General features: G+C 45.6%; 1 long non-coding RNA gene across 1 annotated transcript; it reads right to left on the bottom strand.

Annotated features, from left to right (window-relative positions):
- Window positions 1-23877: 23877 nt before the first annotated feature.
- LOC118670522 lies at window positions 23878-61855 on the bottom strand. Its single transcript, XR_004972363.1, has 3 exons — window positions 61793-61855; window positions 32620-32665; window positions 23878-23962 (listed from the first exon to the last, which is right to left on the bottom strand). It is a non-coding gene; the product is annotated as an uncharacterized LOC118670522 (long non-coding RNA).
- Between the last annotated feature and the right edge of the window lie 10234 nt (window positions 61856-72089).

The following is a 72089-nucleotide window of genomic DNA, read 5'->3' as shown; positions in this document are numbered from 1 at the left end:
GAGAGTGGGTCAAAACCGGCAGTCTGACATCTCCTGAGAGGTCCAGGAGTGTGAGAGGGCACTCTGCAAAGTTGCTGTCACTCGGCAGCTCCTGTGTTGAGCATCTGCTCCCTGGTGGTCAGTGTGTATCATAGCTACTGGCCGGTTGGCCGGTCGCTTAGCCTTTTATATATATAGATTGGTTTTAGGTGTCCAGCATGGTAGGTAGACAATCATACACATCACAAAGTGTCCCCGATATTTCCAGTACCCACCTGGCACCATATATAGTGATTGCAATGTTATTGACTACACTCCCTGTGGAAGGAAGCCAGTTTCCCACTGAGTTGGGGGGTCTCATCACTCTTTGAGAAATATGAGGTAATTAGCAGTGGAGGGTGATGTACAAAGATAGCATGCTCTGAGAGGCACATGGGGACTGAAGCAACTGAGGGAAAATGAGAGTCCCGTCTCCCCCACTGGCTTTCTCGGGGGGCATAGGCACATTCAGTCAAGTAGCTCCTCACTGCTGACATTGTCTCTATTGTTCATTGTTACCCACACCCCCTCTCGGGTGTCACCGAAACATGCATGTGGTCAGCCTCTGTTGCTCATATTCATGGTGCAGAGTTGTATGTCCAGGGGGAGGGACCAGCAATGAGATTAGAGAAATAGGCAGGGGTCACATGAGAAAGAGGCTATGTTAGACTCAGGAGTGGAAGAAAGCTACAGGGGAGAGGGTCAGGTGGGGTCTGGCAGGATAAGAGGTGTGCTTTGAAAAGACTACTAGAGCCCTAGCTGGTTTGGTTCAGTGGATAAAGTGCCAGCCTGCAGACTGAAGGGTCCCAGGTTCAATCCCAGTCAAGGGCACATGCCTGGGTTGTGGGCTTGATCCCTAGTAGGAGGGCATGCCGGAGGCAGCTAATCAATGATTCTCTCATCACTTATGTTTCTATCTCTCCCTCTCCGTTCCTCTTTGAAATAAATAAACATATATTTTAAAAAATATATACCAGGGCAGGGGTGGGCAACCTTTTTGTGAGTGGTGCCAAAACCAGCAAAATCTCTGACTCAAAATTCTTCTGCGTGCCAACCCTAATTTTTTGAGAACATGTTACGCCTACTTGATATCTCTTAAGGTGTACATATGTGAAGAACCTTGAAGAAATAATAAAATTCATTCGAGGGACTAAAACACAGTATATGATGATGAAAAATACATTTATTTTTTAATGTATACATGTACACTGATAGTCCGACAGAAACCTTTGTGACTCTCTTTGATATTATCAGTGGGACTTTTGCTGCTGCATCACTGATGACAGAGATTTTACATCAGGTTTATATTTCGTGACCTTCAGAGATATGCACGAGCTACTACTTTCATCCGTCAGGCTACTCCTATTACGAGACTTAACAAAACTCATCAATGAGAACAAAGATTCACAAGCATACGTGGATGAAACCAAAACACTGGTCAGATATAGGAAGGCAGGGAGAGTTAAGGCAGAAGCATAGAAATTGCTCTTCCCCTCTCTCGTCAATCCATGTCTATGGTCTTTAAGATAACTTGTTGTGTAAAATTATTTATTTATCTAAGATGCACCTACACTGAATTTATCTGAAAAATAAAAAAGTCGATATTAAGAAAAAATTGTAAATGGAAGATTATAAGAGAGGGTTTCGCATGCCAGCAAAAGTTACTGGCATGCCATGTTTGGCACGCATGCCAGGGGTTGCTCACCCCTGTACTAGGGCTTCTTAGTGAAGAGGATGTGGAGGCTGTTGGGATGTGAATGGGGGTGAGAATGCAGAGAAGGAAGCAGGTTGTCGCCATCCTTGTGCTTAAATCTGCCTTCTTTTTCAGGTTCTCCTTAAGAGGCCAAGCGTGACATGAATTGGACCTGAATGCAAAGTTTTCCATCTCAAGGGGAAAGTGCATGGCAGCTTCAGAACCCAGTGCACCACGGAGAGGCTATTTAGGGATCCAGGCTCTTCAACCACAGAAAGCTAGAGGGTGAGAAGTGGCTGGTTCCCACCAAACTCCCCTGGGCAACTGAAGGGACCCATATGGCGTTTCTTCCATCCACTGACAGTAGTCGTGGAAATTGTATATGGGGCCAGGAAGTGGTGCCTTTCATTTCAACCCACCTAGGAAACATTCAAAATAGCTGCCCGTTGCAAAAATAGACCTCAAAATTCTAAATGGTCTACTTAGCACATATCCATTCATTCAGCTACCTTTATTGAGCACCTACTATGTAAGGAGCTGTGCTGTAGGTTAGGTTGACAAACATTAAAAATTAGTCCCCTGGGAAATAAAGACCTGGTCAATGGTTCAGACAGGTGAACGGGAATTAGGAACAAGATGCTCTGATGGGTGGGCACAGGGGAAGGAGCTTTCATCCAGCCAAGGCTACCGACTTCGGTGACCCTGGGAAGCCACCCAGGAAGGTGACTAGACGGGAACAGGCTTCTTATTACAGCCAAATGTCATTCGCCTGAAAAATGAAAACATTCTGGCGGATTTCATTTCCAACTTGCCTCAGCGACAACCAAGTATGTTTTTTAGTGTGTTTAAGTTCATTGTTGAAAAATATTTCTAAAATGAACAAGACCTGGTTAGCAGCTAGAATAAGATGAATGAAATGGAATGATTCTGCAATAGTTATCATGTGACTAAAAGAATTTTATTTCAGGAATCTGAGACCAAGGAATTTCTGCTTTATCTCTTTTTTTTTTTAATATATTTTTATTGATTTTTTACAGAGAGGAAGGGAGAGAGATAGAGAGTTAGAAACATCGATGAGAGAGAAACATCGATCAGCTGCCTCCTGCACATCTCCTACTGGGGATGTGCCCGCAACCCAGGTACATGCCCTTGACCGGAATCGAACCTGGGACCTTTCAGTCCGCAGGCCGACGCTCTATCCACTGAGCCAAACCGGTTTCGGCTCTGCTTTATCTCTTGAATGCTGAAATAAAACAGTGCTGATGGAGAAACTCGTAGATTGATGATTGATGATATATAGATAGATAGATGGATAGATAGATAGATAGATAGATAGATAGATAGATAGATAAGTAGATAGATATACAACAAATTCCCCCTTTACATCTCTGAATTGACTTTTAGTGCATGGTTAACTTGCTTTCTTCCAAAATCTTAGCTTAACCAAAGGAAAATAAAGTTCAGTTGATTTGAAAATTCTGGTGAGAGTTGCTCTAGTAGCATACAATATTGTGCAAAAACACACTTCTTATCCACATGCCCATCAGCTGGTGAATTCATTTACAAAATGTAGTATATCCATATGATGGGATACCACCCGCCAATTAAAAGCAACAAACCATGACACATACTATAACATGGATGAATCTCCAAAATATTAAGCCAAGTTTAAGAAGCCCAATGAATGTGAAACGCTTTCTACATCATTGACATGAAATGTCTAGAACTACTACGTATTTCATCTATAATAAATGTCTGTAAAAGGAATATCTGTACAGACAGAAAGATCAAGGTTGCTTATGGCTGGGAGTGGAGGCAGGAATTAACTGCCAATAGGCACAAGGGAATGACTTGAGATGCTGGAAATGCTCTAAGACTGGGTTGTGGCAAGAGTCAGCCAACTCTATAAATTAATTAAATAACTAAATTAAACAGTTATAATGAGTGAATTTTATGATGTGGAAATTATGGTCCAATAGAGCCATTAAAATAAACACACATGCACACACATCCACATACATACACACACATACACACACACACACACACACACTCACATATTTTTAAGCCAGGTAAGTAGGAAGTTTTTAAAGATAATGCCATGCGGCTACTTTATGCTGAGCATCTCCTCAAGACTCAAGTACTTTTATCTCTCTGTGTTCCAGAAAACCACCTTCAGACAGGTAATGCCATTAGCCCAGGCACACACACCAGAGCCAACCTGAGTTATGAACAGAAGGCAATTAGGCCTACTCTAAATCCTATACACAATTTGCTTTGTCATGTCCCCCAAAATAGGAACAATGAGTTGCCCCGGATTCACCTGGTGTCGTCAAGGTAACGAATTAGATTCAGTCTCCACCAGCCCCCCATCTCCTCTCCTGCTCACCTCCCTGGCCTCCCGGGCACTGCTTTGGGAGAGTGCTGTGAGGCAAAAGTAACCCCACCATTCCTGTGCTCAAAAATGGGGCTCTGATGCTGAAACCGTGGCTTGGGCCCTTCACCAGCTGGCTCCAGCACGCAGCCTCCTTGTTCACTGCTCCCCCACCCAACCCTGCACCACTTTGCCCCGAACTTCTCACTACTCGTAGAAGGTGATGGCCATTTCCACCTCTCTCGGCCCTTTGTCCCTGTAGCTCCTCTCACCTGAGTACTTGACCTCTCCTTGACCAACACCTGCTCTTCTTTTAGTATCATGAACAAATACCATATTCTCAGTAGAGCCTCACACCACTTCTCCAAGCAGAGTTCGCTATTCCAGGCAGCCTATGCATACTTTGATCATTTTTTTCAGTCTCTTAAATGGCATTTAAATATATTTACCCAATATGTCTAGTGTATTTGTCATATTTTCTTTATAACTATAGCATGTATCACTCAAGGGACAACTTGGATTCAAATCTCCATCCCATCATTCAGTAGCTCTGTGACCGCGGACAGAGTATGAAAACTCTTTGTACATCAATTATCTGAGGAGACACTTGTACCTACAATATATAAAGAACTCTTACAAATTAATAATAAATAGATAATCAACCCAAAGGAGATCTACAAATGTCCAAAAGGCACAGGAAAAGATGTTCAACATCATTACTCATTAGGAAAGGCAAATGAAAACAAAACAATACTACTTCACACCCCGTAGGCTGGTTAAAATCTAAAAGTCAAGTAATAATAAGTGTTGGTGAGGATTGGAAAAATTAGAATCCTTATACATTGCTGGTGAAACATAAGATGGTACAGCCATGTTGGAAAACAGTTTAACAGTTTCTTTAAAAGTTAAACATACACTTACCACATGAGCCAGCAATTTCACAAATTCCTAGGTATCCTATCTTCCCAGGAGGAGTGAAAGCATGTGCCTAAAAAACAAACAAAACACACAAAAAAACACCTTGTAAATAAGTGCTCATAGCTGTACTGTTCATAATAGCCAAGGTCACTGCACACTTTTTATATGGATTTGCTAAATGTCACTTTCCCTTGCCCTTTACTTTTGTCTCTGAAATTTCATATTTTCGTATTCTAAAGAGTAGACTTAAATTCCACCAACTTTGATCATTTCCAGCCTAATAATTCTGCCCATCCCTCCCCTCCCCAAGCCCAGCCCCTGCTGTAGTCCTTAAGCAAAACTCATCAGCCCTTGCTAGGAAACAGTTGCAGCAAACTGCCTCATATCTAATTTAAAATAGTTACTTGAAGTGTTTAGAGAATTAGGCCAGCTGATGTTTCTGAAAAATTATTTTCACTGAATAGGTTTGCATGGAATTGGTATCTTGGTGAACTGTCTTTTGGCAAATGGATTTTCAGCAAATTTTCTGAGAGCCAGCGGACAACCCTGATTCTTCTGTACCCTCTGCTCCTCTCAGCTCTCTTCTTTGTCACATAAGTTGGTCCGTTCACAGTCACATGTTTTCATAATTTGAGCCTCTCGAGAGCTCCCAGGTTTTGAGACCTAAAGTTCATCGATTCAGATTTGTGGGTCACAACACAAAGATGAAGGGTGCAGACCAGATAGTGTGAGGTGTCTTGTAGACCAGCTGCTCCCCTCCCTTTTTATCCCGATGGCATAACATTCTGTCCTCAAAAGCATCCCAAGTTGAATATACAAAGAAAATAAGCTCCTGCTGATATGGGATCCATGAAGCACATCTATTTCGCTCACAGCTTCTCGGTTCCTCCAAAGGTGACCCAGTGTTCTGCAAATCACAGTTTAAAAATCACTCCATTCATCTCATCGCATTTTCTCACAGACCAGAAAACTGACGCCCAGAGAGGCCCAGTAACTTCAGTCAAAATCAAGGGGAAGAATAAAATGAATGATAGGCTATTAATTCCCCCCACATGTGAATAATTGGAGTCCAATCCCACTATTTGGTTTTGAAATCCCCTTCTCTTGTGTCCAAATGGCTCTTCCAAACTGGCAATGGGAAGAACATGGATTTCTACTCCACAAGGTCAAATCTGAGTTCTGTTTCTCCTCATCTCTATAAATTGGGGCTGTCTCTTGGACTAGCAGATCTTCGGAGTTCCTATTGCAATGAATGGATAAAATATCTACGTTCCCAGGTGGCTATGATGACTAAATGAGCTAATATATATAAGTGCTCAACCTTGTGCATCATAGTAGATGCACCCAAACGTTATTCCCTTTCTCTTCTCCTCGCCTTTTACCTTCCTCTCTGCTAGACACGGGACCCAGGATTTGAGTGTTGTGTCTCTTTCCAACGCAGTCCTCCCCAGACGACTCACCAGCACTCAAAATAATCTGACCACAGTCCAAATAAAGTTCACATTGATCAGTCAATTAAAACCCACACAGTCATCAAAGACTATAGGGAGCAGCAAATAAAGCTGAAAATAGTTAAAACCCATAGACATTTGCATCAGAAATATCACTTCCCTCTGACCTCTCTCTAACAGCTATCAACTTGCTTTCGGCTCTTTACACAGTCTTTTCCCCAAAATTGTACTGGAAGTTTCCTATGGGCTTAGAGGAGGTGTATGAACCAGTAACTTTTCTGGAAGTTCCCAGAATTCGCTGCTCTCCATCACGCAGGGTCTCGGGGGAAATAATGCCAAAGGCAGCTACCAACTCTCTTCTCCAATTCCCATGCAGAGGTGTTCCTGGAGAGCTGAATACTGTACCCGAAGGAGACAGACTTCCACAGAAAACATGCAATATAAAGCTCTCGGGGTTTACCTGGAATTCACATGAAGGATTCAGCTGTGGGAAGAGAGAGGAGGGGTAGGAAAAGAAATGTGTGGATTAAAAATATTGGGAAGAGCCCTGGATCTATGAACCAGGAGGTCACAGTTCGATTCCCATTGTCCTGAATGGGGGCTCAATCCCCAGTGCAGGAGGCAGCCAATCAATGATTCTCTCTCATCGTGGATGTTTCTCTCTCTCCCTCTTCCTTCTTCTCTGAAATCAATAAAAATATATTTTAAAAAATAATAATAATATAGTAAAAACTGTGTATGGTGTCCCATGGGTGCCAGACCTATCGGAGAGGTCACTTTGGAAGTTTTACAATGTCTATCACTACGTTGCACACCTGAAACTAATATAATATTGTATGTCAATGGCAATTGAAAAATAAAACAAAAAAATTGTTTAAGTTCACCACTGCTTTTATTTATCTTTCCATTTGTCTTTATTGTTGAAAGTATTACAGATGTTCCCTTTCTTTTCCAATGACCCCCACTACCCAGCAACCACCCCCTTCAGGCCTTCACCACACTATTGTCCGTGCCTATGAGCTATGTCTATATGCATATAAGTTCAATTTTAGACTATAAACTAGATTCCGTATGATGGCCAAAAGCCCAACATGATTTCATTCCTGCTCACCTGTCCTGCCTCTTCTTTTCTGCCCGTCCCTCCTTTAACAGTGTATCATCCAGGCGCACATAACTGTGATTTTTCTCCCTGTCTTCCTGCCCCCCACCCCCAGCCAGGTTGCCTCTGTCTCACTCTTGCGTCTCCCCTCTCTCTCCTCCATCCATCACACCACTTCATTTACTGCTCAGGAAAGTTGCTGATAAAATATTTCTCACCGAGTCATGCATAATTGGCTTAATGTCTTCGTCTCCCAAGAGCATTTGCATTTTAATAGAGGACAATATTTTATTAGCATTAATGTTCATTATTAAGTAAAATAGCTTTCCGTTTTATAGCACTTTGGAGTTTACAAGGCACATTTACATATAGTATCAAATCCATACTCACAGAGGTGAGGAGGGGAGCATGTTTTTATTACAAGAAAAAAGCTACCTTGAATTACACTTTCTCCCCGGAGTCGGACTCTTCTTTTCTGTGGGAGAGTACTTAAATTGAGACATTATGGTATACGCACACAAGGAATGATGCTAACCCTTAAGCTACTTATACAGTTAGGAGAGTTTGTGAGGTAATCCTACACTTCAATAGAAAATCTTCATTTTGTTATCATTAACAAATAACGCGCATTGTAACACATGTAAGAAGTTAACTTTTACCTCCAAAGAGAATTCCTGGTAAGAATATTTTCTTACTGGAAGAGCATTCAGTCATTAAACAAGGGTGGCTTTCCAGTTGTGACCACTCTACAAAAATGAAGCTGGATGACAGGACCTTTGCCCAGCTTCCGGCTTTGTTCCCTCCTCTTCCCTCTCTGACCCCAGGAAAGCCACTAGGAAAACGTGGTGATCTTTCTCATTGGGTCTCAGTTTCCTTAATTTAGTCATTAGAGGAACGTGATGCGAGAGGAATTTCGCAAATCTCCATCAAACAGCGATGGCTAACCTACAGTGAAGGGAGAGCCTAGAAATGGAATGATGGGCCAGCGCCCTAACTTTAGATAATACGCCATTAGGGACCAAGCAGGGTCCCAGCAGAGGAGGCGGGAAGTGGAATGTGCGGAAGTAACATGAATGCACCTCCCTCTATCTCCAATACTGATTGAAGTCACCTTCCTGCCATGTGGTGGCCTTCCCATGCCCACCACAAACTTAGCCCAGCAGCCCCAGAAGGAAAAGTCACAGGGAATGCAGTGATGCGATCAGAACCTCGACTTTTTGCCCCACAAAATGTCCAGGATTTGTGCAATAATTACTAAAAAGAATAAGAACAGGGCTGAGGAAAAAAAGAAACGAAGTAGAAACAAATACACAGATGACCCACTTATTGGATTGAATAGACATGGACTTTGTGAAAACTGTGTTCATCGCTGATACGGAGAACAAACTGATGGTCACCAGATGGGAGAGGGTGGGGGGCGGGGGATGGCAAAAAAAGGTCCAAGGAATTGGGAAGTCCGAATTGCCAGTGACAAAATAGTCACAAGGATATAAAGTACAGCATAGGGGATGTAGTAATCATATTGTAATAACTATGGTGCCAGATGGCACTCAGTTTATGGGGGTGATCACTTCAAAAGGTAAGCCCATGTCTGATCACTGTTATGTACCTGAAACTAACATAATATTGCATGTTAACTATACTTGAAATAACTAAATAAGTAAAAATGCATTAAACATTTTTTTTAAAAGCCATCGTTTTTTAAAAACTGTGATAATATACTCAAGAACATAGATGACAGAACACCATTAGATAACTGGAATCTTTAAGAAAGAATTGAATGGACTTTCTAGCAGGAAAAAAATACAATAACTAAAAATGGAAATGCAATAAATCAATGTATTGTATATAGCTTATAAATTAGACGAGCTATCAGTAGAAATTATCCATATTGAACTGTCATAGCAATGTAGGCATGGTGCCAGGTGGGTACTGGAATTAAACTTATTAAAGTTATCGGGATTAAACTCCACACCTCGCTGTCAATTTCAGAAGAAAACACAGTGGAGCCATGAAATGGTCTCTTCTACTCATTAACTGGTGATCCCTCAACACAAACTGCTCAGTTCCATGCACCCCAGGCAACAAGGAAGCAGCAGCACTTGCTACCGTCTGCCCCTAGAGTCGCCATGAGCACCAAACCCTTCCTTCCATTTGAAATTCCGCCCCAACCTCCACCCCGACGGGCAGCCTCAAGGCACAAGAACAGTGGTGCTGGGGCATCACAGCTGTGTCTAATGTCCCACGCTGACGTGGGTCGGGGTACGATTCCAAAAGTCTGTCTGCCTTCGGATCCTACTCCCCAAACTATCTCCTTGCAACACAGCCTCGTCTGGGAACAAGAACATTCTTTTTTCTCGGGGCGGGTGGGGAGAGCAGAGGAAGAGATGTGGGAAGGAGAGAGAGCGCTTGGGAATGGGAAACCCACAAACTGCGGTTCGTTTTCAGGAAGCTGCCCGGCGGGATCTTGCAGAGGGTTCGCATTGTTTCAAGATGCCTTCTCTCTGAGGCCCCCCACTCCGGATGCCCCAGTGCCTTCCTTTCAGGCCCGGCCTTGCATCACCGCCAGCCGGGGGAAGGGGCCGTGGCATGGCAGCGGTCACGGTTCTCGTGGATAAGCTTCACCGTAATCTTCATAAACCTCAATGCTCAAGGTGCAGGGGGAGATTGGAGGAAACGTGTTTTCCGTTGGTTTCTCTCTGGCTTCTGCAGCTAATCATTCCTGGAACAGGAAGCTGGAGAAATTTCGGTGGGAGACCCTCTTCTGACCAGTGGGGTTTCCTCACCCTCCCAGGGTACAACTAGTGGGGAAAGCTTCCGTTTACATAACCCCCTTCCTGGAGGGTGGTTCTCACCAAGAGGTGAATGGACTGGGCAGCCCACCCCCTGGGAAGCGGGGCAGGCATCTCTCGGGCGTTGCTCTTGGCTGTATCCCAGCACCCCAGGCACCGGGGGTGGGGCAGGCAGAACCACTCCATTCATTCATTCATTCATTCATTCATGCATTCATTCATTCAGCCAGCGCTGACTGGGTGCCCAGCATTCGAGGTTCTGGGGACCTGTCATTCAATTAAATGACGAGCTCAACTCTGATGGACTCCTGTTCTCGTGGAGGGACACAGCGTGGGCCACAGTAAATAAGGGAACTACAGTGTGCTAGGAGCGATGCGCTAGGAGGGTTGCCACTTTAAACAGGGCACATACAGGGTTATAAGCCTGAAAAAGATGGCACCTGGGAGAAGATAAGGGTGTCAGTTATGTGACTATCTGGACAGTTATGTGACAACAAGCAAAGGCTTAAGGGCAGCGTGTGGCCGATCACAGAGGTAGAAGTGGAGTCAGCAAGGAGACAAGTGGGAGAAAGAGGGTGAAGCGATCTGGGGCCAGAGAGGCAGGGCTCTGCCGGTGGCTCACGGGTTTAAGTCCAACTGGCACATATACAGCTTTTTTAAAAAAAGAATTAATATAGTTACAGAATATATCACACATTTTAAAAAATGTGTTTCTTGCTCCTCTTTAAACACATGGCTATCGAGCGATACCAAGTCGGTGTCTCAACCCAGCCTGCACTTAGCAGGGCTCTTGGCGCGAAGCAGGTAGATGGTCCCAGCTCACCAGCTCCCACCTCTTACTGTTACTTCTTTCACCCCTTGCAGCTGGACAGGGGCCAAGTCCTCTCTGCTCTAACGCCTTTGCTACGAAATCTAGAAAACTGAGGCCTCGAAGGCGGGAGGCGGTGGAGTCTTCAGTCACAAAATCAGAATCGGTGCATTCCATCCCCCTCGTCTGTACAAGAGCTGGAAATAACACCTCGCAGGAATGAGCAGCACACAGCCCACCCTCCTTCCTGACTCGGCCTGGCTGCTCAGCCTCCCGCTGCTCCGGACTCAGATGCTTGGTTACGTGTCAGGATTATCTTTAATTTGGCTTGGATGCCACTGCGCTCGGACCCCCACGCTGAGCTGTGTGGGTGGCTGAGGGCCTGACCAAGCAAACAGGCTTAGGGGCCCCAGGCCGCACCAGGGCTCAGGTGGAAACCGTAAAACCACCAACTTCCACTGGAAGCTGGTGGGAACGGATGGTGCCGCCTGATTAATGGCATCTAACACTGGGCTGGAGCGAAGACAGGCCCTTTCTCCCTGGGATCACGCCTGGCCCGCCCCGGACCAGTGATACACTAGGTTAGAAAGGCCTGTCTCTGGGACTCTCTGTATTCATGCCACCATCTCCCCTTTTGGAAACAGGCCCATTTCCTGCCCGTTCTCACTCTCTTCAGCAAAGACCTAGAACTCCAGGTGTCAGGAGTCCCTGCCTTTTCCAGTGAACGTCCCAGCATTAGGCCTGGCAGTAATAAGGGAAGAAAAGAGCCCCGTGGATTGAAAAGGAGGTAGAAGATAGATTTAAGTAAACAGGACGCTTGCTTACTCATTCATTCATTCATTCATTCACTCACTCGTTTATAGAACAGACCAGTATTGATTACCTACTGGTCTGAGTAGTTAGATCTAAATGAGACTAACACACCTCCCTGCTCTCAGGGAGCTCAGGAATCCACCCCCTAACCTTACAGTGTAACACGTGACCATGCCGGGGGCCTCTCGGGAGCCTCAGTTTCCTCATGGGTAACAGAAGGACCCCATTAACTTCTACCCTGGCGAGCTGTGAGGAACCAATGACACAGGCAGCTGTTAACATTTTTTATAAACTACAAAGCACCTCATCACATGATTACCACCTCATGTTACTTCTGCTCAAGGATTTGAACCACTGTGGAACAGTATTCCAAGTAAATAAATACAGAAGGAAATCTCTTCCTTGCAGTAGAAAGCTAACAAATGTAGAAAGAATGATATAAATAGAAAACCACCATTTGGTAACCATTATAATAAATACAAATGTCAGACAAGAATCATCAATGCTTGATAAAACTAGTTGCTTTACGTGTGAAGAGTAACAGAATGTTTACATAATAAAATATCTTCTGACAAGATACTTATTACAAAGGAAAAACAGCCTGGCCGATGTGACTCAGTGGTTGAGTGTCGACCTTTGAACCAGTAGGTCATGGTTCCATTCCCAGTCAGGGCACATGCCCGGGTGGTGGGCTCAATCCTCAGTGTGGGGAGTGCAGGAGGCAGCTGATCAATGATTCTCTCTCATCAGTAATGTTTCTATCTCTCTCTCCCTCTCCCTTCCTCTCTGAAATCAATACAAATATATTTTTTTAAAAAAGGAGGAAATGTAATTTTACAGTAGAGAAAGCTGTCAGCCATCCCCTTAATCAAAGTCAACATCAGGAGAAACTGACATCCGATGCCTCCGATACAACGCATGGAAATGGACATAGCATCTCTGCTGAAAATGCATAACCGGAATCTCACCATGAGCAGGCATGAGAGAGATCAGACTGAGGAACACTCTGCACACTATTCGCCCTGCACTTTTCTAAACTTTCATCGTCACAAACGACAGAAAGACTGAGAGCTGCTGTGGATTAAAAGAGGCTAAAGAGCCACAAATAAATTCAATGCATGCTCCAGTGTGTCCTTTGGCTATATAACCTATCATCAGATCGCTGGTGAATCTAAGGTCTCCAAATTAGGTAATAGTTTTATTATAATGTTAATTTCCTAATTCAGATGATTACACTATGGTTATGTGAAAGACTGTCTGCTTTTAGAAAATACACACAGAGGTACTGAGGGGTAAAGGGCACCATGTCTGTAACTATCAACTAATTCAGGAAAATAATATGAGATAGAGGAATTAAGCAAAATTCACAAACTATTAACACTGGGAATGCTTTGTAATATCCTCCAGAGAGGTCTAGTATGCTTTCTGGAACCCCCAGATGCCAAATGTGTTTTCCCCATTTTTCATCCCTGTCTTCAGGGCTTTTGATATTCATGGCAAGATGGGAGACGATGCTAAATGGGCCCATTCGCTCAGTGATGGCTTCGCATAACTCCCCATCCCCACCACAGTGCAGTGCTGTTAAGACCAGCTATCTTAGCTGAGCCAGCTGGGCCTTAAAAATTTATCTCCTAGAACCCATAGTGCAACGCCGTCTCTTTCATTCCTGGCAGAGGGTACCTCCACTGAGGTGCATCGTGCCAGGCCATACATCACATGGAAATCAGGTGGCAATTTGGTCCCTGGTGCTCTGTGCACCGTGTGATGCCCGTTTGTTGTACTGGACCCTATACGTGTCCCTTGGACTGTGTGCTCAGCTCCCAGATGTGCTGTAAAACCACCGGTAAAATTAACCCAGCCCTAGACACTTGGCATTTGGGAAAATCGTGAAATGTTCAGTCCCACAGAACGGGCACAAGGTAACCTACCACCCACAACGTGACCCAAAGATTAAACAGGACAATGGAGACAAGACTGTCCCCTTCTTAGGCCTGGTTCAGACAACCTTGAGAAAGTGCAAGAGTGCCCCCTGCTGCCCCGAGCTGGAATTACGTTCCTTGGTCCTTCACACATTTCAGCCTCAGGAGGACTTCAGATCAAGCCTTCTGAGTGAAAACATGATTCCAGAGTGCGCAGTTTTAAACACTGTGCTTCATGTTGGATTTTGTCAAATGCTTTTTCTGCATAAATTGATATGACTATGTGGTTTTTTTCTCTCAATTTGTTTATGTGATGTATCACATTTGTTGATTTGCGGATATTGTACCATCTTTGCATCCCTGGGATAAATCCCACCTGGTCATGGCGTATGATCTTTCTGATGTACTGCTGGATCCGATTTGCTAAAATTTTGTTGAGGATTTTGGCATCTATGTTCATGAGGGATATTGGCCTGTAATTCTCTTTCATTGTGTTGTCTTTACCTGGTTTTGGTATTAGGGTGATGCTGGCTTCATAAAATGAGCTTGGAAGTGTTCCTTCCTCTTGAATTTTTTGGGATAGTCTGAGGAGAATAGGTTTTAGTTCTTCCTTGAATGTTTGGTAAAATTCCCCTGTGAAGCTGTCTGGACCTGGGCTTTTGTTTGCTGGAAGCTTTTTGATGACTGCTTCAATTTCTTTCATAGTTATTGGCCTATTGAGATTTTTAGATTCTTCCTGATTGAGTTTTGGAACGTTGTATTTTTCTAGGAATATGTCCATTTCCTCCAGGTTGTCTAGTTTGTTAGAGTAGAGTTGCTCATAGTATTTTTTAACAATCATTTGTATTTCTGTGGGGTCTGTCGTTATTTCGCCTCTATCATTTCTGATTTTGTTCATTTGGGTCCTCTCTCTTTGCTTCTTGGTGAGCATGGCTAGAGGTTTGTCAATCTTGTTTATCCTTTCAAAGAACCAGCTCTTGGTTTCATTGATCTTATGTATTGTTTTTTTTGGTCTCTCTGTCATTTATTTCTGCTCTAATCTTTATTATCTCCTTCCTTCTGCTCACTCTGGGCTTTTCTTGTTGCTCTCTTCCTAATTCTTTGAGTTGTAGAGTTAGATGATTTACTACCATTTTTTCTTGTTTTTTGAGGTAGGCCTGTAGAGCTATAAACTTCCTTCTCAGGACTGCTTTCATTGTGTCCCATAGGTTTTGGGTTGTTGTGTTTTCATTGTCATTAGTTTCCAGGATGTTTTTAATTTCTTCTTTGATCTCATTGGTAACCCAATCAATATTTAATAATATGCTATTCGGCTTCCAAGTGTTTGAGTGTTTTGGATTGTTTTTATTGTAGTTTATTTCTAATATTATGCCACTGAGTATCTTCTCCAAGAGAAGGCTGCCCAGTTAAATGTGAATTTCAAATAAACAGCCAATACATGTTTAGCATAGGTAGGTCTCATGCATAATTTAGGACATGCACATACTTAGAAAAGAAGTGTTTGTTACTCATCTGGAATTCACATCTAACTGGAGGTCCTGTGTTTGTTGTTTTATTTCTTACTTTGGCAGCTCTACTCCTAAACTGCAACATGGACCTAGCTCATCAGCCCTCAGTCACCGGTAGGCCAGGTGGCACTTGTTATGAAAGCAGGAGGAACAGGGAAGGAAAAACAAGGAGGCGCTAACTACGTGGGGAGCTCTGGAGTCCCTGGCGCCACAGGAGAGTTGCTCCAGGCACCTGAAGAAGAGTATCTGGGAGGTGAGATGAGAAGCAGAACATCAGGGAAAGAAGTAGAGCCAGAATCCCTTCGAGACATTGCCCCCGCCCTTCGTGAGCCTCCAAAAAGCTGCAATAAAAATAGGACAACCTCATGCAGCCCTTGCCATGATCACAAGAGATCATGTATGTTGTGCTGAGGCCTGGCAATCAGCAAACTCCCCGACCTAGCCTTAGTTATTCTTCTAATTTTCAAAGGAAAGAGAAGCAGCACTTACTGAACATGTCACAGATGCCCAGCAATGAAGAACTGTACATGCGTTATCTCATGCGAACTTCATGACAATTATCCATGGTAGTTCCTGTTACGAAGTGCAATCTAGCAGGGTTCAGAGAGGTTGACACCTGCCCAAGGCCACACAGATACTAAGTGGTAGAGACAAGATTTGAACCCAGGTCTGCTTATGCTTAAAGCCTCTCTCTCTCCACTGTGCCATGCTGCTTGGGAATGTCCTTTGGGGACCTTTGCCTTTTGATGGCCTTTTCAGTGTTGATATCCACTCGGAGATTTGAGGACATTTCTGAATGGGTTCCAGCCATTTCTTTCCAGAACAGCCTTCTGATCCCCGCCTGAAGGAGGGGACATGGTGGGGGTTGGGGGCGGGGGGAGAGAAAGGGCTGTCCCTGCTGCCTCTCAGAGATTACATGCAGGAGGGTCTAATCTGAAATGGCCTATCTGAACAGGGCCCTGTCCCTCTTCCAGAATCCTTAAGTGACCAGCGCCTTGAGCAAGGCTGTGACCCACCTAGGGCCCCATCTGTCTTGGCCCAGAGCCAGGGGCGGGCTGTGGAAAGACAGGAGGGTGGACAAGTCTGAATGGAGCCCCCTCCAATGGCCACACACCCCCCAGCCCCCAATTCAGTTAAAGATTGCAGGAAGTGGTTTGTCCGTTTAGAAGTCATCTTGACTCTGGGGCACTTCTGAGAAATGAACTTGCAATTCTCTAAAGATAGATTGCGCAAAACAGGAGGGGGCAGCCCCCAAGGACCCTCCAACAGCAACTCTCCTGAAGGCTTCCAGAGAGCAACTCAAGTGCCCGCCACCCCCACCCCGCCCCCTCCAGCAGCTGTTGGCCCTGGATGGACCAAATCAACGCCCCACTCTGTGGTGTGTACTCTTGGGCAAGGCTCAGGTTTCGTATCCCCAGTGAACAAATTCTGTGCTGAAGAGCTCAAGAGGAGGGGGTCGGGGGGGACAGGGCCAGGGGAGTCGAAGACGGTGGGGGCGGGGCTTTCAGCTGTTCCTGTCATTTCTTTTCCATGGGCTCTTAACTGTAATTTCAAACTGCATCTGGATTTTCTGAAACTATGTGATTTGACGTGAGGTTCACAGAGAGTTTAGGCCTCTCTCTGGACTCCAGCTCTTTCATGCCCAGAAAAACAGGTGACAGGATCGAGGAGGGAGAGGTGAGGTGAGGAAAGGGGACTACAGCCCCTTGATGGAGGTGCCAATAAATAGTCAACAAGCTATTGGTTTGGGCAGTGGTGCGGCATGAAGACGTGGAGGTGATTCCACTCAAAAGCTAGGAAATGGAATCCCAGCAATCAGGTAGAGCTGGCCTTTGCTGAAACAAACCTGCACTGTGTTTTTACTTTGGACAATGAATTTTTAAGCAACTGGTTTTGGAGAAAGGATGTAAGTCAACCAAGACGGCTTCAAATAGGCTTGAGGCTTAAATATGCCATCAGTCCATATCTCCGGTCACCACTCTGATCAGAATTACTCCTTCACATAAGCGGCCCTCAGCGATTATTTTTTTTTTTAAATATATTTTATTGATTTTTTTACAGAGAGGAAGGGAGAGAGATAGAGAGCCAGAAACATCGATGAGAGAGAAACATCGATCAGCTGCCTCCTGCACATCTCCTACTGGGGATGTGCCCGCAACCCAGGTACATGCCCTTGACCGGAATCGAACCTGGGACCCTTCAGTCCGCGGGCCGACGCTCTATCCACTGAGCCAAACCGGTTTCGGCGTCAGCGATTATTTCAGGTTCTTTGTGGATCTTCTCTCCTGAGCGTGGGGAACACAGGGATAACCAAGACACAATGAACTTAGGGTCTAGTGAGAGAGAGAGAAAAGTGTAGACACAGAGAAGAGCCTTCCATTCCATGTAATAGGACTAGTGCTGCAAAGCACAGGTTGGCAGAGGAAGAAGGAAGACCCTCTCTGGGGCAGGGAAGCTGGGGGTGGAGAACATCAAGAAAGCCTTCCTGGAGGAGGTGGCAGCTGAGCAGGGTTTTGAAAGGTAAATTCCACAGTCAGAGTTCCCTCTTTCTTATGACTACATTTAAGGCCCACCCAGACTATCCAAGATAATCTCCCACTTTTCAGATGCACTTAGTCACATCTGCAAAGTCCCTTTTGCCATAACAGGTAACATTTACAGGTTCTGGGGACTGGAACTGGACATCTTTGGGAGCCACCATTGAGCCTAGCACAGACTATGAGGTGTGGCCCCTCCTCGACATGGCCACCCCTCCACCTGCCCTCCTGTGGTTCCTGTTTCTCTCTTTCTTCCTGGCCTCCCATCCCCTGTTCTGTCCTGGGAGTCTAGAAAGAAAACCAAGTGCCTTTCATATTAAAATATAAACAGTCTGCATCTAACATTTCCCTCCAATTGCTTCTCTATTTCTACTGTGTTTTTCTTCTAGAAAGCTCCAGAAAGAGCCTTCTTCACCTGCCGTCCCCACTTCTCGCCTGCCCATTGGCTAGGCAGGCTCCTGCAATCTCCTTTTCCTCCATCACTCAGCCGTTCCTGACGGTCTCCAGTAACCACAATACTGCTATGACAATGAGCACTTGTCAGTCCTATTCTAACTGAATTCGGCTGCATTTGACTACTCACAGCACTTTTGAGTCTTTACTCTTCTTGATCGATCTAAATAAAGATTTGTCAACTTTGTTAATGTTTTTAAAGAAGTAGCTTTCCTGTCTCACTGATACTGTTTTTTTCTAGTCTCTAATTAATTTCCACTCTAACCTTTCTTATTTTCTTTCTTCTGCTTGCTTTCATTTTAGTTTTTCCTCTTTTTCCAGTCTCTGAATGTGGAAGGTTCGATTACTGATTTTAAAACCTAATCCTTGTTTGATATTGGCATTTACAGCTACAAATTTACCTCTAAACACTGCGTTAGTTGCATCCCATAACTTTGATATGTTGAGTTCATGTTTTATTTCACACACAGTGTTTTCTAACTTCCCTTTTGATTTTCTCTTTAACCCTTTGGTTATTAAGGAGAAAGTTGATTAATTTCCACATATTTGTGAGTTTTTCAAATTTCTTTCTTTTATTGACTGCTAACTTCACTCCACTGTGGTGGAAGAACATATTTTGTATTATTTCTATCTCTTAAAATTCATTGAGCTTTTTATGGCCTAGAATATAATCTATGCTGCACTTGAGAAAAATGTATCCACTGCTGATATTGGGCGGAATATTCTACAGATGTCTGTTAGATCTATTGATTTATAGTATTGTTCATTCCTTGTATTTTCTTGTTGATTGTCTGCCTACTTTTCTATAAACTATAAAGTGAGATACTGAATTCTCCAACTATTACTTTTGAATTATTTCTTCATTTCCATTGGATTATGCTTCACATATTTTGATGCTTTCTTATTAGATGTATATGTTTATAATTGTTACAGCTTCCTGATGGATCAACGCTTTATAAAATATCCCTCTGCATCTTCAGTAACATTTTTTTGTTTTAAAGTCTATTTTGTAGGATGGACACTTGTGCTGTCACTGTGTGATATATCTTCTTCCATCCTTTTACTTTCAATCTATTTATATCTTTGAATCTAATGTGTGTCGCTTGTAGACAGCATATTAGGTGGATTTTTTTTATCCAGTCTGACAACCTCTGCCTTTTGATTGGATTGTTTCATTTATTCACATCTATGATATTGTTGATATAGTTGGATTATGTCTGACATTAAACTTTGTTTTCTGTCTCATGTCTTTTATTTCTCCATTCTTCCTTTCCTACTTTCTTTTACATGTGTAGCATTTTCACTTCCTTAATAATTTTTCACTGTGTTTTTGAGGGTGAATGTGGTTGCTCTAGGCCTTGCTATATACATCTTAATTTATCAAAAAAAAGTTCCAGTTTACTTATTTGTGATATGATCAAAGAATCCCTGACATTTGGACCTAACACTTTTATTTGTTTGTTTTTGTAGCAGAATGTGAAATCAGTATGTAAGCCGAAAGCACTGTCAAGAGTGCTACGGAGCTGTCCCTTAGGAGTTCTGAGACTTAAGTAAACCCAACTCAACCCCTCCACCCCTCAAATATTGAATACATTTGAATCCAACTTCTTCCTTATGATTTCCCCAGCTTCTATTTTAGTACCATCAACCTCCCTTCCCACTTTCACACCTGTCATATCATTATGGTCTCAGCCAATTTCCAAGAAAAAAAAAGAACCCAAACATCTGGTGATTTTAGAAACTACACTGAAGCCTTGGGGTATCGTGGACGAGGAAGGTCATTTCTCACTTCGCAGGACTCTGCCATCTTGTCAGGTCTTGACGTCCTCCAAAGCCTATTCCCAGTACCTCACCCTCTTTGCCATGCACAGCCCCCTGACAAGTAGACCCAGTTGCCCCCATCCTGCTGCTTGCCTTATTGGGATCCAACATTTCCCTCCCCGAATCATACCCATCATACCACATTTTCACAACTGACAAAGGAGAGAGAAATGGGAGACCATGGGTTTTTCCTAAGAGTAAAGATATAAAAGCACAAATCTGCCAGATGTTAGAGTTTGTTGGAAAAGTAAAGGAAACACACACACACACACACACACACACACACACACACACTCACATCCATTTCTATGCTATTGTATTCATGTGAGAAATGGTGTACCATGCCCCAAAGTGCCAGGACACTGTATGCGGTCACTGAGGCACATGCATTCAACACAGCATCAGGTCTGCTGTCACTCATTAGCATTTAATCGCATTCATGGAAGTCTTTCATTCTATCTGTATGGGTCTGTGTGTAATAATCTTGTGTTATAATAAACCTCAGAGAACTTCTCAGCCAGTGTCTCATAAAGCAGCCCCAGTGAAGAACGCCAACAGATCTGCAAAGCGTGCCGTTCCTTTTTGCACTTTATTTTGTGCTTAACAGAATTTGCCTACTTTGCTGCAACGAAAACATGGAATATTCTTAATAGTGCCGCTGAGGTCACTACCTATTGGGCAATATCCCAAGTTCACCTGGCACAAAGAGGAGGTACTTGTTCATTGCCACGGTGGCAAAGAAAAAAAATAAATCAAGTTTCTCAGAATGTGATGAGCAGTTTGATAAACAGCACCCCATGGGAACTCAGGATGCACCCAATTGTCCTCGCACCCTCACCCAGTTCTGCAAAGAACAGTCTCCTTTGTTTGGCTTGACCACAAAATATAAAAATCAACATTTCCTAATATCAGTGTTCAGGGCTGATAATAGTGATTATGCAACTAATAACATGCAGATTTCACCTCACATGCCTCAACTTATCTCGTAGTTTGGTTAAAATAAGAGATGTTTCAAAAACATTTTGAAAAGTACGCATTAATAAGCTCTGATCACCCCATTAAGAACCAAAAAGTCTCTTAAGCACCCAGTTTAGGAACAAATAAATGCTTTGTGTTTCTCTGCTGCATTCCAAGAATTTCTAGATTAAATCTACTTTGCTGGAGTATCATCAGCGGTTCCAAAAAAAAAGTTATTTGGCTTGAAAAGAACCAATAAAGGAAAGTATTCAGATATCAAAACCCCTGACATGGGTACATGATCCTACAGTTTACAGAGCCCCATAAGGCCCGTTCTCTCCTGTGAGTCTCTCCCAGTTCTCTATGAGGGTCACATGGCCAGGAATTAATACATCTTCATTCAGTCAGCAACAGTAACTCAGAGCCTATTGTGTGCCAGGTTCTTTATTAAAAGCTGTACATACTGGTGACCTGACACCTACAATCCCTCTCCCACAGAGCTCCTAGTCTAGCCATTGCACACACATTACACAAACACAGCCATTACACAAATCAATATATGAATGGAGGCCAGCCCATTATGAAACTTACCCCGCAGCAAAAACAAGCAACAGATAGCAAGCATTGACGCCAAGGCTCAAATCCCTAGTCTCTGTCGTCAAGATTTCTGATCTTACCTACAGGGCCACTGAACCTATCAGTGTCTCAGTTTCCTCATCTGTAAAATGGGATGGTGGTGGTACCTCCCTTATCTGGTCATGGTGAGGATTTAAAAGAGATAACACACACACACACTCAGCACGGAGGAAGCCCTCAAGAAATATTTGTACACGTCTTCTGCCCTCACCTTCCTCCTTTCCTTTCAACACTCATTTTTGGTGAGAAGATGTCCCTGCCTATGCTCTCCCTCACGTATGAGAGTATCTTCTCTCTGAACTACAATAGATCTTGCTACCTACTTCACTTCTACAAGCATTTTAAAACAAGACATTTTATTGTTTCCTTATTTTTAGGGCTATAAAAGCAATATACACTCACTGCAGGAAAATATTTGATAATATTGTTAAGCTTACAAAAAAAAAAGGAAGACAAAACTAAAGCAGTTGCCTTAAACTCAGCAATAACCACTATGGGTATGTGTATTTTATGCATAGACTTCCAGATCTTTCTCCAAGCATATTTTCATTAACATTTTTATAACCCTTTTATAATATGCTTTTCTACTCGATCATAAACATCTTTCTATTGAAATAAATACACTTTTGCATTATTTATATCACTCCATGGCATAGATGGAGGCTATCCCAAAGCCTGGGTGCATTTTCTTAATCAGCCTTGTACACTTGCATATTTGTGTGGTTTACAACCATGTTGTCATGCATATCCATCCTCATCACTGTTTTTGTTTTTTTGCATACACTGAGTATTTCCTTACTACCCCCTCATCCTTTTTTTAATATTTTTTTTATTGATTTCAGAGAGCAAGGGAGAGGGAGAGAGATAGAAACATCAATGATGGGAGAGATTCATTGATTGGCTGCCTCCTGCATGCCCCACACTGGGGATCAAGCCCGAACTTGGGCAGGCGCCCTGACCGGGAATCAAACCGTGACCTTCTGATTCATAGGTCGATGCTCAACCACTGAGCTACACCAGTTGGGCTCATCCCTTTTAACACAAAGCCTTGTCCTGATCATAAGTCCCACTAAATTGGGGTATAACTCTGTCCTGTGCTGCTTAAATTCCTCCTCGATGCCTAGAATGAGTCCTTGAACACTGAAAACGTATGTCCAGCTTACACCATAGTGTCTGTCTATCCCACAGACTTTCTCTGAGGGTCTGGAGATATGCTATTCCATATGGTAGGCACTCGCCCTGCATGTGACTATTCAAAATTTTTAATTAAATAAAAATTTGAATTCAGTTGCCCTTGTCACATTTCAGTCCCCCAGCAGCCACATGTAGCTGGTGCTGCCACCCTGGACAGTGCACATATAAACACTCCCATCATCACCGAGAGTTCTATGGGGTAGCCCTGCTCTGGAGGGATCGTGGCTGTGAATTTGCTTTAGGAGAAAAAAAGATGGCAGTGGTGACTCTTGCTCCCCCATCCCCATCCACTTCTCTTCAAGGCAGGACCCAAGTGACTTTAAAAGAGATCCTTTGTCTTCTCTGTTTGTACCTCTTTTGTGGGACTTCCCTGCCCCCAGAAAAAAGCCCACGGTCTTTGTCACACCTCGCTCATCAGCAGATCTGCTCACTCTCCCTCTCCTCCTCCTCCCCTCCTCCCCTTCTCCTCCTTCTCCTCCTCCCCCTCCTCCCCCTCTGCCTCCTCTTCCTCTTCTTCCTCCACCCACATTGGAAGACTGTCATTTTCCCTCGCAGGCTTCTGTGCTGAAACAAGTCATGACCTCTACCTAGAAGCCTCTGCCTTCCCTGCTATGCTTGGCTAAATTCCACTCATCCTTCAAGACTTAGTTTATGCTTCAGCTCCCTCCGCCAAGCCTTTCCGGACGCTTCCTGGCTGTGTTGGGTTCCCTTCCGTTGTGGCCCACAGCACTCAGCCCATATTTACTTTAAGCTAAAGCAGCTTAAGCAGTAGGCCCCTTACAGGCCTCAGGCAGCAGCTCTAGCACTGTGCGCATATGGCCATACATTTTTGTAAAATTGGCAAAAAAATAAAGTATTTTAACTAGAACCAGATAGAAAACTCTTACCTCCTTCCTTGTCAATGGCATTGCTGAGGCCACAGCATTTGCAGAATAAATTTGGGAAACGTGATTGGGCATGTGTCACTTAATCTGCAAAATAAAGAACATTTATGTCAATTAAATAAGTCAGAAACGAAAGACTCCTCATGTGAAAATACATAAAGATACCACTTTGTCATCTTCATCTATTAAACAATGAAGAAATCGTTTAAATAAAAAATTGAATATGATGTAAGAGCAATATAGAAACATGATAAAATCAAGAGAAAATTTTCAGACCTCAAGAAGTAAATTGCCAGAAGAAAAAAAATATCAGACCATAACGAAGTAGTAATTCACTACAAAAAAAAATGAAAAAAACTGAATAGAGTAATAAATAGGCTCTTGGATCATTTGATTGTTCCAATTAATGAAGGAGAGTGGATCCTACAAACACATTGGGGAAATACTTGAGTTTCTTACTGATTTAACTGGCACTGACGAAGAAAACAAAAACCTCATAATACATCACAAAATAAGACGGGGAGGACAAATTTGCTAATAATGTTATTGGTGGAAAGAGCATGGGAGGCAGAGTAATGGCTCTCCCTCCCCTAAAAGGGGCCTGCGTCCTGGTCCCTGGAACAAGTGAACATGGTGCCTGGTGCGGCCAGGAGGTCTTTGCAGATGTGAGTAAGAGCACAGATGTTGAAATGGGGAGATTTTCCTGGATTTTCGGGGGGGGGGGGGGGCAGGTAATCACATGAGTTCTTAAAAACGGAAGGACACAGAAGAATGAATCAGAGAGAAATTGACTACAGGACATGTGGGGCTTTAGAGATGGAGGGAGGGGCCACCAGCCAAGAAATGCGAGTGGCCTCTAGCAGCTGGAAAAGGCAAGGAAACAGACTCCCTCTGGAGATTCCAGAAGAGAATGCTGCCCTGCGGACACCTTGATTTTACCGCAGCAACATCAGTGTGCTTTTCTCAACATCTGCATTGATGTTCTGCCCTCGGAACTGTAAGATAATATGTCTATGTGATTCTTAAGTTGCCAAGTGCATAACTTGTCACAGCAGCATTAGAAAATTAATTAAACAGAGCCTTTAAGATTAGCCAGTGCACAGGAAGTGTCCTGAAATTGGATTGCTCAGGTATGAAGGGAACGTGCTGAGGATTTTCCAACACTTGATAACAATCCTGAAAATTCACGAGACATTATTAATGGACTTTGAAGTTGAAACTTTTCTAAGCTATCAATGGTTAAAACAAAGGACTCTGTGCCATCATATTAGAGGAAACACTAAATTATCTTTATATTCTCCTTATAGAAAATATCAGAAAACCATTGCCATGTAGAAGCAATGGAAGAATACCTACCCAGAAAATTAAGACCAATATTATAAAGGTGGCCCAGGCATCTAATTAATGAAAATGCAGTTGTCCTCCCTGTGAGATATTTGTGGGATATTTCTGTGTCTCAGGGTGGGTTCCCCAGGTGCAAACCCCAAGTCGGGAAGTGCAAGTAGTTTATTTGGGAAGGGTGTGTGCACCGGGACCAGCGCCGTAGGCACGCAACCTGCGCAGCCACTCAGGGCCTGTGTTCAGAAGGGTCCTGTGCTTGGCTTCATGCTCTGCTGTCACCGTCATGAAATTCATAATAATTTTTAAACAAGGGGCCCTTCCATTTCAATTTGCAATGGCCGCTGCAAATTAGGTAGGTAGGCTTGACCAGGAAGTACCTGCAGGCACGTGAGGAAGTGAGAGAGAAGGGAAGGCAGCTGCTAAAGGTGTGTTATTGGGTCCAGCCGGCTTGACTCTGTGGTTGAGTGTCGACCTATGAACCAGGAGGTCACACTTCTATTCCGGTCAGGGCACATGCCTGGGTTGTGGGCTCAATCCTCAGTGGACAGCATGCAAGAGGCAGCCCATGAATGATTCTCTCTCATCACTAATGTTTCTATCTCTCTCTCCTTCTCCCTTCCTCTCTGAAATCAATAAAAATATATATTTTTAAAAGGTGTGTTATTGGGCAAGTAGATGCTGTAGGCAATTGGGACTCCATCTCTCTGGGCAACTCTGGGAGTCTGTGTGGAAACTACCTTGGAGTTGTCCCTCCCAACAAAGGCTAACGCTCACAGGCTGCGTGCTACTGCATCACACACTTCTGGACCCATCCATTAAGTTATATGCTCATCAGGAGTCATCATTATGCTTTTCTCAAGCCAGTTCATGTCATCCCCCCACCGCCGGGGAAATGGGGATCTATTACTGTCCTCACATCCTGGTTGTAATGATTAATAAGTGAATTCAGGTCACACGCTGAATACACCACCTGGCCGAGCACAAGCCCTCAAAGTTAGCTAGTGTTATGGGCATGTAATTTAATTAAATAATCTGTAATCTTGCGGAATCTGAATATTAAAAAAAAGAAAATTATTGTTTTGATGAAATTGAAGTTGAATTCTTTGGGGAAATTTTGATGAAGGCCAGTTGGTTTTAAGAATCCTTTGTTGAATTAACTGCATCAATATTGGAGGAAAAACATTGTACAAAGTTAGAATTCTAAAATCAAATTGCTTCAAAGTATCCCTAAGCACCTGACCCACTTTAAAGAAACATCCATGATGCATTATAGGTGTGGCTTGTTGTGTGTGTGTGTGTGTGTGTGTGTGTGTGATTTGCAAGAAACATAAAGGTGAATGGATATATAGACTTAAGTTTTGAATCAATCAAAATAAATTAATTATACATGTATTTTTAAATCATTCCCTTCTTCAAAAATTGTTTGGATTAACTGGCTAAAGACAGGGCTTCTAATATAGATGCTCAAGCTTTTGAATGAATGAATGGTGATTTGGGAAGGGCACCATTCCCCATGAATGACGAAATGAATAGCTAAGTAAACTGCCCAGTTCTCTTAATAAACTACCTATTTTACAAGCCACACTATTAATCAAGAATAACAATTTTCACCCTTTTGCTATTTGTCTGATGGCTTGTTAGACCTTATATGTAAATAAGTGTGAGACAGCTTCCTGGGGCTTTCTCTTTCTTCACAAGTTTCTAAAGCTCTTCCTCTCTCTGCCACCGTTTTCCCACTTTCTTCACCTGCTTGGGCGGATGAAAGAATCTTAGTGAAATAAAAAGCTCAATGAGGTGAAAACACACCCCATAAAAACTCCCATTAAGGAGGTTGCTGAAGGGGCTTGCCCTCTCCTCACTTAGTTGGCCATATTTCATTCCTCCCGAGGAAACTGGACACCCTTAATCCCCCAAGAATGCAATGAGCATCAAAGAGCAAGAGGCAGGATCAGGTTGCAATCCTTTCATTCTCCAAGGAGGGCTCAGGCGGAAGGGGTGGGAAGATATTTACTAGTATAACTGCTGTTCTAGAGCCTGAGGAGCACAAAGTTAAATCACTCTGCCCTCACCTGACTTACTCAGCCTCCACCGGACGGACAAAGAGGGATTCTGTGTGAAAGGGGAAATCTGGGCAATAAAAACTAGATATCAAACCAACACAAAGATAGAAGCAGTCATCGTAAGGAAGGATAAATTCAAGTGGTGACTGCACATGAAACAATACTCAACATCATTCATATAAAGAAATGTACATTAAAATAAGGAGATACCAGTTTTCACTTATCATATCAGCCATTTTTTAATTGGATAATACTCCGTGTGGATAAATGTGTGGAAAACAGCTGTTCACAATTGAAGGCACTCTCCTTACAGGGCAATATGGCAATATCTGTTTTTTAAAAAAAACTGCACATACTATTTAATCCAGCAATTCCTAGGCTTATTGAAATTCACTGTACCAATAAACTCAATAAAAAGGAAAAAAATTTAAAAATTGCTGTGCAGATATATTTTCAAAGACATATATATTACTATTTATTTATGCAATGTTTTCGCTTAAAATAATACAAGCCTGACTGAATTACAGACAGCTACGCAGCTGCTAAAAAGAACTAGGCAGATTTCTACGTGCTGATAATAAAAAGCTCTTCGCTGCTTTATTAAGGGAAGCACGGGTACAGAGGCATATGTAGAATATGATTGCTTTTGAAAAGAAAAATGCACATGCATATATTCCTCAAACTTTCTGATGGACACCTGAGGAAAGTCTACTAGCATTTCTCTCTGGAAAAGAGGACAGTAAAATCCCCTCCCCGACTCCTTCGCCCCCGCCTCACTGATAGGGACTGTCTCCTTCAATCCTCTCCAAAGTAAACAGTTAGGGGATGCTTCTTTCTTATTTTGCTTTTTATTGATTTCAGAGAGGAAGGGAGAGGGAGAGAGAGATAGAAACATCAGTGATGAGAGAGAATCATCAACTGGCTGCCTCCTGCAAGCCCCACACTGGGTATCAAGCCTGCAACCCAGGCCTGTGCCCTGACTGGGAATCGAACCGTGACCTCCTGGTTCATAGGTCGACACTCAACCACTGAGCGACACCAGCTGGGTTAGGGGAGACTTGAAGCCGGGTCAGCCATGGAAGTCATTGGCCACCAGTTTGGCCTCCAGCAGGAAGGACAGTGGCCGGAAAGCCCCGAGGGACCAGATCTGAGATGGAGCCCCCCTCCCCCCATCTTCTCCACTCCCAGGGACAAGGGGCCAGTTTGAATGTGTGCCTCACTATTTTCCCAACCAAAGGGTTTCATTTGGCAGTCACTGCCCATACAACACAAACCCTCTTTCCTCAAACATCAGTCCTTTCTTCAAGAAGGAAAATAAGCGAGTCTCCATCGTCACAGCCCACGGCCCAGACAATGGCGAGAGCGTGGCTGCCAGCGCCGGGTGAAGGGGGCCAGTGTGCCGGGAGCCGCCGCCCTCGCGTCTTTATCTGCTGCCCGCACCAGGCTCGTCTCCCTGGGTGTTTTGATGACTCTTCTCCTTCAGCTGCTTTGACCGAATGTGCCGGCTGCCGGCTGATGTGAAACAACCTCCCCTTGTGCCAGGCCGCTCTGTCTTCCCTCCCGGCCGCGGGGAGAGAACGTGTCCTTGTGGCTCCCCCTCAATAGCTCTCTGACTCCAAACCCCCACGGCCTCTGGCGAGAGGAGCCCCAAGACCTGAACAGAGGATGCTGTCTGCTCCTCTTTGCAAAGCCGGCCTCTGGGCCTGCAGAAAGTCGCCCAGGGCCCAGGCCTGGTAGCTGGGGGACAGATTCCTGGGCGAACCGGCAGGTGCCCCAGCCCACGGAGAGTGGCACTGCTCCTGTGTGCGCAGCTCACTCGAGTCCATCTACAAAACGCTTTCAGAACTGCTGGCTCCTTCAGTGAGCCTTTCCAGGGGTCCTACTCTGTGCCAGCGCAGCCCTCACCACTGAGTGTCCCTGTGAGCCCTGAGTAGGCGCCACCATGGCTGTCCTTGTCTCTCCAGCAGGTACCCCAGTTGCCCTGTAGCGGCTGCTGCTGCATAAACACCGGTAGGAACGGCAATCTTACCCAGCCCTGGGGAGAAAATGAAATGGGGGAAACTGACTCGAAGAGGTAGGCGACCTGCACACTACCATGCAGCTAAGACTACAGAGATGGCGCCGGGGGACCAATGCTTCAGACATGCTCAGTGGCCCTGAAAGGCACTTTACCTTCTGCTAAGGAACATAGCCCCAGCATCCGGGATGCAGAGCGCCGTGCCCCCTCTGCCCACGTGTAAGGGAAAAGGGGCAAATAACTAATTCCCTGCCCCCTCCCCTCATACCCCTCCTTTCCAACCCTCATCATCAAAAGCTCCCTTCCAATAAAACATGGACTTTGTCACCAGGCCCACAGGGAGGAAGGTGGCCCTCTGCCCCATAACGTTCTGAACCTCAGCATCGCCAATGCGTTCATCTTGGTCTTGGCTGGACACCGTGAAGTGACCCAGGAAATTCCCAGGCTCCAGTGGCAGGACTGGGGCTCAGACTCGACTCTGGGACCATCAACCAAGGGACCTTCAGCGAGGCGCTTCTCTGTGTCATATTTTTCCTCCAGTAAAATAGAGACGCTGATGATCCCTCACTGGGTGTTGAAGTATTAAATGAAAGTATGAAATAGCTGTGGGAAGACCAAGCAGGTACTCCAGTGACACTGCAGCAGCCGCTGCTGCAATACTGGTAGGAATGGTAGTCTTAGCACAGCCCTGATGAGAAAGCAAAATGTGGACTAAGAGCCATACGGCTCTTCTTACACTCACCCATGTACTCACTGATATTCTATCCTGTGTGGCACTTTCATTTATAATGTCTGATGTGAGTCTGAGAACAGAGCAGATTCTGAGACCTCAGGTCCAAGGTCAAGCCTGAGAGTCTGCATTTGCAATGAGTTCACAAGTGATGCCATGATGTTGACCTGTGGCCTATGCTTTCAGCAGCAAGTCTGGCATTCTAGCCTTCCTGGACCCCTTGCCTCTTCTTCGAGACTCCAACCTGCTCTTATCTATAGTTCTGCCACTCTCTCTCTACCTTCAACACACTTCAATGAAACCATGTTTATTCATCTGAAATGACATAAGTCTGTCTTCCCAGTGGACTGCGAGCTCCTCAAAAGCAAAGACTGTATCATGCATGCTCAGTGCATGTTCGCTGAAGGAATGCATGAATGTTCACTGAGAACATAGCTATAGTCTAGGCATGCAACACTGCATGGACCAGGATGCATGGTGAACCAAATGAACCAACTCCAAGTACTTCTCCTGGGCCCACCATGGTGAACACGAGCTGGGAGCCATGAACATGGCAATAATAGTCTGGCCTCAAAGGGCTTTCCATCTTGGGGTAATGAGACTTAGGACTGGACTTAGGATAAATAAAACTGGGGGAAGGACTGTTCCACGCAGCTTGCATGCTGCTCACTCAGAGAATTTGGAGAAGGGAGACTGAGAGGGAACTGCCTGCTCTTTTGTATATAAAATCAAATGCATGTTTTCACTGGAGCCAACCAGGCACTCCTTGTGTTATAGCCACATTGTGTCTCCCACAATTCATATGTTAAAGTCCTAGCCCTCAAGGACCTCAGCCTGCAACCGTATTTGGAGACAGGGTCTCTTTGGAGGCAATTAAAATGAGGCCAGTAGGGTGGGCCCTAAGTGCAACATGCCTAACATCCTTATAAGAAGAGGAGATTAGGCCCTGGCTGGTGTTGCTCAGTGGATAGCGCATCGGCCTACAGACGGAAGGGTCCCTGCTTCAATTTTGGTCAAAGGCACATGCCCGGATTGTGGGCTCAACCCCCAGTTTGGGTCATGCAGGAGGCAGCCAATCGATGATTCTCTCATCATGGATGTTTCTATCTCTCTCTCCCCTCTACCTTCCTCTCTGAAATCAATAAAAATATTTTTTAAAAAAAGAAGAGGAAGAGATTAGGACACAGATACAGATACACACACACACACACACACACACACACACACACACACTCAGGGAAAACCATATGAGGACACAGGGAGAAGACAGCCATCTATGAGCCAGGGAGAGAAGCCTCAGAAGAGGCCAAACCTGCCAACACCTTGATCTTAGATTCTACATCTGGACTGTGAAGGAGTCAGTATCTGTATCTGTTGTCTCGGCCACCCAGTCTGTGGTCCTTTCCTCCGGCAGCCCCAGCAAAACACATACAGTGTGTCTATTAACTTCCTTGCCACTCAGGGTCTTTACCTTTCCCAGCAGGTGTTTGTTAAGCGCCTCTGGCATGACTGTGCTAGGCACCTCGCCTGCCTGAGTCAGCCCTCTTCACCACCAGGTAGACTAAACAGTCACCTGACTCCCGTTTTGCAGGTAGAAGCCAGTGAGGTTCAGAGATAAAGACCTCCCCTACATCACAAAGAGACAGGAAGGAAGCCGGGTTTGTACGGCCTCCGTCTACCCCAGGACCCTATATGACATTGCCTCTCCAAGTCGGCCCCACAGGTCTGTTAAGAAAATCATTGGGAATAAAACCTTATAATACTAAAAAAAAATTAAAAAGAATAAAAAAGAAAGGAAATCAAAAGACAGTGTATAGATGCCATGGAAAATATTTTTAAACCCAGTGACTAAAACAAGTGTGAATGCTCTTCCTGAACGAAGAGAAAGTGAGAATACACTGGGGCTCCGGCCTCCATGCCCACGTGTCGAACCCTTTCACACTAAACAGCCTACAAGGAGAGCGAATTTTACTCCGGGTCCTAATCTTTCCACTCTACTTGGCTTGGAGAGTGGTTGCTTTCATCAAAATCGAGGGAGAACGTGGTCAATACAATGGGGGATTCATTGGGGAGAAAAAAAGGCAAAAGAAAGCCCTGGGCTCTTCAATGCCAGGAGCTTACAAAGGCCTAGAACCCGTGAGGGAGTGCGAGGCCCGCCTCAGAAGCCGGCCTGCAAATGCGTTTCTGGAACAAAGGGCCAATGTTCCTTTCAGGGCGGAGAGCAGCGCTGGTTTCCGGCATTTTCTTTAAGTCATTCGGGCCATGCCAACAAACAAACATATACTTCTCCCGGGAGAAAGGCCCTCATTCAGCGCGGCTTACAAGAGTTTGATTATTGGGGAGGGGTGCTTCATGGCACGTGCCTCGCCAGCCGGCCCCCAATGTACAGATCTGCTTCAAGGGCTTTATTGATGGCGGCCCCGGACAGATAGGAGCTTGTGGAGAGAACTGACATCCCCTGGATGCTCGCTGACCAGCACCATCCTGACCGACCGCACGCAGTTCCGCCGGGAAGAGCTGAAAAGTTCACTGCATTTGGGGGGAAATTCGCTGCCGGCACATTGAAAAGTGTCACAGTAATAAACTCATGTCTTACCGGCTGGTGATTTCCTTCGCCAGGGTTCTGGAGGATCCGGGGTGACCTAAAATTGAAGGACATGAAAGGAAATGGCGATTAGATCCTGAGCCAGATGTATATTTCGGCTTTTTATGAGCCGGAAAAACGGTAGGATGGGCTCTGAACATACCCAGGTCAGAGTTCAAACTCCAGTGTTGCTGCAGACCAGCTGTCTGGCCTTCGGGAAGCATCTACCCCCCTCTAAGTGTCAGTATCTTTACCTGTAAAGCAAGGATAACAGTACTACCTCCTGGGATCTATGGGAAGATAATGTTGGATTTCACGGAGTGTTCAGACAGTGCCTGGCATAAGGCTAAACCTTGAAATATGTTACTGATTCTTCCTTCCTACCAGGGAGCTGGTTTCAAGTTCACAGTGTGTTTCAAGTAGACCTGAGGTTAACTCTACAGCAGTGTAGTGGGGAAGGGGACGGGTTGTTCTACAGCTAGGAAGAGGTGGTGGATGTTCTACCACCCACACCTCGGCCTCTAAATTCATTCATTTAGCCCTAGCCAGTTTGCCTCAGCGGATAGAGTGTTGCTCTGCAGACTGACGGGTCCCGGGTTCATTTTAGGTCAAGGGCACATGCCTGGGATGTGGGCTCAATCCCCAGGAGGGGGCATGCAGGAGGCAGTGATCAATGATTCTCGTCATTGATGTTTCTATTTCTTTCTCCCTCTCCCTTCCTCTCTGAAACCAATAAAAATATATTTTTAAAAAATAAATTCATTCATTTATATTCAAGCAACATTTTTTGAGCGCCCACTCTGTGCCACCAGCCTCTCAGAGCAGAGAGGGCCACAGAGATGAATGAGAAAGTGACTGGGAGCTCAGACTCAAAAGGAGGTGACCCATGTGTGGAAAATACCTCACAGCAGACAGAAGAAAGCGGAGTTACAATGGAGGAATACACACCATGCCAAGAAAACTCTGACTGACCCCACCTGCAGCCACACGCCCATCTACCATCGTGGTCTGGAAGCTCCGTGAAGATTGAGAGTTTGTTTTCTGCTTTGTATGCTAGCACTTACAAAATGGCTTGGAACATTCTGACTAGGAGACAATGTGGCATGTTGCAATGATGGGATAGGAGGTGCAAGGGGTACTTTGGTGGGGAGACCAGATGCAGAAGGCCATCGGGCACCTTCGGGAACCGCAGAGGTGATGCTCAGACAAGGCCTGGGCAGCAGGAGCAACTCTGGGCTCCCCTCTGCAGAGATGGGAACTGAAGTCAAGAGGGGCCGGTATCCAGGCAGAAAAGGAGCTACAGAGAGCCAGCACCGGAGCCAAGGAGAACCCAGCTTCCAGGAGGAGTTGGCAGAGACCTCTTAGAGCAGAGTCCGGGGTGTGAAGGAGGAGGGCAAGGCTGTCAACTGCTGGTTAAGAAACGCCCGGGGGAGAGGCAGGCCTGGGGGGAGGGCCACGCTCCCCCGGCTCCCCGGCCCTGGTGGAAAATGTTATCTTCACACAGCCACACACTCCCACGGACCCTCCTCCCAGCCCAGCCCTCCCTCAGCTATTCGTGTTGACGCTGTGGTTTTCCTTTCTGACCCTTCTTCTTCAAACTTTGGGAGGAAAGGGGAAGAAAGCCAGGATGTCGCAGAGGGACGGGGTTGGCAGAGGGTGAGGACCTTGACCCTCGGTGGTCTCAGGCGAGGCAACATGAGGCCATCGGAAAGCCAGAGACTGTTCAGCTTCCCACCTCCTGCTGACCACAGCCATTCTGTAATTCCTACGGCTCCCTTTCCGCATCCATCACAGGACGCACACACAGTTCACAGTATTCCCTACACCATGCGATCAAATCATGAATACGAAAAGCCCTCACACCTTGTCTGGGACCTAATAGGTATCCAGTAAACAGCAGCTTTCTTTCCTTTGGGCAAATCTTGTAACTGCTGTGGGTCTTCATTCTTTTTAGAAAAAGTTGGAGAGAATTAAACTAAGCCCTACTTGTCTCACATGGTTTCAATGACGATTCAGATCAAAGCTCCTGGGTGTTATGTAATGTAGGCGTCTCTAATCCCTGAAATGCTTTTTTTCCTGGCTGGTTCCCTTGTAGGAGCTGGGAATAAGCAAAAATGTGTGAATGAATGGATAGAGGAGGGATGAATGGATGGATAGAGGGGTCTGAGCTAATTCCTACAGAATCTTCCAAATTCAAGCCACTTCAACTTCTGAGTGGTCTCCTGAGAAATGGGGGAGGGGTCCCAGAATTCATCACAAGGGTCTGAGGACTCTGAAGAGACTTTCTCCTTATTTTGTAGACCTGCAGCCTTAACATCCTCCATCTAGTCTTGTTTAGAAATGGCTGTGCGGCCTGAGAAACTTGGGTTCAACTTGCCATGGAGACTTTTGTTAATGGAGTTGTATAAACATAGCTCTTTATTAATCTAAATTACTGGCCTTCAGGCTGAGTTTATTTTATTTGCACACACCATCCCCTGTCCCTGGGAACCCCGAAGGACAAGTGTGTTCCAGGGAGAAGAAGCCTTTTGAGAACCACTTAGGAACGACCCCCGGGAGGTGCTACATAAACAAAACATAATGAATTGCTCCCCCTGTCAAAAAGGAACAATTCATAACGTGCCCCTGAATGGAACCAACTGGTCCTCTTGTCAAACACTCTGCACTTTGATGTCCACTTCACTGGTTAGAGAGGAAAAAAGAAGAAGAAAATTACAGTCTTTTTAAATGATTTCTTTTTCTCAAAGTAAAAAGATATGTCTTTTTTTCAGAGTAAAGAAAGAAGATTTATTCTTGGGAGCTGATAATTTATTCTAGTACCCTTCCTGGTGAACTGCTGAGGAGGTGGTTTGGATATCCAAATTAGGCTTCTTGACTAAGAAAAGCTTGGCTAATGCAATTAAAGTATGTTTTACTAGCGTTGGTAAAACAGTAATGTTCCTAAGTGGCCAGTGGGTTCAGTAGAAATAATAACAAGAGGAATTATAACATCTATATCTCTTACTAGTTGCCAATTGAGCATCTAAAGCAGCGGTTCTCAACCTGTGGGTCGCGACCCCTTCGGCGGTCAAACGACCCTTTCACAGGGGTCGGCTAAGACCATCCTGCATATCAGATATTTACATTACGATTCATAACAGTAGCAACATTACAGTTATGAAGTAGCAACGAAAATAATTTTATGGTTGGGTCACAACATGAGGAACTGTATTTAAAGGGTCAGAAGGTTGAAAACCACTGATCTAAAGGTTCTTTCTAGGACTAGATGCAAAGACCTGGTAAACAAAATGGAAAGGTAAGGATGACCTTGAGGTTTCAGTACAGATGGCCAGGCGGATGGACACACCATTCACTGTGGAAATACAGGAGCAGCTGGCAGTTTTCCAGAGAAGATAATGGACACAGTTTGGGACGTGTTGATTTCGCAGTCTTTGTGCACATGTCCAGGAGGGACATCTAGAAGTCAGCAGAATCAGCATATAAAACCCAGCATGGAGTTTGAGAATGAGAGTTGGCAATAATCCGCAGCAGCCTTAGTTTAAGCCATCGCTTTGCTTAACGGAGGAAGAGTTTATGAGTTGAAGACGGGTAGGTGAGGGGGAGGGAGGAGAGGCCCGGAACTGATGGTAGATCTCTGAGGTACAACGGGAAGGGGGAAAGAAGCCCACAAGGAAATGGAAAGGAAGAACCAGGGAGGAGGAAGGAAACAAGTGGGAGAGGAGTAATGTCCAAAACTAGGGGAGTGCCCACTAGCAGGATGATCAGAATTAAACTCAGGATACAAACATGCAAGGAGAGAAATTTCGGCAATCCCAGGAAAGCCTGCTTTTGCAAGGGCCCGTGTGGGAGGATGGAGCACTACATAACTCACTGTGTAATCGGATGGCCATGGACCTAAAGAGAGAAAGATCAACCATAGCAAGATGAGGCTGGAAGGTGGGCAAGGCTAGACCATGCAGAGCTTGTGGGCGTGATGAGGATCTGGACTTCATGCTGAAGGCGGAAAAGAGCCATTAGGAGTTTCAAACATGAAGATGATCCTATATAATAAAGAGCTAATATGCTAATTAGACTGGACGGCAGGACGACCTTCCAGAACGACCAGTGGGCGGGGCTGAGGAGCCGCGAGGCAGCCGGGGCCACAAGAGCTGAGACAGCCAGGGCTGTAAGGGCCGAGCCCCTTGCACGAATTTGGTGCATTGGCCTCTAGTAGGATCATAATGAGCTTGAACAGGCTGCAGGGTGAAGATTCCTAGAAGGTCAAGAGGATACAGGAAAAACAGGAAACTCTTACATAAATGTCAGAGCAAAAGAAGTGGGCCGTGGTCCAGCATGTGAGCACCAGAGTCTGGCCGCCTGCATTTGACTTCCTAGCTCTGTCACTTACAAGTTGTGGGCAAAATCTTTAATTTTTTGGTGCCTCGGTTTGTATATCTGAAAATAGGTTTGCAAGTGCTTCCCGCCTCCAAAGATGTTATTGGGGTTAAAATGTGATCATAGGAACAAAGCGCCCCCCAAACAGTGCCTGGTAAATCGTAAGCACTCAAAACATCTCACACTCTGGCAGCAGAGACATCACAGCGGTCAGAGCTGTGGCAGAGAACAGAGAGACGTGGACGAGTTCCGGGGTCTTCCTTCAGTTAGCAAGTCATAGGACGTGCATGAGCTGAATTCATGAAATGTGTCTTCCTTGTAGGAAAGTGGTAGAAAATAAAGGTTGAAATAGTAGCTTGTAAAAGTATAGTATTTGGTGAGCAGAGTCGTCTTTGAGAAATTGGAGCAAATTCAGATTTTGTATCATGAACGTGGAAGGAGGGGCGCAGATGCATCAACAGGCATCGGCAAGCCTTGCCTTTCTCAGCGTGGATGTGAGAAGCAGATGTAACCTCATCGGCAAGCAGGCACGTTATGTGTGAAGCATTACCGATTGTTATGCTTGGCTTTCCGGAGAGATTTCCCATAACAACTGCTAGAGATGCCAGTGATGAAACAGAAAAGCTTGCAAAGGCCCCCTAATATCTCATTCTTCTCTCTACACTGAGGGCCAAGAATCTGGGCTGTTTTATTAGGGGGATTAAAAACTATATGTGAAGGCAGGAAACACATAGCATAGTCCCTAGCTCATGGAGGCCAATGAATAAACATTGTTTTCTTCCATTACATTGGATGACAATGGCTATTTCTTTTTTGATCTACTAACATTACAAACACTTCCGTACAAATTAGGACATTGAGAGCTTCGTTAGCGACAAATGTTCAAAATACATCACTTCGCTCAAGAAGTCAATAGCTCATCATTTGCTATATTCTTTTTTGTATATATATTTTTAATCTTTATTGTTGAAAGTATTACATATTTCCTTTTTCCCCCCCATTGACCCCTTCTAGCCCACCCCCAGCCCCCACCCCAGGCCTCCACCACCCTATTGTCTATGTCCATGGGTTATGCATACATGCATACAAGTTCATTTTTATGGCAACATTCTTAATGATAAAAATAATTTGGCTGCATATTTCTTAAACTCTTTTTTAAACTATATAGTCCGTTGTACCCTATGATACATGGCAGCATTAAAAACATGCTAAAAAGTCTCTGCCCAAAGCTTTCTCCCAACCATGACCCTGTGACCCATTCTTATGTGGACAGTGCGTTCTTCGGATCAAAGGGAAGGGACAGAAAAGGAGATATGAGAGAGCTCGCTGCACCCTGAGTGATGTGCTTGCTCTCGTGCGCCCCTAAGGTAAAGCACCACACTGTTCGTGCAGGAGGAAGCGTGATCCCATTTAACAGAAAAGGGATCTGTGGCTCCAGGAGATGAGGACTCAAGGGAGCAGAGCTAGTGAATAGCAAGTCAGGGGTCCAAATGCAGGTCTGTCTGATTCCAAATCTACTCCATCTCCACTGGCCTGGTGTTCCTGTGCGACTTCTCAGGGGTAGAGGCGGGCGGGAAACATTTCTTCCTTCGTACTTTTATAAATCTACACTCAGTGAAAGAATATAGGTTTCCTTTTCCTGGCCATAGTAGAATTGAAGACTCTTTGCTTAAGAAATCTTTGCCATCACTTACACAATGGAATTCTACTCGGCCATTAAAAAGAAGGAGAAGGAGAAAGAGAAGGAGAAGGAAAAGGAGGAGAAGGAGAAGGAGAAGGAGAAGGAGAAGGAGAAGGAGAAGGAGAAGGAGGAGAAGGAGGAGAAGGAGGAGAAGGAGGAGAAGGAGGAGAAGGAGGAAGGAGGAAGGAAGAAAGAAGAAAGAAGAAAATCTTGCCTTTTGCAACAGCATGGATGGACCAGGAGAGTATTATGCAAGGGAAATAAGCCAGTCAGAGAAAGACAAGTACCATGTGATTTTACTTATATGTCATATCTAATGAACAAAATAGACTAACAAACAAAATAGAAACAGACTCACAAATACAGAGAACAAATTGACAGCTGTCAGAAGGGAAGGGGGTTTGGGGGACTGAGTGAAAAGGGTGAAGAGATTAGGCAAAGAAATAAAACTCATAGACACAGACAACAGTACGGTGATTATGAGAGGGAGAGGGGGTTGGGAGGAGAGAGAAGAGGGCAAAGGGGCATAAATGGTGATGAAAGGAGATGTAGCTTAGGGTGGTGAACACACAATACAATATACAATGTATTATAGAATTATACACCTGAAACCTATATAATGTTATTAACCAATGTCACCCCCAATGAATTCAGTAAAAAATTTTAGTCTTTGCCACAGTGAAATTGAGAAATTATTTAGAAAGCATCAATGTTCTTCTGGTCATCATGAAATATGTTTGTGAAGGCAACCCCAGGTACACGTGCAACAAATGGTTTTGTTACAAATTTTGTGGAGTGCAAGATGGCCTTGATAAGTAAAAGAAATATAGTAGTCATAAACAGGGTGAGGAATAGTGACAAATTGAGGATATTTGGAAAAGGAAAGTCACAAGGAAATAGAAACTGACTAGCAACACACAACAAAATATAATAGTAATTTGGACTTTAGGGAAACAGCTATTTTTAGTAGCTTGTACAGTGGCTGGCACATGGCAGATATTTAACAATATATTTTTGATGGGATGGATGGATAAAAGAATGGTGAATAAAGAGGTATTAGAATAAATGAATGAATATGAAGGAATGCATTTATAGATACATTTTCATAGATAATATTTCCTTAAATTACAGGTGCTCTAAAGTTAAGAGTGTTATCAAAATTCTATCACTTGTGTGCCCTGTTAAATAAATTAGGTCTAGATTTTTAGGCAGTGGCCATGCAGACAGTGGTAGTGAATGGGTTTCAGAGGGTAAGAACTTGCTGGAGGGGGCTCTTCAAACACACAGGCAGTAGGCCAAATCGCTATCTTAATAGATGACTGATATCCAAACGCCAAGAAGACCAAGCAGAAATCGCATAATGGATGTTGGTTGGCAATCTCTTTGCCGTCAGCCATTCTCCTTCCTAATGGTCTGGCTTCCATCTGCTTTCCCAAAGGAGAGTGTATAACTTCGGCTCAGAAAGTTGATTCGAAGCAGTTCTGTACCCTTAGCCAATTCACAATGAATCTCAAGACTTACCCTGAGAAATCTCAGGAAAAGAAGCTTTGACATCTGCTGGATGAGACAAGAAGACGCATGACCACAGGAGCCATTGGTCTGCATCTTGGGAACAAAGAAAGAAGGGGGCTTCGGGTGAAGCCAGGAAGAAACATGGAAAATAATCAAGTCATTAATGACCGCATCATCTGGGACTGAAGATTTGTCTCTGAACTTTGCAGTTAGTTGTTGGTTGGTTTTCCTGTTGTTCATAAGGTAATGCATCCTAACTGATACAACCATTGCTCATGAAGCAAAATCCCAAAGGGAGAAGTAGGTGGGATAGTGACCCCGAAGGATTCCCTCCATTTCAGCTTGTGTTCACCCTTGTCTTTCAGGACCAGCAGACTTATGACACACTATAGTGCTCAACAACTTAAAGGACCTTCAGGGTCAATGGGCATGACCTTGAGGGGATGAGCAAACTAGAATGACCCTCCCCACCCATGCTCACTAGTTTGTTCTTGGGCACCTTTGGGGAATCTGGCTGGATCCAGCACAGTCCACCCGCTACCACCAGACCTAGGGGTTCAGTGGAGAAGCCAACTGACCTCCCCTCAAGATGCAGATGGAGGGGACCCCCCCTACTCCTCAGCTCTTTCCTAAAAATGACCCTATTGCTAAAACATGCCCTCCCACCGGGTAGCCCGCTCCCTAAGTGCAGCTGCACCAAATGCAATTATGACAGAATGGAGTGAAAATGTGGAATTTAGGAAATGAACAAAGCTCTTAAGTGGTCATCACTTTAAAAAAAATATCCCGGAGCATATCAGGGGCTGGGGGTAGGAGAGGACTGAGCAGCAGCTGTCAGCTGGAAATGTGATCCAGGGGAATGTAATCATGTTGGATTTCCAAAGCCCATTGGGTTTACAACCAGGGACAGAGCTTTCTGAGCCCACATCACCCAAGTTCAGGAATATGTTGTCTTCTGGATGGGAACTGAGGCTTCCAGCCACAACCACTTCACACAGGGAGCTTTGACATGGATCTTATTATTCAGGAAGTTTCTTTGGTGGGCCAGAGCAGGCCGCCCATCCTCCTAAGTAAGTCCCCCGACTACCCCATACCATGTAATCAAGGGAGGGAAGTATAGGGTGATGCAATGAATTCCAACAGGGTGGGATAGGAACAAGAAAGAAAAACACTCAAAAACCCCCAAATCTTTTCTAAGTCAGTACAGCAACTGGAGGATTTAAAGTGAAATTCCTATCCATGGGACAGTGGCCAAACCAGGAGACAGCATAATTACAGGAGATAAGACTTGGACTGGGATAAATTAGAAACATCGCCCCAACATTACAGATTTGACAGGAAGTAAAGATCACACACACAGTAAAACTTCTGTGATCGGGAGAATACGTCAGGATTTAAAAATGCACACGTGTGAGGAGATATATTCACACAAATTTAAATTTGTACAAATATGAATGCACAGTCAGTAGTTCCATTTAATTCCACAGACATGTAGAATGAGCCTCCTGTGTGCCAGGCACTGAGTTAGGTCCTGGGAATAAGACAGGGTTTCTCAACCTCAGCACTATTGACATTTGGGACTGGTTCAGTTTTTCTTGGGGTCAGAAGAGGAGAGATAGAAACTGTTCTGTGCATTGAAGGGTTTTTACCAACATCTCTGGTCTCTGCCCATTAAATGCCAGTAACACACACACTCTCCCACTGAGACAACAAAACTGTCTACAGAAATTTCTAAGTGTCTCCCGAGTGGGGAGTATAAAATGGTCTCTGAGAACCATTGAAATGGAGCAATAATTAAGGCAGAGTCATCACAGGTCAATGCATGTGCTCTGGGGTCGAACTTTCCATGTTTGGGTCCTGAATCGGCCACTTACTGGCCGTGCAAACTTGGGGAACTTATTAACTATATTTCTAAGCTCAGGATCCTCATCTATGAAGTGGAAATAACAAGAGTGTGCTCGTCCATAAAATAGAAGGGACTCTGTGGAATTGTTATGAGGATTAACGAGATGCTATGTGTCAAATATTTGACACAGTACCTAACCCCAATTAGGAATGCAAATCTTTCCCCAAGGAGTTCAGAGCGTAATGCAAAATAACAGCAAGTACACAATTAATTCTCATAGATTTCACTTGAGTGGTAGTCAATCTCTCTCCCACATTGCCACAATCCCGTTCCACCCCTGATTCATTCATACGGTTTCCCCCTCTCTCCTCCATGCCTGTGACCATGAGTCAGACTAGAGATTGTGCACCAACCCTCAAGTCTCCATCACCCATCTTGCTGCCAAAGTTCATTGCTGAAGATCAACTCTGAAAACCATGTCATTTCCCTTATTTCACTGGCTCTGTATGGCTTTGTCTGGCATTCAAAGTCTTCCACGATTTGGGTTTACTGTGGTTCTCCAGCTTACCTGTTCCTCAAGAATTACTTCAACCCCAACCACCTTCAAAAAATCTTCCCAGATCCTCTCAATGTCTTTCCTCCTCTGCCACAGGCTTCCTTGTGCTTTCATAAATCTACAAGTTAACTCACACGCTCTTCCTTGTTTAAGAGTTCTTCATGCCTGCCTGTGGCCTTCATTAATGTGAGACCTACCAGGAAGTCAAGACCACTCTTTTTTATCATTTCTGTATTCTCAATGCCCAAGCTGCCATTGTAGAGTTATTACACACCACACATAAAAGAAAATAAACTGAACTTGCACAACACAAGGGAAATGGAATCCAGTCAAGAACCATCAGCACAGACACCCTTTGGTTATAGCCAGTGCTTCTTAGCCCATTAGAATTACAAATTAATCATAATCTCTTGAAGAGGACTCCACGCATTGGTATTTTTAAAATTCTTCCAGGTGACTTCAGTGGCACAAAACTGTTGTACAACTGTACATAACGTCTGAGAATAGTTTTCCCACTTGGGATGGCCAAGTTTCATTTGTTGGGCCAAGTCCAACTAATTGACAGTAAGTATCTGCCTGGAGCGTTGCCTTGAGAAGGATGTTGAGGCTCCCTTGGGTCTCAGCAGAAGAGAGAATGGTGATTGATTAGCAATGTCTGCCAAGAGCAAGTAATCAGAGAGCTGCAATAGTCATGCTAATTGATATCTCTGTGATTGATGCATTAGTGAGAAGGAACTGAATGGGCTTAAGGACTATTATTTATATACTAGAGGCCTGATGCACGAAAATTCATGCAAGAAAATTCATGCAAGAGTAGGCCTTCCTTCCCCCGGCTGCTGGCACTAGCTTCCCTCTGTCACCCGGGACCCAGGCTTCCCTCTTCCGGCCGCCAGCAGGCACCCAGGAACAAAGCTGGCTTCCCTCGGGCCCAGGCTTCATCAGGTAGGACATCCAGAATGACGTCTGGAAGATGTCCAGTCTAATTAGCATATTACCCTTTTATTATTATAGATGTGTGTATATGTATATGCGGATATATAAATGATAGTCATATATGTAACACTTACTTATACATTAACATGTACAAAGACATATATATTGATTACATACAGTAATAGCTACTATTTTTAGCTATGTGCTAAACCCTGTGTTAAACCCTGGAGTTATTACTGATGTGGGCTCTGGCCTCTCAGAGTGTGCATAATCTAAAGGAAGGCAGCTATTTATAAAATAATCACATAGATAGATAAATAATCACATAGGTAGAGAAAGAAAAATTAAAGGATGCTCTACCATGCTCCAAAAGGCAAAGAAACCTCAAACCCAGTGACAGGAACAGGGGACAAAGCAGGAACCTGGACCCAGGAAACAGGAGCCAGTAAGACTCTCCATTCCCAAGGCTGCATCAATGGGGCTTCGTGCCAAAGGGCTCTGTGCGGGAATGTGTGCAGACCTGCCTGCCCTTTCCTGAATGAGAGCGGAGTGGCAGAAAGGGCACCGGGCTAGTCTCATGGAGAGGAAAAGCCATCAGCTGCCACCTGAGTTATTACCTTGAAGCACAGGGTGAACCCTACTCTCCACTTCCATCCCCAAAGCAGCAGGCACCAGAGTGACGGACTCCATTCTGGAACATTCTGGAGGTGAGTAGGAAGAAGACTTCGCACAATGACAGAGAGTCATGCCCAGTGTCCATCAGAGCCACTTCCGGGTTGTTGACACTTGGCAAGTTACCTCTGAGTCTTGATCTCTTCATCTGAAAAACGCAGCTGATAAAAATACCCCCCTCTTCCAAGTTTTATAAGAATTATAGAGCCTGCAAGGGCTCAGTATTACCAATCTTATTAATGGGGATACACCATATTAATATACATTAATGGCTGTATTGATCGCCATTCATACTCTAGAAAAGTCTCTAACCACCTCAGACTGAGCAAAATATCCGACTCACCCCACATAATGCCACCCCCCACAAAATCAGAGCGGCCAAGAATTCAATTAAAGGAACTGTATTGAATTCATGTCTAATCAAAACAGAGGGCCTTGGCTTTGGTTACCTCGGGCTTCAAGAGCAGACAGCTCCTCTCCAGCTATCATTCAAGCTTTCTCCCCATTCCTGTTATTTCTTTCCAGAAGCAGAATTAGTTTCTACGCCACTCCGTGCTCAAGCAGTAATAACTACCCAGCATGTCAGCTCTTGGGTTAAAAATTATGGTTTTTCATTTCTGCTCCAAAGAAAACACCATCCAGAAATATGATCACAATATTCCAAAGGAGACGTGTGGTCATTTTTCACAGCGCTGGGATGTGGGTGATACTATCTCCCAATCTGTGTGCCCTGCAGACTCCGCTTTGAAAATAAAGATGGGCTATGATTACAGAAGTCTTCCGGTGGCACTTTGATTTCAGCGGCCAGAGCGTAGCTCATCTTAGCTCTGCTATTAACTTGCTGTGCAACGTTTACTAAGCTACCTCCCCTCTCTGGGCTCCCGTTCTTCACCCCAGAAATGAGAGATTCATTTAGTTGATTACTTAGACGCCTCATTTGAGCAATAAAACTTACACTTTGCTGATGATTTTTTAGTTCTAATTCTCACTACAAACTAAGACACCTGAGTCTCAACAAGATGAAGTCTGGGTTCGAACCCCAATCTGTGTGACAGTATATTGCCCTTAAGATGCTGCCATACTATCTTGAAATGTCTGCTCTTTTCTATTTTATCATTTTTTTAAAAAAAATTTTTTCAAATAAGCCGCTTATCCCAGGCCCCTTCTAGATCTGGACTGTGACCTCGGAACCAGGGCCCAGGTCTGGGAATCCAGATGCTAGTGTTCGTAGCCTCTACCAAGGACCAGGGCTGGGAGTCAGAGTGCCCCAGAGCGATGGGGGTTGGGCTAACTGTGAACCGGTGGGAATCCTCCCTCCCACCCCCCCTACCCCCCCCTCCCCCCCCCACCCCCGCCTCTCTCCGCCCTGTTTCTGTGACAGGCAGCAGTTTCCAGCTAAGTGTGCCCCCCCCACCTCCCCACCCCACCCCCACCCCCACCCCCGCCAGCTACTCACTAGAAGCTACCCAGGCCCTTCTGAGAAAGAGGGTGAGAAGGGCAAGGCCCCTCCCCAGGCCACTTCCTTTCATCGCTTTCCAAAGACTCTCAGGTCATTACAGGGGATTAGGCCTCAGAGTTCAGGGGACCCGGACTGCAAAGCCATCCTTTTTGGCCTTCTCCCCTCCTGGCCTGACCATCTACAACAAAGAGTGGGATGAGGGGCAAGCAGGAGGGGGAGATGATATTTAAGGGGGAAATGCCCATTCTCCACTCAGACAAAAGGTGAAATTAAATGGTTCAGAGGAAGGCCCCTCCCAGTTGCTAAGGGGGCCTCTGTGAAATTAATATACTTCCCTAGACCTACTGAGAGAGCTGCTCCCCTGTAAAGCCCTGTGCAGGGAATGGCAGCCCAGGAACCTGGTGTGAGATTTGCTCAAAGTCAGGAAGAGAAAGGGCTGCTGGACAGAAGTGATCTAAAACCTTTGTCTTTCTCAAGTCACCCAGGGGGCTTCACCCGGGGGCACAGCTACTCAGCGAAGACTCTGCCTCATTCTTCGCAACCTAGAGAATGAGAACGATCATCTGGGAACGTGGATTATAGCTCAGTTACTTGCCCGTAGAATAAGAAACTACTTGGAGGCTGTGTGGCCTTTAGCAAGTTGCTTGACCTCTCTGAGCCCCAGGGTTTGCGTCAGTCTCTCTCTAGTCGGAGTAATGAGACAAGGTATGGAAAGTCATTCACTGGTAACGAGGGTGCTGTTTTCTCCCTCCCTCCCTGCCTTTCTTACTCTTTTCTTTTCTTACTCTTCCTCCCTTTCTTTTCATCTTTCTGTCAATAGAATGCACATTTCAGTACCTGCTCTGGACTGGTGATTTTTTCTAATATTTTCTTTTTTTAATATATATTTTATTGATTTTTTACAGAGAGGAAGGGAAAGGGATAGAGAGTTAGAAACATCGATGAGAGAGAAACATCGATCAGCTGCCTCCTGCACACCCCTTACTGGGGATGTGCCCGCAACCAAGGTACATGCCCTTGACCAGAATCGAATCTGGGACCCTTCAGTCCGCAGGCCGACGCTCTATCCACTGAGCCAAACCAGTTAGGGCTGGACAAGTGATTAGGCCAAGAGCTAAGTTTACCCTCTCTCTGCTTTCTTGTCCAGTGAGGACAAGAGCAATGGAAACTATGCACAGGATGGGGGCCCATAAATACTAAGCGCCTTCGCCCATCACAGGCAGCCATGGCCTACTGTTTCCCAAGTGATTACTCAGGCGACCCCTACATGCTACCAAGGCAGAGTTGGGACCAGCAGTCACGTCTGGTGGTCCTTAGTCCATGTTCTTTCAACATGAACCTGATGGCAGAAAATTAGAAGGTCCTGACTCTTAAAATATGCTATTTAATTCATGCTCCCCTGAGAACTCTTTTTTCCAAAGAAAAAAGAGAGGACGATTTTTTTTTAAGTAAGATCACTTTAGTGATAACACAAGTCTGTGCAAAATTCAGCTTTAAAAATAGCTGCATGGCCCCGTAGACCCAGAGCCAAAAGGTCGCTGGGCGGAGGGACGCTTTGTGAAACCAAACCACACAGGGCCCTGCGGGGGCTGCTCGAATTCCAGCTGAGCCTGTGGGCTGAGACGAATGCTTGAGAACAACGAGATCACATGTGCGCTGACCTTTGCAGGGCGGTGCTGGTGTCTGGAGGGCGGTGTGGGAAGAGCGCTGGGCATGGCAGCAAGCAGGGACCTCTGCCACCGCTGGCCGGGGGACCAGCGCCATCCCGCATCTCACTAAGATGCACATCCCCCACACGTAAGGGACAGAGGGGACCCAGTACACCAGCATGTGAGAAAGTGTTGCGAAAATGCACAGCTGTGCTGTCCAATATGGCAGCCACTAGCCACATGCACCTGCTAAAATGGAAATGAATTATAATTAAATACAATTTCATTTTCTTTTTTTTTAAAATCCTTACCCAAGGATATTTTTCCATTGATTTTTAGAGAGAGTGGAAGAGAGAGGAAAAGACAGAGAGAACTATTTGGGAAGGACGTGTGACCGAGGTACATGCCCTTGACTGGAATGGAACCAGGGACCCGTCAGTCCACAGGCTGACGCTCTACCCACTGAGCCAAACTGGCTATGGCTAAAATGGATTTTATTCTTTAGTCACACTAGCCACCTTTTTTTTTTTTAAGCAATTGAAATTTAATACTGGGAATTGATTTTGGCACTTGCTTTGCATGAGATAAATAGTAAAACAGTAAACAGAAATAGTAAAATACTCATGACATAACCAATAGCCTATATTGTCAGCAATCATAATGGACATAATAGAAAGAAATGGATTACATGCTCACTATAGTTGGAACATCAAGTGGAGCTCTTAGAGCAGGGGTCCTCAAACTACGGCCCGCGGGCCACATGCAAATACAAATATTGTATTTGTTCCCGTGGTTTTTTTTTTACTTCAAAATAAGATATGTGCAGTGTGCATAGGAATTTGTTCATAGTTTTTTTTTAAACTATAGTCCGGCCCTCCAACGGTCTGAAGAACAGTGAACTGGCCCCGTTTAAAAAGTCTGAGGACCCCTGTCTTGGAGAGAAAGCAGGGCAATGTTTTATTTTACTTTCAACACTGGCCACCTTTCAAATGCTCAGTGTTCACACGTGCCTAGTCCCTCCTGTACTGAGCATGAGCGTGTCATCATCGCAGAAGGATCTAGCGGATAACACGTCCCACACTTACTAAACTGCTGCCCCGGGAGGACGGTGCTGGCAGAAAGTTTAAATGTTTGCTTGGTAAACCTCTGTCTTATCTGTTTATGTGGCCATGAGCAGGTGTCTTAGTTATAACTTTCAAACTAGAGTATCAAGGAGGTTATTACCATGAAGGACAGAATAATAGTTATTTCCAGGGGCAGGGGGGGTGGGGACTAGAAGGGACTCAGACAGAGTTCTGGGACCCTGGCCAAGGAGTGTGTGGGCACACACACTCACCAAAAGAACTTAATTTTCCCATTCCTGATGACCATAAGTATGGGCACCATTATCTGCACGTTCCCGGTAAGATTAGTTATGATAGTTAAATTTATTTAATGTGCTTTTGCATATGTGTATTTTCTTTTGCAATACATACGTTAATAAGGTTTTTCTAAATGGATAAATTATGTGGCTGTCCTGCTCAATAAGGCGGCACTGCCTTTAATATTAATACATGAGCTCAGGCTTGCTAAACGAGGATGGGGCTCAGCCCTCAACCCACCTCCTCTCCCTCCACTGCCCTTAATATTGACAGCCCAGCCCACATCTTCTCAGCAGATCCTCCCTGCCAAACTCCCACCAGGACGCTCACGAGAAACCAGCAGAAGGGAGCAGGTAATGGTGCCAGAACTTTTGTAAGGGGCGATTTGACAGTACAGGGATAGGCAAAAGTAGGTTTATAGTTGTAAGTATGCAAAACAGTTTATTTTTAGATTACTTATTTTTGTATTATTTATTATTATTACTAACCTACTTTAGCCCACCCCTCTCCATACCTCCAATTCTTAAACATGCCTGTGCTTTGATACATCTATTGTAATTAGATTTTTACCTTATAAGACATAACTGTACAAAGATTCAGCTGGAAGGGTGTTAATAACAGATTTTCTTAATATTCAGAAAAAAATCATTAGAAATAATTAAATGTCCAAACTAACAAATGGAGCAAGTTCTGATATATCCTCACAGTTCAATACTTAGCAGCTTTTAAAAGTCATTAGATTTGGAAATCCATTCTGTTGGCCTATTATTATTATTAAGAGGAGGATGGCAGATTACCACATGTACTATGACTCCTTTTTGGTCAAGAAAAATTTACATTAAAAACTACCTTTACTAATTTATGAGGTCATTCCCTACTCTAGGAGGTGTAGCTGAATGACCCTGTCCTTAGGTGTGGGCTGGACTTAGTGGCTCACTTCCAAAAACTAGAGTCTAGAAAGAGAGAGCTCGTTAGCACACAATGGAGACACTGTTGATCAAGGATAAGTCCTGTTGGCTGCATGGACCCCTGAAACGATGTGATGAGAGAGGCAGGTCCCCTCTGTGGTATTCGTTCCCAAAACCAATAACCCTAAATCCAATCATGATAAAGACACCAAAGCCAAATCGAGGGACATATAAGCATGTCAAACTCGCAGCCAGCGGGCCGCATGCCTCATTTATTTAACCTGCCAGCCACGAGTTTGACATGCTTGTCGAAATTCCTGACCCATACTCCTCAAGTCTACCATGGCCATGGAAACTAAGAAAAGACTGAGAAGTCATGGGTGAAAGAAGACTAAAGAGACATGACCAGTGTCTGTAGTGTGGCATCCTGGTTTAGATCCTGGAACAGAAAAAGGGCATTGGTGGGGAAACTGTTGAAACCCACATGAAGACTTGAGTCAGTTAATAGTACTTTACTATTTTAATTTCATAGTTTGACAAGTACATCGTGATTATGCAAGACGCTAAACCCTGGAGGAAGTCGGGCTGAATGGGATATAGAAATGTTCCATATTATCTCTCCAACTTTTCTGTAAATCTATAATTATTACAAAATAAAAAGAGTTTTTAAAACTACCTTTGAAGTTGTTCCTAGATAGTATTCTCCTTTGTACTTTTAAAGTTTCACTCTCTAATTTTTCTAGAGTGACTATGCATTGTTTCTGTAATCAATGAGCAGTTCGTTCCCTAATCAGAAGTTAATTGGGAAACTTTCTTCCACGTTTTCAAGTGCTAGGTGAGTGCCAGAAGGAGTCTGTCTGTAGGGTGATTGTAAAAGCAAGTCAGTTCAGTCGTTTTATGAATTGGACAGGTGGCTGCAGCCGAGGGAAGCTGGGCCAATCAGAGCCCATTTCTGATATTTTACAACTGGAGACCTACAAAGCAAGCCTCAGTTGCTCTCCAGTGATGGAAACAAGGACTCTATTGCTATGTCCTTGACCAGGTGGAAGAGCCACACTAAAGTAGGAGATGATGAAGCAGATGGGCAGAGAGAGAGACATGAGAATGGCACATCTGGGTGATGTTCCACTTATCTTTGTCCTGAATATATGCTGTCCTCCCCTTGGTGACATGAGCCATCCCCAAAACTTCCCTGTTGGCCTCAAGTTGTTGGATTTAGTTTCTCTCTCTTGTTATCCAAAGAGTCTGGCCTTGGCTTTTACTCAGGGAAAGTCCCCCACATGATTCCAGCCCCTGGGGAGCCCCCAAAGGCACAATTGCCTGGACTTTAACTGGACCATTCTCAACATGGTTCAGTCTAGGCCCTAGCCATGGTCGGCAAACCGCGGCTCGCGAGCCACATGCAGCTCTTTGGCCCCTTGAGTGTGGCTCTTCCAAAAAAATACCACATTCGGGCGCGCACGTACAGTGCGATTGAAACTTCGTGGCCCATGCGCAGAAGTCGGTATTTTGTGGAAGAGCCACACTCAAGGGGCCAAAGAGCCGCATGTGGCTCGCGAGCCGCGGTTTGCCGAGCCGCAGTTTGCCAACCACTGGTCTAGGGTATAATAAATAATGAGTTGAATTGAACTGAAGTGAAATGAATTGAATTGCATTGAAAAGTTACCTATGAACTCAACACAGGAAGTATTAAATCAATATTATTTGGTTTCTCCCCTAATAATAACAACTAGACTTATCTCTGTATTACCATGAGGATAGGAAACATGAAATGTCCGAGTTAACTCAGTGCCTTACCTAGGACTTGGCATATAGTTGCAACCCAACAAATGAATATATTTTCTCTTCTATCTCCACAGCTTGCTAGAAATATATTGTACCCAATTGCATGGCATGTAAATATCGCCATGTCTTCCCATGGCTTAATAAACTATGATTACAGTTAACATGCTTTGCCGTTACTCTCTATCAGTTGAATATGTAATGTGAGTGTAGTACGCTACTTGCAACCCCATCCCCAGCTGAGGGAATACTGAAGAGTCCAATGGCTCTGTCCATGGAAATTGGTTGGCACAGTAGCTATTTGATTTGTTAAATAGCTACTCTCTCAGTGTGGTGGTGTCTACCATTAGGCAAAATCGGAAATACGTATGTTGGAATCATTGGGAATCCAGTGAGGAAACGAAAGAAAAAGGGAGAGGATGAGTGCATAGATGTCACAGAGGATCAATCCAATACAGATGAGGCAAACATCATTCTTAAATCTCAAGAGAAAATTTTAGGAAAGATCCTTTGTAAAAAATGGAGAACCCACATCTGAGTGCCCCGCCTTCTACATTATATTCTTTTAGCTCCACAGATTCCTTCTACCATCGTCAGTAACGTGCACTGGTCACCTAGTGTGCACTAAGCACTGCTTTCGCATGCAAACTTCTCAACAGCACTATGAGTTACACATTATTATCTCCAGGTTACAGATGAAGACGCTGAGGTGGTGGAAAGGTGAGTAATTTGCCTGTGGTCAAATAGATGGTCAGGTGTGGGCCTGGGATCTGAACCCAGGAGCTACAACATACTCTCAGCCATGTAACTTTAAAAATCTCTGCAGCAATGAATGATTCACCAATCAATATTCCCACAAAACAAGAAGCTCCTAGCGGGCAGAGACAATGTTTGCTATTTTCTTTCTAACACCCAATGTCTCATTCACTGAGTGACTGAGAGACGAGAACTGGGCACTTCATTTTCATACGTTTCTTGTTTCATTTACAAGAAATGTACAGCATTTAATGAGGTCACAACTCCAAGTTTTAAAATAGTCACTGTTCGTCTCTGTTATCTTCAGGTCCTAGCACTGTATCTACAAGTTATTTGATATTTTCTCAAAAGATAGAGACCGAGTAAAGGTGTTTTTCAGTAGTCTTCATGTCAATGATCACACTGGTACTTCAGTTAATACCAAAAAAAAAATGGAGTGAAAGACACAGATGGAGATGAGCCTGGCTAATTGAGCCACATGTGCCCAACGAACTAACACCCAAAGCCAATCCATCATATTTCTCTGCACAAGAAAAAAAAAATGATGTGCCACCAATAATTATATGTCTGCCTGTCTTCCCCTCAAGCTAGACCTTTGTGTTATTATTTTTTTAAATACTGTTGCTCACCTACTTAGGAAAAAAACATAAGATTTGAGACATTGCAATAGGTAGTATATAAAGGTCATTTAAAAATAAAATCAGAGGAAACTAGAATAAATAAAAAGAGTGACAATACTGCAGGACTCTCCGTCTGAACCTAAAAATAAACTTGGTGTGGTCATATCCCCTTCTTCTGATCTTCTTTGGCGCCTGCATATCTCTTGTGGTTCTTACAACCTTCCCTGCAGAGGTGTGGTAGGCGGACTTCTCTGATCTCCTGTAGAAGATCTGCAGGGGTGGCAGTGTGTCTTGTTGGTCTCTGCATTCCCCAGCAGGTAGCAATTGGCCTTGTGTATACCTGCTCCCCAGGAATTGAGGGCTGTTATGGTCTAATTGGCTAGTTTCTACCTTTCTGGAACAGCCTATGGAAGGCAGGGGCTACATACTAAACATCTGTTAGGTCAGATGATTGAGTTGAACCAAATTTCCAAAATGTTGGTGACTGCACTTTGGGCTCCACCCACCTCTGTTCCTTCAAATACTTCAAGAATCTAAGCCCCATCCGCTGCGCACTCCACCGCCGTGGCCATGCATCTGCCGCCAGGCAGCGTTATCTCTAACATGCTCACTGGAGCCATGAAAGGCAGGAATCTTGCTCCTTTTTTACGGTGAAGAGACGGAAACATAAGGGGTTGAATTGTGTCCCCAGAGTCATACAGACACTAGGTGGTGGAACCAGGGTTGGAATAATGACTACATGGATGCAAAACCTGCACAATGTCCTTTTGCCTCATGCCTTCTCTTTCCCAGGCATGCAAACATGCATGTGCATGTACACAAGGCCCCCTATTCGTTTTGTTTTACCTGCAAGAAATATGGGCTCAGAAGACATATGGGCCTAGAGCCGAAGCCAGTCACAGTGTCCTGTGTCCCCTCATTCATTACATTCATTTGGCAGTTATTTATTGGGCACCACATGTGCCTGGAGCTGCGAGAAACTGGCAGTGAGCAAGGCAGGCAGGTTGTGCAAGGAGAGAGGAGGGGTCCACGAGCATTTTTAGTGAAGGGCCAGAAACCAAGTGTTTTTTTTCTTCTCTTTTCTTTTTAAGTTACAGTTAACATACATTAGATTAGTTTCAGGTATAAAACCCCACGATGAGACATTTATGAAGTGATCGCTCCAATAAAGGTAGTACCCATCAGGCACCATACACAGTCACTATAATATTATTGACTATTTTCTCTAGGCTATACTTTACACCCCAGGACTATTCGGTAACTACCAATTTGTACTAGTAAATATTTTAGACTTTACAAGCCAGATGGTCTCTGACACAATTATTTAGCTTCACCATCTCGTGGAGCCAAAGCAGCCACTAACAGTATGTAAACAAGTGGGCGTGGCTGCATTCCAATAAAACTTTATTTACAAGAACCGGCAGGCTTGATTGGACCCACAGCCGTGTGTCAACCTCTGAGATAGAGAATGAACATGGAAATAAATCGAGATAGACAAAAAGTATGGGAACAGAGGTAAGTTCTACGAGGAAAATAAAGCAGTGTGGTAAGATAGAGAATGAGGGGGGAGTTTACGTTGGGTAGCGAGGGAGAAGATGATATTTGAGGTCAGACCAGAATGCTGACGAACCAGCCATGCCAGGATCCTGAGGATCAGCTTCCCAATTAGTAGAAAGAGCGAGAACAACGAGCCAAAAATAAAGTGTGTTTGGACAACAGACAGGCCAGCTTGTTTGAAACAAGAGTGGTAGGAGGTCAAGTCAAAGGGTGGACAGGACCAGATCTGTGGACCTGAAGGGCTCAAGGAGGAGGTGGGATCTTCTAAGTGCAATAGAAAGCATTAAAAGGACTTTCTGCAGCCTCATAGCATGCTTTACTATACAAGTTTGAAATTATTAACTCCGGCCACTTCATGGTGAATCGGCATTAGAGATACAAAAGCTAAAGGAGGAAGAACAGGGAGGTGGCTGGCATCCAGAGGGAGCAGGACAGAGAGTAGCAAGTGGCTGGAGCCCAGCCGGCGTGGCTCAGTGGTTGAGCATCGACCTATGAACCAGGAGGTCAAGGGTCAATTCCCAATCAGGGCACATGCCTGGGTTGAGGGCTCAATCCCCAGTGTGGGGAGTGCAAGAGACAGCTGACCAATGATTCTCTCTCATCATTGATGTTTCTATCTCTCTCTCTCCCTCTCCCTTCCTCTCTGAAATCAATAAAAACATGTTTTTAAAAAAAAGTCCTAGCTGGTTTGGCTCAGTGGATAGAGAGTCAGCCTGTGGACTGAAGAGTCCCAGGTTTGATTCCTGGTCAGGGCACATGCCCATGTTGCAGGCTCAATCCCCAGTGTGGGGCAAGCAGAAGGCAGCCAATCAATGATTCTCTCTCATCATTTATGTTTCTATCCCTCTCTCCCTCTCCTTCCTTTCTCTGGAAATCACTAAAAATATTTTTTTAAAAAAGAAGTGGCTGGATTCCAGAGGGATTCAGAGGTGGCAGAGCCACCAGGAGTGGCTGGAGGATTGCCTGTACAGGTGAAAACATACAGGAATCCAGCTTGTGTTCATTTGGTTTGATGTATTGACATAGAAAAATCACTGGGCGGTAAGCAGGATCTAGGTAGGTCAAAGGGGAGTGGTCAGACAGAAAGCACTAGTGGTTTGGGTGTTCTGAAGGTTGACCTCAGCCAACCTGCAAGGTGGCTCCGCTCCGATCAGTCTGCTGAGAGGCCGCCAGGTAATGCCTATTGTGACATACAGTGTTTTGAAACACGCAAACCAGACAAGTAGGAACTATTCAGATTCCAGTTTCTTATCACCAAAATACCTAGCAGTAAGGAAACAAATATATACGGCCAAGTCCACAGTGGGTTCATTAAGCTTGTGTAATAAAGCCCATCTTATTCATGCTTTTCTGTAATCTTCAATTTTTAGTAAATGTTAGATAGTAAGTGAAAAAAAAAAAGAAAAAGAAAAAAACATGGCCAGCTCGGCGGGGATCGATTTGACCTATTGACAAAAACTCAAACGTTCTAGAACATTCTCCATGAGAACTCCCTCTTTGGGTTCTCAGGGGCTGCATATTTCAAAGATCTTGAAAGTGTCTGGGAGGAGTGTGACTATAAGACATTATTTCCGGGGGAAGACACGGGCCCGGGGACACAGCCTGAGGCTGGCTGAGGAAACAGTCCCCACTTTAACGCTCCAAACGGCCGAAGACCAGAACAATTGTACTGCAAGAACCTTGAAGGCTTTCACGGGGAGAGAGGCATGCTTTCTCCCATTATCACAAGTGCTGTCAGGCACCGAGTAAGAGTTATGTAATAGGAAGCAATACTTTCCGGCCATTTCTCCATCCTCCTGTTATATAAGAATCATGCCAAGATGAAGTGGCCAACGTCTAAGCCGCAGAGATGCAACCCTGTCAAGTAAATTTATAGTTTACACTTCCTTTTCCTTTTTTTAGCAAGTACTCCCTACCCCCTTCGTTGTTGCCCTCCCTCACGCCCTACCAACATGCTAGTTTCCAAACTGGTTTTTTTTCTCGTTAGGTGGGCCTATTCCATTCATGAAAAAAAAAGGGGGAAAGGTTGCTTTCATTCATTTGTTCATTTACTCCTTCAGCCAACCAGTCGACAATTATTTAATAGCCAACCATGGAAGAGATTCTCCAACAAGGTAGGAAGAGAATAAGCCTCACATCATGGGTTTATACCTACCAGCTAGGTGAGCTGGGACGTTATGCCTCCATAAAGTTTATTTAGAAAAATTGTTTAAGAGGAAGGGAAGAAAACTTGGTTTGGTGGGGCATTTAACAAAAGATACACAAATTTCAATCTAGTGGACTTAGGAAGAATTGAAAGATCAGTACAGGAGCCCCAAACAAGTTGAAAGTCCAACCACAAAAAGAAGTCTTGTAAGCAGCTACCGTGAATTTGAACTCTGATATTATAGCAAGTCCTAGGGAAACCATGTGGATTAAAGTCCTACAAGACAGATGACACGCTCACAAGAAAATGGAAGAGTTTCTTGAAGGCTCTGTTTTCGAAGGTGTGGGCAGAATTAGGAGAACCAGAGAAGGGTGGTAGAGGACCCTGGGACTTGCAACCGGGGGGAGCCATTGCCACGTGGAGACCTGAATAGGGCCGGTACCAAAATCGAGTGAGAGTTAAAGCATGAGACAGGGGCCACGCACCTGGAGCTGCAGACTTGGGTGATAGAAAAGAATTTCTGCCAAATGTGGCTAAATACCCTGGCTTCTCTCACCCGCTGGTCCCCTTCCATTGGTAAAACCCAACCAGAAACTAGAGAGCAAGGGAGCCCAGAAAATACATGTCCTTGAATTCAGTCTCTGGAGGCCGAGCAGGTGGAGGATGGAAGACGACCCAACATAAGACCCATGCACCATTTCAGATTTTAGTGAGTCAAGCCTGTTTATCACACTCTTGGTTATGCCCAGCTCCGTACTGGGCACTGCCCACAGTATTCTTAATGGGAAAAGAAAAAGGAGAGTATTTTTTTTCATATTTTCCCATTCCTTGTTTATTTGCTCCTCACAAATACCCTATGAGAAAGGAGGGTAGGGATTATGGTCCCCATGTTACAGATCAAGAACAGAAGGCTCGCACAAATTGGTAGTTACAAAATAGTCAAGGGGATGGGAAGTAGAGCATCGGAAATATAGTCAATAATATGATAGTAACTGTGTATGGTGCCAATGGGGCACTGAAAACATCGAGGAGAACACTAAGCAAAGTATATGCTTGTCTAACCACTGAGCTGTACACTTGAAACTAATACAAAGTAAATTTTAAAATTAAAATTAAAAATCATAAAAAGAAATGAAGGCTCAAGGGGAGAAAAGTCTTGTCCAAGGTAGAGCACCAGCAATGGGGAGAGTTTCATGTCCTGACACCCACATGGCTATCGTCTTATCCATTTACTGATCAACCACCGTGCAGAAATAGGCATTCTGGTGACTCTGTTCATGGATAAAGGAGCGATTCCGGAGAAGGAACAGATGCTCAACTGTCTAACACACTCAGGCCACCCTCCGCCCAGTGATGGTCAAAATGCTTATTCTAGAATGTACATCTGCCTACTTGCCTCCCCTTCCGAATACCCTGCAGTGTGCCCTCGTGCCATATAAGGGCCTCCATGGCTGACCCTCTGCCAACATCTCCACACTCATCCTCCCCAGTGCTCCATGGAGACCTGTATGAAGCCACCCATCACGAGCTACTCAGAGCTGCTTATATCTGACATCTATTTCCTTCCCTCCCCTCCGTTGCATTCACTGCTTCGTTGCATCCACTAAGCACGCATGACTTCTGCTTTGCTTCTTGATAGTATCTGCCTTTTGAGACAGTGGGATTTCATTAACCTTGTTTTATCAAGAAAGAAGAATTTCAAATGAGTCAGTTTTCCAAATTAAACCAACAAATGTCTATTTTAAGTATGAACTCAATATCAAGTGTCTCGCCTCTCTTGGCTTTGTAATTTGAGGACAATAAACAATATTTTAGTCCTGTTCAGTGTCCAAGGGTCATCCTTCATTGCACTGTGACAGCCACAGGAAACAGTGACCCATAAGCACGCTGTCGTCCTTGCACAAAATGCCAGAAGGTGGCCACTTACTGAGTTTTCTCTGCTATTTCCTGGTCATTCTCTGTCAGGGTCTCAAATTTCATGCATTCCCTTCCTCTTCGGACTTCTCATTTTCTGTCTCTAATCTGCTATGTCTATGGAAGCCAGATTATCAAGTTAGAAAGGCTTCTTAAGGGAGAAAATGTAAGTGCTTCACCAAAGGCAGAAAGTACTTGCTTCTCTCTGTCTGCTTCTTGACGTTGCCTTTGACATCTTGGGGGGAGGGGTGCCCATTTCCTCATTCTCAGATGTTTGTCATATGGCCAATGTGGCCAGATAAGTGACCTCTGAAGGAGGAAGGTCTTATCAACGTCCTAGTAAATTACTGGGTGAGGTCCCCTAGCGCCGGCTCATTAAACCGTCCAGACTAATGTCGCATCTGCTCCCACACTCAGGGGCTCTTTCCAGAAGGTTATCCTCTCCCGTTCTGCCTTCTTAGCAAAACTGCGTCATTACAGGGCACACATATGTGGGGGAAGGAGCCATCCTGTCCTCTTGATCAGTGTCATTCTGGCCTCGGAGACTTGCCCAGGTGACTCTCATTGACCAACCTGAAGAAGACATCCTGTACTCACAGTCCCCTCAGGCCAGGTGTCACTGTGATGAAGAATGCATAAGTGTCTTCCCTGGAACCAGCATAATCAGGCCTTCCGTAGAATTATAAAGGGCCTGCTTGCTACAGTAATGAAGGAGTGAGTGAGAAAATCAAATCTCACGACATTCACTGTGTGTCAGATTCTCATTTATCTTCCCAGTCTCCGCTCAAGCTGCACTCTCATCTTTCCTGAACCTCCTCTCCCATCTACAAGATGTTTCCTCCCAGTTGCCCCGGCTGTTATCTGCAAACCCAACAAAACCAGTGTGATGCTTCATCACACTCCTGGATTGACTAGTCTGACTCCCCCACCAGGCTCTGAGCCTCTGGGAGGTAAGATTGGATCTCATTGGCCATTGCGTTCCCAGAGCCAGCACAGTGCCAACATCCAGAAGCTGTTTCCTTCATGTGCAAGGGCTGGGATGGAGCATGCTTTTACCAAACCTCAGCGGCTCCCTTGTTTCATTATTTTTTCCTTGGTCCAAGTCAGCCTGGGTCCGTAGTCTTCGTCCTGCCTCACATCACAGAATCGGACAACTTTGAGCTTGTGGCATTCAGGACTCAAGTAATTTGGGTTCTAAGATAGGGTCATCATGCAACAGTTTTACTTAAATCTCTCTTTTTCATCTTTTATAAAAGACTGGATGTGTTTGTTAAAATTGCTGGCATGCGTTTTTGCTAAAGAAGGTGGCTCTGTGGAGGACCCTGGCTGCTGGGACCGGACAGGGGCTGCTTACACAACCTGCCCTGGACTGGCCGGTCAAAAACATGTTTGTCTTTGGACTAGTGATGCTATTTCTGGGGTGTATCTCAAGGATATAACCACATAAATGTGCATGGATGTTCACCATAGAATTATAAACATATATTAACAAAAATCTGGAAACAGCTTAAGGACCAACAATAATCAAAGAATGTGTGATTCATCCATAGACTGGGATACTTGGCATCCATTGAAATTCATGTTTTCATTTAGCATCATGAGAAAATGCTCATACCGTAAGGTGGTCAATGCATATTACATTGCATATTCATGAAAGGATAGTATGTACACACACACACACAGTACTCCCTCAATTCTAGATGGTAGCAATTTAAGACTCACTATCCATTTAGTATCAAATTTGGGTGCTGATAAACACTATAATATAAATAATAGCATAATATCAGTTGTAAAATGTGTCTCAGTTCAGAAGAATTAAAATGTAAGGGAAAACCCAACTTTGTTAGAAGAAGGGAAATATAGCCACATGACTTCAGATTTAGAAAAATAACATATTTAAGCATACGTTAATCAATAATACAAGGAAATATTTGAAAACGGTAATGATGGTTGTCTCTGAATTTTTCTACACTACAAAATTTTACGAATGGTAACTATCTCTTCTCTAAGGTTCTCAGATCCTGGTAAAGGAAGTCAGAAGCATAAACCAATGTTAGGAAGAATTGCAAGTACGTGACAGTGTCTGTCTGCAGGGTTCAAAGAGCTGACAGCAGTCAATTCTATGGGAAGTAATGAGGTAGCGAAGAAAGTCTCGTCCAGGGGTGATGTTTGAGGTGAATCTTTGAAGGGAAGCAGAGGTAGATGGGCAGCCAGTTGAGGGAAGGGCATTACACACGGAGGGAACAGCATGAACAGAGACATAGCTTTTTGTGGGAATCACAGATGTTCTAGGGTTTGTTCACTGATCACATGAATACCCATGTTGGGTGGTTAACTTTTGCAGGACTTGAAAGATCTTCTTCCCTACCACACAAAGGTATTTCAAGATTTAGGTGCCATGAAACCAAAAATTCAAATAACTACAACAGTTCACAGTACACACAAAACAACTGTGAAATTAATGAAGAATTGTAGCTCGTGATTCAATGCTCTTCCAATCACCACTGTCTTTGTGTCCTCTGTGTTTAAGAAAATCTTTCCTGGATGGTTAACATTGGTTACTCTACTTCACTGTCGAAGAGTTAGATTTGAATGCCCAAGAGACTTAAAATTTTAGAGAGCCGGAAACAAAGAACTGAACTTTTATTTCATCTCTGCTGTTTACCAGCTTTGTGACCTCAGACAAATGGCTTTAATTCTTGGAACCTTGGGGGGGGGGGGGGGATTTTGTATGTAAAGTAAAAATAATTATATCTCCCCTGAACTTATAGAATTGAGGGGCTCATATTAGCTATTAATTGTTTAAGCATTTGTGACACCTAAAATTCTGTACAGCTACAAGAGATGATCACTTTATGAATCATGGGGAAAACTAAAAAGAATCAGTCATTTGCCCAAAGGTGCAAGGAATGGCAAAGTGAGATGCGTGATCCAAGTCCTCATCTCTGTCCATAATAACATACTTTCACTTGGAGCCCTTTGTCGGGGTGGAAAGCGGGGGTGAGGGGGGAAGGTCTGTACAGAGGAGAGGCTCTGAATCTCTCCGTTTTGCCCAATCTCATCACTTTTCCCCTCATTTGTCCTCCTCTCCCGTTGACTTCTCAAAGAGCCACACAACCAAGTGGTCACAAAGCCATGCGTGAATGCCACTGCTATCCCGGATAACAGCCACCAGACCCCTGTATTGGGAAAACAGCCGAACCAGGCTTGGGAGGCCACAGCCAGCGCAGGTGCACATGGCCCATCCACCCTTCATCATGATTAACTCCTCCTTCGCGGGCCAAGACGTGAGCATCCATCTTTTTGGGTTCTTCAACTGTTAGTGCCCCGGACTCTTCTCAGGCCATATATCATGGCACTGGAGGCAGGGGGTGCAGACAAAGGTGGTCACTTGTGTTGATGTCATGTCAAGAGGGTGATTAATGAAAGTCACACATGGCCATCCGGCTTCTGACTTACCTAAGCTCATGAAAGACGCTGACTTCACTGTTTTTCATGGCCATCCTTCCCACCGCTGCCTGCAGTAACAGCCTCAGCTTGGGGAGTCTCACTTTGAAAAGGAGAAAGAGAAAGCACACCGGTGTCTTAAACAGGGCTGCAGACTCCACTTTTGATTCTCTGATTACTGCCGCTTTTGTGGAAGTTGAAATGTATTCACTCAGTCAACAAATATGTATGCAGACCTCCTCTGGGTGTTGGGACACATCAGTAAGCAAAACAGAGAAAATAATTCTTACCCTGGTGAAGTTTGCATTGTTGTAATGGAAGAGAATTGTTTATAAGTGCTGGGGGCGGGGGGAAGAGCAGAGAATGGGAGTTGTGTACAAGGGTCAGGGGTTCGTTGCAATTTTAATTAGAGAGTCAAAGTAAGCCTTGGTGATAATGTGATGTTTGAGCAAAACTTAGTAGAGATAAGGGGGTTAACCAAATAGCGTGAGGGAAGAGCGCTCTAAGGACCAGGAGCAGCCACTACGAAAGTCCACGGAAGCGAGTCTGACTTTCTCGAAGGACAGCAACGAAGCAAGTGAGGCTGGGGAGGCGCACGTGTGAGGTCAATAGAGTAGCAATGAGGTCAGAGAGGAAAGAGGGGCCCGGTCACATAGAGCTTGCAGGACATTATAGGGACACCAGCCCTTTCTCTACATGAAGGTTTTGATCTAATTTATGCTTTAAAAGTGACACCCCATTTGAACATAGACAATGGGTTGTCACAGATAGGCAGGGAGACAACTCCAGAAGCTACAACAGGAATCCAGGTGAGAAGTGAAGGTGGCTGGGACCCGAATGTTCTCAGTGGAGGGCTGAGAAAGGGCCCCTTCCTTGATATGCCATATCTCATGGAATCGAAGATGCGTGTTGGTGGAATACAATCCTAACATGGAGATATTCAACGGTGACATCATCTCTATCCTGGCACCTAGGACATAAGGGATTCTTAAGTTGAATACAGGGGTTCTGGCAGATTAGAAGTGGGGACAAGAGTAAAGGGGGGTCAGGGATGTCTCTGGGGCCTGAACGATGGGAAGGATGGCGCTGTCCCAGCTGAGGTGAGGAGGACCACAGGGGGAGCAGGCTGGGAGGCGGGGAAGGTGCGGACCAGGAGTACAGCTTGGGATATGTTAAGGTGAGACGTCTATTAAGGCTACAAGAGAGGATGCCCTGTTGACAGTGGAATATACAAGTTCAGGAGAGAGGTTTAGAGTAAAGATATGCATTGAGAGCCCAGGGATATAAAGAATCATTGAAGCCAGAAGACTGAATGAGCTCCCCAGGGGAAGGCGTGCAGGCAGAGAAAGGGGGTCCCAAGTATGAGGGCCCAGGCCTGCCGATGGAAGAGGTCTGGGCAGACAGAGGAAACCAGCCCAGGAGACTGGGGAGAAGTAACCAGTGAGATAAGGAGAGAGCTGAAATGACCCTGAGTTCTGGATTGGTTTGGAGATGGGGAAGTAACCTACTTAAATGCTCCTAAAATAGATACACAGAATGACTCAAGGGGGCTCAGTTGACCAGAGGTGAACAGAATGTGATTACGGCAGCAAAGGGATGCTAAGGGGTGAATAGAATGAGAGCCGGGAAGAAAAGATAAGGGACCACGAAAGAGATCACCCTACTTATTTCATGTGTTTCTCCACAAGCCACCTTCTGCTGGGGAAATTTAAGGGGGTTTGTGAGAAATCAGCTTGTGTGCACTGAATATGTCTAACCTTGCAAAGCCCTTTCACCTTCCAGCCTGATGTTCTCCCCAGCCATTATCCGGGGGCGTGGACTATGTCACGTTCGCCCACGGGCTCCTCCTCGCCATGGACACGCATTGGCAGCGCTGGGAGCCAGCATTCCAGCACCAGGTCTAGACAGTGACCTCAACACACGTGACCCCAACCCTCTCTTTCAGCCTGAAGCCAGTCCAGACGCAAGACTCAGCACCCCACTCACTAACTTCTCAGACACCCTGTTTCTAAATCCACCAAATGCAGAGAAGAAACGCAGAACCCGCCAGCAGCCAGCAGCCATGCCAGCCAGCACCACACCTTCGGTGCCACATCGGGGCCACGCAGCCACAGAACTCACTCATCCTTCCGAGCTGGGGGGGGGTCGGAGTCACCCCACTGTGGCCACAGCCCACCTGTGCGGCCCACCTGTGCCGTGCCTGTCGGGGTTAAGCTACAGGCCGTGCGGGGAGGCGAGGCGAGCGCAGTTGTCAGCCTGGTCTTGGATGAGAAAGCAAAGGCTCCAGGGGTCGGCGTGGTTCCCCGGGGGCACAGCCAGGAGGTGGCTGGGCTGGAACGCAAGCCCCGTCTCAGATGTTCGCAGCCAGCAGTGGTCGGTGCTCAGAGGAAGCTCCAAACAGATACACAGCGAAGGGCCTGCCTCCAAACAGCAGCCAGCAGACAGCTGAGGGCCAGGAAACAGCTGGGAGGGACCGGCTCTGAGCAGCGAGGGGGCAGGCGCTGGGGACAGTCCCTCAGGGGAGCCCAAACCCCGGGCTGCTGTCAAGAGTGGAGCCAAGGAAACTGCTCAGCACCTACAGGGCAGGCAGAGCAGAGAGAAGCCAGCGGGCCTGGGTGTCAGGGAGTCATTGCCCAGCACAGGGGTCGCTGCCCAGGGCATGTTTAAAAGCATCAGTTTTAAACCACAAAGTCCCAGCAAACCAGGTTGAGCGGGAGTCCTGGTTACGGCTCCAGTCCTGTCCCTTTCTACCAAGTGACCCTCGGGCAAGCCACAGCCCCTCTCCCCATCCTCCTCTCCACCAAAATGGGAGTCCAGCCCGGCTGGCTTGGCTCAGTGGCTGAGCATCAACCTATGAACCAGGAGGTTGCGGTTCAATTCCCGGTCAGGACACATGCCCAGGTTGGGGGCTCCATCCCCAGTAGGGGGCGTGCAGGAGGCAGCTGGTCAGTGATTCTCTCTCATCATTGATGTTTCTATCTCTCCTCCCTTCCTCCCTGAAATCAATAAAAATATATTATTAAAAAAAAAAAAAAAAAAAAAAAAAAAAAGAATGGGAGCCTGGTAGTTTTATCATGAGATTTAAGTGGGAAAAAAGAAAAAATGGAAAAGCCATAGCATATCGCCTGGCACTCAGAAGGCAGGCAGTTAATGGAGCTCTTATTATGGCTGAGGCTGTGGGCCTGGGGTTTTCAGAGGCGCTGTTCTCGCCCTACCCTTCTCGGGGCTGAAATGCATTCTTCCCACCCTCCCGGAAATCGGGCTCCTGGAGCGGGTCTGCAGCCAGCTGTTTGGGATCTTCATAAACACCAGGCTCTCTGAGGGGCCGAGGCAGCAGGAACGGAGCGAGGGAACCCCAGCTGGGGCGCCTCTGGCCTCCGGGGGCTCCTGGAAGGTTCTGTAACTTCCAGGATAACACGGATCCCAGATAAACTTCGCCGCTGGAGACGCTGATGGCACCAGATTGACCCTAGGAATGGCCGGGAAGCCAACCATGCTTCCTCTTGGCAAACAGCCCACGTACCAAGCACCCAGGGCTCAGACCCTGACTCAGTTTACCCCACACCGTGCCGCGTCCTCTCGCCTTCCCAGCACATTCCTCCAAAGACTGAAAGGGGTCTTCAGCTAATCTGATAACATCACACAAGTTCTCTGTAAGCACACGTGTGCACGCGCACACACACACACACACACCCATAAATATCATTCTAATTTCCACGAGTAGCCGATGCACTCACCCACAGCCGGGTTACAACCAGAGCTTGGGCCTTGTATAGAAACTCATTCTCCCTCCCTCTCTAGGCACAAGGCCTTGCTTCGAAGCTCCGTGTGACACTGCAGGCCACTGGTTCCTTGGGCCTCGATTAGCCGAGTGTTCATTGCACTGGCATGCGATCATGTACCCACGTGCCCACAGAGCTCCTGACAGGCAGGGGCCCTCTCCATGCCTCATCCGCGGATGAGACGGGAGAGAGCAAAGCAATTGAGAACCCACTGCCCAGCTGCTCATGGGTGCAGCGCCTCTTATTGGGGTGACAAAAAAAATGTTCTAAAATTGACCGAGGTGGATAGTTGTATATCCCTGTCTTGTATACTAAAAACCACTGACTTGTAAGCTTTAAATGGGCGAACGTAGAGTAGGCAAACTGTATCTCAATAAAGCTGTTAAAAAAAAAAAAAAAAAGTGACTGCCTGTGTGATCTGGAATAAGTTACACAACTTCTCTGGGCCTCCGTTTCTCCACCACTAAATTGGTTTCAAATAATGCCTACTTCAAATGATTATAAGGAATTAAATTAGTGAATTAAAAATCAATGCTTGTATTGATTTTTAGAGAGACAGGAAGACAAAGGGTAAGAGAACGAGAAACATCAATAGGCTGCCTCCTGTGTGACCCCTACTGGGGATGAGGAATGGAACCAGAGACCTCTTGGCACATGAAATGACACTCAACCACCTGAGCCACACCGGCCAGGGCGTTAGCCGTTGCTTTTAAAGTAATTAGAACAGTTCCTGGAACCTAAAGCACTGTGACAGGCTGGTTGTTGTTTCTCATCTCTGTATTCCAAGACACCGTTACGTGCCTGCCACAGTGAGAGAGAGGAGGCGATTCATCAAATGTAGACCCCCCCACCCAGCAGCTACAGGACTCCACGTGCGGGCATGTGAGCCACGTGCCTTAATCCACGGAACTTGATTTGAGCTCGAGCTCTGATCGCCCCCTCAGAGCAGATGACATTGAACAAGTCACTTTCTCATCCACCCTGAGATTCAACTCCCTCATCTGACAATGGAAGCTGGAAATCCGGTACCTCCCAGCCTCAAAGGGTTGGGCTGTTTGCTTGTTTTGTTTTGTTTTCTCCTAGAGCAGTGGTTCTCACCCTTCTGGCCCTTTAAATACAGTTCCTCATGTGGTGACCCAACCATAACATTATTTTCGTTGCTACTTCATAACTGTCATGTTGCTACTGTTATGAATCGTCATGTAAATATCTGATATGCAGGATGGTCTTAGGCGACCCCTGTGAAAGGGTCGTTCGACTGCCAAAGGGGTCGCGACCCACAGGTTGAGAACCGCTGTCTTAAAGGGTTGTTTTTTGAGTCCATGTATAGAACCACCCTTTAAAACTATAAAGAAATGTGCAAACCTAAGTCCCTCCCAGAAGTTGGGTTTGTCCCGGGTTCCTCTCTTATGCCAATGCAGTGGGGCCTTGACTTACAAGTGTCCCGACTAACGAGTTTTTTGAGATACCAGCTGTCTCTCAGCCGATTCTTTGCATTGAGTTGATAGAGTAATTTGAGTTAATGAGCTCCTTAACGAGCTCGGTCTCGGAACAAATTAAACTCGTAAGTCAAGGCCCCATTGTAGTCCTATTATACACTCCCAGGCTGCCCTACTGATTCATCATCCCAGGAACAGGAGCCAGGTGTCAGACGCGGGTGAGGTCCCAGTGAGAGGGAAGATGGAACTGGACTCAGCGTAGTCCCACTGTGCTGTTCCCTGGGTGGGCTGGGAGCCCCAAGGAATGCTACTCCTTTAAATGTTGCCCTTTGTGCCTCACAAACAGCAAACACTTCCAGGGTAGCCCTGCCCGCATTGCCAGGGTGGGAGGTTGAAATCAGGTGGGCCGTTGCTCTAGAATCATAATCCAAAGGCCTCTACTGCCATCTACCGACAGTCTGAGGATCCACTGGTGAAAAGCCAAGAGAGGACTCGGGGGTGGGAGGTATCTTAGCAGATCTTCTCACCACAAGGGAAAGGATCTCACAGACCCACTGTCCACACCCTCATCTTCCAAACGGAGAAACCGAGGCCCAAAGAGATAAAGGGGCTGCCTGCGGTCACTCCCCTGCCATGGCAGCCCACGTCTCCTAGATCTTAGCTCTGCCCCACCCCATGCTGTTTCTACCGGAAAAATGTGAAATGGCAGAAAGCTGGCGTAGAGGACAGAGTTTCTGCCGGGCACCCTCTCCTCTCCATCTTCTGACCCGCCTTCTCCCTCCTGCACCAGCAGCTCCAGCCGAGACCTGCCTGAGGTTTCTCTTGAACTTCTGGGACCAGGTGTCTCCTACTGCCCAGGTCCCTTCAGGGAGGACGTGGAGCCACCCCTTGAAGGTGTTTGCTTACTGTTGTAAGGACATGGAGGACAGGGAAGATCCGGGTTAGTAGACACTCGACACCCCAAATTATAGATCAGGAAACTAAGGCGAGAGACATGCAAGAAAAGGTTCCCCACGTGCCTGCCATCAGGATCACCTGGGGATCTCCTACAGCCTCCAGAGCCCAGGCCCCACCTCCGACCTGTTCACTCAGGGGCTCGGGTTGGGTGGGGGGGCGGGGGGTTGGAAGCCCTTCCCTCCGCGCTCAGGTGACTCCAATGGACAGGCAGGACTGCGAGCTGCTGGCTTCTATTCGGCCAATCAGGAGGTCTGACCCCGGAAGCCCAGGCCTTCCAGCTCCGAGACCCGCGAGGCCCACATGTCTGTTGTTTGGGTCACGCTTTAAAGATTCTTGCCAACCCCACGATCTAGCTGCATTACTAACAGCCTTAGAAGCGACGCCATTTTTGCTTAAACCAGTGTATTTTGAGAACAGTTACATTCACAAATGGAAAAACAAGATCCCTCGCCACAAAACAAAACCCAAGCATAAAAAGAAGTTGCGCTTAAACACAAAAATGAAAACAAGAACGTACATTCCCATATGAAATCACGTCATCTGCTTTCTAACTTGGGGGAGCCCCTGCTCACTGAGAGGACAGAAAGGGGCCCCTCTCTGCTGCTGCTAAGACAGAGAAATGGGGTAAAGCTACCCTTTCGAGCAACGAGTGTCTTCAATTGGTGCCTCTATGTGTGCCCTTTTCTCTGCTGTGCTCTCCCCAGCCCCACACAGAGCTGCGGGTGAGGGGGGGGGGGTGTCCCACCAGGATCCTCTGTGTTGTAGGCCCTGAGCCCGGACTGTGGGTTCTCAGCCACATGCCCCAGCGTCCTGCCCGGGGTCTAATCCAGCAGCTGGGGCACGCTCACTCATGACTAAGAGCAACAGGCATGCCTTGCCCATTGCTCCCCTCCCCCCTCTGGCAGGCCCACCTGTTGGAGCGGACGCGTCAGCTCTTCGTCCCCCGCTGCCCGAAGGTGACGGTCATCACACCGCGTGCTCAGAACGCAGCTGCCTGGCAAAGGCGCACAGCAGACGTGGCGCCCGGCCCGGCCGCCCGGCAGGAGCGTCCTCCACCCACTGACCCACGGGCGCTCAGAGCGGCCGCCTCAATTGGACAAAACGAGGGTTGATTAGCAGCGACTGGGGATGGCACCACGTGTGTCTGCTTTGAAACTATCTGGGAGTCGGTCTTATTCAACAACCGCCTGTTGAATAGGTGAAACGGGTTATCCAGTTTCTTCCCGATCAAATAGAATCATCACCTGTACGCCTTTCAAAGAAGACGCTTCTAAAACCGAATTACCACGCTGACATGTGGTTGGTTTATATATTTAAGAGAAAGAAAAGCAAGGGAAGAAGCAAAAAGCACGTGTAGTGCCCCCACATAGAGAAAAGACATTAACCCACACATGATAATCCTTCTCTTCATCGGACACCTATTTTGTATTTTTATGCAAAAATGAGTTCATGCAAAGCATACTACCTTGTATCATTTGTCTCGCATAGCATCTCTCTAGTGTTCAATGTTCCTATATGACATCATTTGTAATGGAGGCCGAATATCCCATTTACAATGGATTAAGGCAGCGGTTCTCGACCTGTGGGTCGCGACCTCTTCGGCAGTCGAACGACCCTTTCACAGGGGTCGCCTAAGACCATCCTGCATATCAGATATTTACATGGCGATTCATCACAGTAGCAACACTACAGTAATGAAGTAGCAACGAAAATAATTTTATGGTTGGTCACAACATGAGGAACTGTATTTAAAGGGCCAGAAGGTTGAGAACCACTGGATTAAGGTGAAGAGAGCAAGAGAACTGATGTCTGGAATATCCTACACTTCAGCGCTTCTATCGCCCGGTTTCATGAGGTGAAAAGGAAGGTAAGTGAGCAGCTGGTCGGTGGTGGAGCAGAAGCCCACCGGCTGGGTTCCTCCTGGACTCCGTCTGCCACGCCCACATGCCACGCCGCCTTCCCAGGCCTGGGTTTAAGACTCGCCTTGGACATTTGCATTGTTGACATGTTGCCCATTTTACTATAAACTGAACCCCAAATGAGAACCTGAAAAGAGCTCCCCCAGGTGGCCGATGACCACAATTGCGAAGAACAAGTTGAGGGGGACTTTGCCTCTGGCCAGACCAGCCATGGTTGGGTAAGGTTTCTTGCTCCGGCCACAGTCTTACACGGCAAGACTGGAAAGAACTCTGGACAAAAGACCTGGAGATCTGAGTTTTATTCTCACCTTCCCCATTCACCAGCCCAAACCCACGGCCATTGCACTCAGCGCATCTGAGCCTCGGTTTCCTACCTATGTGGTGGGTGTAGGCAACATGCCCGCCAAGCTCAGAGATCCTTACCAATTCCTTTGCGGCTCCATCAACGGCAGATTGATCTAACACTTGAAAAAACAAAAGGAATTTTCAATAGGGAAGGAAACGTGAAGCCCACTAATTTTAGAAACAGGGAAACTGGCTTCCTGGGAAGGGAGAAGTTTTTTCAGCTTCTAGGCGAGTTAGGAGCCCAGCTGGTGCTGGAAGCCGGCGTCAGGATTCTCGGGCAATATCCCTTTCATTTAGTTTTTGAATCCTCACCTGAGGATATTTTTTCCATTGCTTTTCAAAGAGTGGAAGCGACAAAGGGAGAGAGGGAGAGAGAGAGAGAGAAACATCTATGTGAGAGAGACACATCGACTGGGTGCCTTGCGCACACCCCCCGACTCAGGGCAGGGAGCAAACCTGCAACCCAGGTACATGCACTTGACTGGGAACCGAACCCATGACCCTTCGAGCCCAGGCAGATGCTCGATCCCCTGAGCCGAAGCCAGGGTGCAATATCCCATTAAAAGGCCACCCTTAGAGAGACGGGCATTCCAAACATGCTCACAGAAATGCGTGGAAGACCATTCAGTTCATTTCCATTTATTTGGTTTCAATTAAAGCAAACATTTGCCACTAACAGTGATCTCTTCAGTCATCGAGTTCTGGCTCTAATTTTTTTTTTTTTAACCTAAACTGAATGCTTTCAGCGTGGAGGGTTGCATATTCCTTTCCTAACAAGGGCTGTCTGAAAAGAGGGGTGGTGGGACATAAAGACAGCGGGGGTCTGAGTTCTTCACGTGCGGGGAGCTCTCTCGCCAGATTCCAGACCCGGCGTCCTCCGGGGTCTGCCCTGAAGTCCGCTGGCCAATTGATCACATCCCAGGAACTTGGCAAGCGGCCAGGGCCTGGAGCATTCGTTCCAGAGTCACAGAGCGCTGCGGCCCCATCACATGAAAGTCACTTCCAGCTTGGAACGGATTGCACATTCCTGCCTTCTGAGTGGTGTTTCCGATGGCTGGGAGCTGGCCTGTCTGTGGGCAGCCACCGGAGCAGCAGGAGGAAGTCAGGGGGAGCAGGGCATTCCAACACCCGCTCGAGCCAGGCCCCAGTCACGGAGCACGAGGACTCTTTGGGGCTCCACCGAGCCCTGCCTTCACTTAAGGTTTTTCATCAAAAAAAATCAAGGTTCAATTTGCCTTCCTTTCGAAATACTGAAAGCATTTGTCACTTAATAACACAGGGAGGCTGGCCGCTGTGGCTCAGTGGTTGAGCGTCGACCTGTGGACCAGGAGCTCAGGGTTCGATTCCCGGTCAGGGCACATGCCCAGGCTGTGTGCTCGATCCCCAGTGTGGAGCATGCAGGAGGCGGCCAATCAATGATTCTCCCTCATCATTGATGTTTCTATCTCTCTCTCCCTCTCCCTTCCTCTCTGAAATCAATAAAAATATATATTTTTAAAAATAATTATAACAGCACAGGGATTCTCCTGCCCCAACCTGTAGATTTTCCAAACTGTCCACATGAACAAGATTGATAGGGTTTCGCATATATAACCAGGAGGCCTGAATGCTTAGTGTGCCAAGCGCTGTGCTGTTCTGCATGCCTGGACTCGCCTCATCCTCCCGGGAAGAGATACCACCCTCACTGTTGCAGCCAAGGCACCGGGGGCTCATTTGTTTCCGTAACTTGTACAAGGTCAGCAACTGGTAAATGACAAGGGAGTGGCTGGGCCCCGATCTAACTCCAAAGCCCAAGCTCTAAACAACTTGGAAAGATACGGGGGCTCTCACCCCTCGACCAGAGACCTCAATCAATAGATGAGCATTC

The sequence above is a fragment of the Myotis myotis genome, unplaced genomic scaffold, assembly GCF_014108235.1.
Source record: "Myotis myotis isolate mMyoMyo1 unplaced genomic scaffold, mMyoMyo1.p scaffold_m19_p_16, whole genome shotgun sequence".
Taxonomy (NCBI): domain Eukaryota; kingdom Metazoa; phylum Chordata; class Mammalia; order Chiroptera; family Vespertilionidae; genus Myotis; species Myotis myotis.
The sequence above is the reverse complement of the archived record's forward strand: the minus strand, read 5'-3'. Positions and strand labels throughout refer to the sequence as shown.